This window comes from Ochotona princeps, chromosome 8, assembly GCF_030435755.1.
Source record: "Ochotona princeps isolate mOchPri1 chromosome 8, mOchPri1.hap1, whole genome shotgun sequence".
Classification (NCBI taxonomy): Eukaryota; Metazoa; Chordata; class Mammalia; order Lagomorpha; family Ochotonidae; genus Ochotona; species Ochotona princeps.
The window spans coordinates 73,863,482-73,935,570 of record NC_080839.1 but is presented as its reverse complement, the minus strand read 5'-3'; the positions used below and the strand labels follow the sequence as shown (position 1 = coordinate 73,935,570).

At 42.1% G+C, this 72,089-nt stretch overlaps 1 protein-coding gene across 1 annotated transcript; it reads left to right on the top strand.

Moving 5' to 3' along the window:
* The first annotated feature begins 46,713 nt into the window (after positions 1 to 46,713).
* On the top strand, positions 46,714 to 49,582 carry LRATD1 (LRAT domain containing 1). Its single transcript, XM_004582606.2, has 2 exons — positions 46,714 to 46,970; positions 48,038 to 49,582. Exon 2 carries the CDS (start codon positions 48,074 to 48,076, stop codon positions 48,950 to 48,952), a length of 879 nt encoding a protein of 292 aa, XP_004582663.1. The 5' UTR covers positions 46,714 to 46,970; positions 48,038 to 48,073; the 3' UTR covers positions 48,953 to 49,582.
* Positions 49,583 to 72,089: the final 22,507 nt, after the last annotated feature.

The following is a 72,089-nucleotide window of genomic DNA, read 5'->3' as shown; positions in this document are numbered from 1 at the left end:
TTATTAAAATGGTGTACAAGAAATACATGAACTCTGCTTCCTTTATGTAAAGCGAAGTGATGTGAAAAGAAGAAAAGAAAATAGATCGAACTCTTAATTTCCACAGACAGCCCAGGTGAAGAATTGAGACAGGTCAATTAATTTGCAGAATGAAAGTTAGTAGCAGGTAGAATATTCCAGTAGAGAAAGTGAGACATGGAGAATGAGACCAATAAAGTTTTATGAGAGTGGAAATTAATATTAGCTTTAGCTTATTCCAAGTACAGGGCTGCAACCTTGGTTGCAACCCATCTCAACTCAATACAGATCAGTTACAATATTGTATCAAATGCTACTTCTGAAAAAAATCATAGAGGCAAGCCATCCTTAATGAAACCCACTGTGCACAAAGCACGTGGCATTCATGAAATGACATGTGGGAAAATTAGGAATTCAGTGGGAAAGGAAATTTTGATCTGTGAACTACTGTGAACTGGTTACCACTTCAGCCCACTGCATTTTGAGCTTTCAGGTTTCCATTTGCTGGGATCCAAGGAGACAGAACATGGTGTCTAAATGTCAAGCAGCAGGTGCGTACAGACTGGAAGAAAGGGCGAGCATAGCTAGGACTCAGGGAAGCTCACATCCTGGATCTTCACTTATAGGAGGAACTGGATCACAGCCAGCTCCTCATTGTCTTTGGTTGTACACTCCCAGAGCACCCTGTCTGCTCTTGGGAACCACTGGCAAGAACTGGGAGAGAAGTGGACTTCCCTAAAGGAATCATGTGCCCAGAAAAACCCAAGCTTGGCAAGAACTCTCTTAATAAGATAGGTTTCCTGTGGAAAAGGAATTTGAGACTTAACACAAGAAGTAAGATCACTTTTAAATCAATCCATAATGTTCTTTGGCTATCTGAATATAAATGAGGAGGGAAGTAATAAAGTGTACATAAATTTGAAAGGTACTAAAGATGTAATACACACAGAAGAGTAATCATTATAGCTGTTTGATTAAGTAACTATGATTAGTAATGCTCAATGGTTTTGCCTATCTCATTAAAAGATGGTGAGCTGACATAACTAACTGAAATATCAATACAACTTTCTACTTAAATATAGTAAGTTGCTTCTGCAAAGATTTCCTAGTCATTTACCTGACTCAGTCTCCCCAGCTTTTGAATGTCCATGAATTCATTCAATTAAAATTACCTGAAACCCAATCCTGGCTTGGTAACTAAAAATATGAACAACCCTGGCAAATTACCTAACATCTCAGCATTGGTTCATTCTTAGGAAGGACTGCTGTGAGATAAGGTTATGAACCACCCCAGGAGAACTGTTTAGCTTATGGTAATCTCTCAATAGCCAGCAGTTATTCATATCATTGATATTCTTTACTGATTTTTTTGGTTCTACCAACCTTATTTGCACAGCTGCACTGACTGCTGCCTTCCCTAATCATTGAGAATCCATCAGTGTCTTCCAAGCTGTGCTGAACTCAGGGCAAGTGGGTCAGAGTCACGAAGCCTCACATTCTCAGCGTTATACGGAGGAGCCATGACCAACATACACAGAAAAAGGCAGAATAGCCAAGATGACAAAAGAAAGAGAAGGAAATAGAGAAACAGGTTGAGTGTCCCTAATCCTAAAAGCTGAAATGCTCCAAAACCCCAAACTTGTTGAGCTCCTGACATGACTTCCCAGGGAAAATTGTGTGTGACCTCACAGTTATTTGCAGTCAGAATAGAATCCCTCTACAAATATTCCATAAAATTACCTTCAGGCAATGTTTACAGGTGTATATGAAACATAAAATTATGTTTCACCTTGGGTTTCATTTTAAAGATATCTTGTTATGCATATGCAAATATTCAAAATTTGAAAAAATCCCAAAATTTAAATGCTTCTGATCCAAAGAATTTTAGATTAAAAAAAATGCTCAAACCACATGAAAACAGGTAGAAAACTCAGAAGAAAATGTCTGAATCAGAGGCTATGTGAATTATGAATATGAAGGTTGGGAAAATGCTGCAAAAACTCATATACAAACTTGTCAACCATCAGTAATTCCTGTGTTATAATGAATGTAGATTGATATCCCATGTTGTGAATATTTGATTTCCTAAACTACAACCTGCACTTTCCAATGAAGTTAAATGTAATAACTTTTAACACTTGTTGGTGTTTTAACCAATGCAAATGGATCAACTGGAATACTTTTGACTGAAGACAACTGAGCTGCCTGTATAGCTCTCAATAATAGCAAACATAAAGATAATAAACTAGAATAGTTAAGAAATACACGGCATTGCCTGTTCTTAAGTTGATACTTCTGTCTCACCACCCCACAACGGAACATAAAGCGTAAACCTGCCTTTGCTTCTGATTTGAAAGCTACCTTAAGTTGAATTTAACTGACATAAAAATAAAGCAATTTTCACTTGTACTTTAAACTAAATTATTGTACCTTGAATAACAATTATCAAACCATTATAGTTAGCAACAAAAGGTAAGCAAATGTATGTTATAGTCCTGAATCCATTATGTACTGTTATATATAATAGAGGGAAAGCCATAAGGCCAGACTCATGGATGTGTAGTTAACACACTAATGTGTAACTCACTTGGCATGATGCCTGTCATAACACAGGCAACCAATAGCTAGTAAAATTGTTCTAAGATGAGTGGTGCTCAAACCAGCATTTGGGTGCTAACAACAATGGCAACCAAAATATTAAAACTGTTGTCAAAATGTGAGCTCTAAGAAGTGAAGCCAATTTATCTATTTCATTCAGTCTTTTACATCTGAATTTAAACATCTTTCATGTCCAGCAAGTGCTTAACAAATATTTGTTTATCCTCTAATAAAAAAGCTCTATGTAATTGTACTCCAATGGGGGTCTTCCTGGCCCTGGGAACTCACGGTCATGTCTGTTTTATTTCCCCTTTCTCCCTGCATGGTCATGGTGGTGAAGAAGTAGTCTATCTTAGAGCTCTCCAGTTAAGAAACTTCTTTATTTCTTTAGGCACCCAAATGGAAACTCATTCTGTCTCTTAGGATAAAAGTGAAAGTGAGGTCAGTGCCAAGAGCTAAGACCTGGGTCACAGATATGTGGCTCTGTCTGGCCTCTGGCGTGTACAACCAGCTAAGTAACCTTGAGATCTCACTCAACCATCTCTGACTTGGTTTCCTCTCGAGTAAAGAGAAACAACCCATGGTGTGTCCACACTACAAGAATCCTCACCCCTGGTCCCCCCCAAATCAAATTGCTTGTAATGATTATATGATTATATAAAAACAAGCTACTTCTATTTATTCTAAAGCACAATGGCATATTATTTCAGTAATGGATATAGCTTATTGTAAAGAAAAACTTAAGGAATCAAAAGGAAGGAATTAGAGCAACTAAGAAAAGCAAATGGAAGAAATGGGTAATATCAAATGGTGAATTTTCTTTTAATTCCTCACTTCAAGATTTTTCTTAAGAATATTCCTCTAAAACTGGGTTTTAGTGGCAGTTACGTTTTGCACTTGAGTCCTACAAGCAATATATAAGAAGATTTTTCTGCTCCTTTTTTTACTGATGGTGAAGGAAACAAAATGTTGATGGGGAGCCGAGCAGATTATTTCTATTCTGCAATTTTGTTTCAGAAAATGAGTAGAAAGCACAGGTTATTTTGTTCATCTTTCCAAAAAACATTTGCTAAGCCATTATGGATTGCAGAGAATAGCAAAAAGATCTATGTTACAACCTTGGATTCTAGATAATATTCAAAATATCTTGCTTTATCAGGAGAAAAACATGGCGGAAAAATATGCTGATCTCAGACAATAATGAAAAAGGCTCAGAGAATTCTTCAGGGCCGAGCCCTCCTCAGTATCTCTGTCCTGCAGACAGGATGTTCTTTGCTTCAAGGTTGTCTGGCCCTGGGGATGCAACAAAAGTGCAACAAATGTTCCAAAATGCCAAGATTTGCTTTTTCAAAGGAACAGAAAACAAAACTTGAAGGCTTCTGTAAGAAGGCAGTATTAGGGAAAGACCTTGGAAACTTAGCTCAGTCTTGGAGGCTATTTCAAGAGGCTCTGAGATGTCTTCCTGTTTTCCAGTATTCCACCATAAACCATCAAATTGTAATAGAAAAAATAATCAAAATAATGTTATACCTAAACATTTAATGCAATAATACGAATAAAATTTTAGGGTACATTGTTGCATTCTTTTCCTTGTGAAAAAAAAAAAAAACTTACTCTTCTTAGATCTTTCAGTTCTTGGTGACATTATTAACTAAATAATCTGCCCCTCCCAGTACCTACTCTATCTCCTTAAAGAAATGATTAAGCTGCTCAGTTTTTTCCCAGCAATTGTTTAAGCACTGTTCTATTAGTGCAGGCAACACTTGGCTGCCATCTGCCCCCTAAGGAAGATGATGGTGATGAAGATGGCATCATTGTGAATTAAGACTCCTTAGCAATGTATTTATCTACAAAGCCATGGATAATCAGTTATGGCACACCTTTGATAGAATGTTCTAAGTTTTTTTATCATCCACTATGTGCTTCTTCTGTCTGTAAGGATTTATATGTCTCTCCTGGATAAAGATTTGGTGGTGCCAAAGACTCACTACTCCACTTCATTGGGTTTAAGCATTGAACATAATCCCAAAGAACTGATAATAAGGATCATTATAGCAGATCGAGTCATCTTACAAATTACATAAAAACCAGTGATACAGGGTTTCCTGATAAGATTGTTTTCTTAGAATTCTAGGTGGCCCTGAGATCAAAGGGAATCCTCTTGATAACAATGACTGTAGAAATGCTTTATCAGATTGTGCCACCACCTCACAAGCTGAAAAGCTGCATGGGGACAGTGGCCAAAGGTAGACCTTGCACACTGAGACACTAGTAATTACTACAGACAGGGAGGAAGAAGCCCCAGCAACCGTTCCACCAGGGACCCCGGAAGGACCCTGAAAATAAAGTGTGAAACGTCTTGCTGCAGTCTTTCCCACCCACAGGGCAGAGAGCAGCCTTCTCTCATGCAGGAAGAAATGGTTGAGTGCTCCTCCTTCCTCTTCCGCATGTTTTTTCTCTTAACCACTATGTTTAACAGCTAATACTTTGGTCAGACTATATCCAGGGGAGAGCAACAAACCATGGAAAGGTCCTGCTTCTGCTTGCATGGACAGAATTATGTACCTTCCCATGCCAGGAGCAGATTTGTTCCCAGGGTGTTCCTGAAAAGAATCAGAATAGGGCACTAGTTGAATTCATACTACAGGATCAGAGAGAAAGCCTAGTGGTGAATGCACTCACATTCTACGTACCAGTAACTATATTTGACTCTTGATTTTGGCTTCCAAACACAGCTTCTTACTAACACAAAGTAATTGGGTTATTGCCAACTATGTGGTAAATCAGGATTGAATTTCCACCTCTTACTGGAGGTTCAAATTCAGCCTAATAATTGCAGGTATTTGGAGAATGAACCAATCTATTGGAAGTGTGTGTGTGTGTGTGTGTGTGTGTGTCTTTCTCCTCTCTTTTGCTGGCTCTTTATAGATAATTTATTATCTTTATATATTATTATTTCATACTTTATTATTAATAATTTCTTTTGTAGCGGGCTTGGCAGCGTGGCCTAGTGGCTAAGGTCCTCGCCTTGATCCCATATGGCTGCTGGTTCTGGTCCCGGCAGCTCCACTTCCTCTCTATCTCTCCTCCTCTCAGTGTATCTGACTTTGTAATAAAAATAAAATAAATCTTTAAAAAAAAAATAATTTCTTTTGTAGCAACACAAGCTGCATCCTAGACCTAACTTCACCATCTGACCTATTTCTCATTTCAAATTCTTGCCAGCCACATCATCCAAACATCAATTAGCAAAAGGTATGATGGCCATAACACAAAAATCCCCCCACTTGAATTTGGATTTTTCCTTCATTACATTCTATGAAAGAAAAAGTAAAATAAAAACCAAATCTAGGGCCTGGCGGCATGGCCTAGTGGCTAAGGTCCTTGCCAGGATCCCATATGGTCGCCGGTTCTAATCCCGGCAGCTCCACTTCCTCTCTGTCTCTCCTCCTCTCTGTATATCTGACTTTGTAATAAAAGTAAAATGAAAATTTAAAAAAAAAAATTCTCCTATATCTCCTAAATTATAGTTCAGGAGAATGCCATCAAAATTCCTTGCCCCAATGTTATGTAGAATAATGTTTCTCAAATGTTCCTGATCCAATGCCTGGAAACTAGGAACACAGAATCTGGTACAGCAAAGGGAAACCAAGGATTCAGACAGAATGAATAGCAGTTATCATCTGGAACTAAATTAGGAGGACTATCTGAAGGTATTCAGGGAGCAGGGCAAAGCAATAATAATTGTCCTTCAAGGGGTGGAACTCCTCTGTAGATACAGTAATGTGGGAAAGAATTGCCTGATGCTACTGGTCTTCAAGATACAGAAAGGGGCCATGAACCAAGGAAGGTGAGAGGTGTCAAGAAGCTTTGAAAGACAAGGACTCAGATCCATCCCAAGGGCCTACAGAACTCAAAGACAAACATGCTGAACAGACCTTAACATTAGCCACTGAGAACCACATCAGACTTAGACAACCACGAGCTAATATATTAGTGTTGGATTAAGCCACTACATTTGTGGCCATTTCTTACAACCGTCTATGTTCCTTGATTCTTTCTTTGTCCTTCCTCGTTCTGCCGGTGTCTATACTTCAGCAAGAGTAGCTCCCTGGTCCACCCACTTCTGAATGGTTACATCTGTTCACTGAATTAATGTTACAACTTCAAGTTTTTCAAGATGATCATTTTTCCCCAAGAATCATTTGGAAGTGCTCATAAAGACATCATACCCTTCTTAAGGGCATCACCACTCTAAAGTCATCAAGAATATTTAGATAAGACTAACGAATCCTCAGATTTCTAGAGTAGTTCCTGCACACGGAGCTGCATTTCCTGATCCTATTGCATGCACCAGAGAGTGGCATGCTCAAAGTGCTGTCTCCAGCCACAGCACACTACCAGAGGAAACTCCTGATTAGCTTAGAAGAGCAAGAATGGGGCCCGGCGGCATGGCCTAGCAGCTAAAATCCTCACCTTGAACGCCCCGGGATCCCATATGGGTGCCGGTTCTAATCCTGGCAGCTCCACTTCCCATCCAGCTCTCTGCTTGTGGCCTGGGAAAGCAGTCGAGGACAGCCCAAAGCTTTGGGACCCTGTATCCGCGTGGGAGACCCGGAAGAGGTTCCTGGCTCCTGGAATCGGATTGGCGCGCACCGGCCCGTTACGGCTCACTTGGGGAGGGAAACATCGGATGGAAGATCTTCCTCTCTGTCTCTCCTCCTCTCTGTATATCCGGCTTTCCAATAATAATAAAATCTTTTAAAAAAAGAGCAAGAATGAATATATAATTCAGTTCTGCAAGGATGCTGTTCAATCTGTCCCAGCATCACTAAGGGGGGAATGGGTGTTGTGCCACAGTGGGTTAAGTCACTGCCTGGGATGATTAGATCCCATTTTTGAGTGCTAGTTCAAGTCCTGGTTGCTCTGCTTCTAATCCAGATTCCTGCTCATGCACCTGAAAGCCAGTGGATTGTGGTCTAAGTACCAGAGTACCTGCCACCCACCTGGAGAACCTAAATGGAATTCCTGGCTTAACCCTGGCCCAGCCTTGACTTTTGCAGCCATTTGGGGAGTTAATCAGAGGATAAAAGATCTCTCCTCTCCTCTCCTCTCCTCTCCTCTCCTCTCCTCTCCTCTCCTCTCTTCTCCTCTCCTCTCCTGTCTTCTCCTCTCCTGTCTTCTCTCTCTCTCTCTCTCTCTCTCTCCCCTTCCCTCTTGCCCTCCCTCCTTCTCCTTCCCCTCTCAGTATCTCCTCCCTATCTCTCCTTCCCTCCCTTCTGCCTCCTCATCAATCTACCGTTCAAATAAATAATCTCTCAATGTTTTTAAATAAAATAAAACCAGTAAAGAGAGAACTTTTACTGATCAGTTGATAGTGATTTCTTAACTTACTGAAAGAAAGTTCAAAACGAACAGCTCTACTACATCGTAAAGCCACCTTAGGAGTGACACTAAGAGCTTCCTGACTTATTACAAGATTTAGACAATTGTAACTAAAGACCTCCTCTTCAGTTTACCCCTCAGAAATTGCATCTCCATTTTGAGCTATGTGTTCCGGAACTCAGAGCTGAACTATGTGGACTCTGCCTAGGGACAAAGTCCTTCAGGAAGGTATTTTCCCTCATTTATGACTTTTTACAGTAGGCAGTTTCCAATCCAAGTTCATTGCCCTGCCCGCTCAGGGCTTTTTGTTCTCCACCCTCAGGAAGATTCCAGGGCATGAGTTTTCCCTGTGAACTAGTGGCAACTACTCTAACCTCTTGCTCTGGAGTTGTACAAGCTCGGGGAGCTTGTCTCTTCAGTGCCAGCCTCCTTATTCCCCATGTATATCTCAGTTTGAAATCAGCTTCAGCAAATTCACAAATTGTCAAAAGTATACATGCCTCCAGAGGACTTGAGAGTCAAAGTGGCCAAGACCACAGACCCTGCATGCACAGCTTCCCACTATTCCAGGTTCAGCTGCCCTGGCTTTGACTAAACTTCTCTCCCTCTAGCAGAAACATTTCTTTCTTGTCTAAGAAGAAATGTAGGCCTAAGTACCTGGCAACTCTGGGTGCTGTGCTTCCCTCCTTCACTTTTAGCGGATTGAATAAAGTTTAGGAACTTTAACCTACTTTATACATTGCTTCTCTTACTCCTTCATCTATGTATACCTATCCTTGCTTGCGTTCATTCTGTTTTCCTGCCTTTTCCTTGGCCTTTGGGCCATGCACACCTAAACCCTCTTGCCAAGATTATCTCCCATAGAATATACAACCATTCCAGATCTACCTACATAATTAAATAGACAAATAAATGCAAGGCTGGCACTATAAAAAAGTGTGAGTAAAATCACACCCTGTAGTGCCAGTTTCTGTCCTGACTGTCCCACTTCCAGTTCCGGGCTGACCACACAGGAAAGCAGTGGAACATGGGTTCAAGCGCTTGAGTTCCTGCTACCCACTTGGGAGACCTAGAATAAGCCTCCAGTTGGTGGCTTCAGCCTGGGCAAGCCCTGACTGGCCATTTGAGGAGTAAATCAGCTGATGGTGGACATCTCCCTGTTTTCCCCTCATCCTCTGCAACTCTGACTTCCAGATAAACAAATAAATCCTTTCAAAATAAACAAATAACTCACTAAATAAATGCATCCCCTAATGCCAATGTTTTCTCCCCCAGAATCTACAGAAAATTCAGGACCCATTTTTATTATGATGACCTTTCTAGATGAAATTTAGAATGCTATCTTTCCTGAACACCTTCATTTCACTTTTTCTTCATTTTTATTTACCTATTCTTACATATTTTCAGGAAAGAGGAGAAAAAGATTTAGAATCAGGTATCTTCCATCCACTGGTTCACTTCCAGGACTGGGCTAGACAGAAGGCAGCAGCCTGTCTCTCAATGCAGTTCTCCCACACCAGCAGCAGAGACCCGAGTAGCTGAGCCCCTGGCTGTGCACTGTTGGAAAGCTAGAAGCAGAAAAGGACCCAAGACTTGCACCCTAGCATTCCAGTACGTGATGCAGGTGTGCCAAGTGTCCACACTGAGTCTCTCCACTTTATAAAACCCTTAGCCACGTCCCTACATAACATAACACTAATCCCCCACAAATAGTGTTTGCTCTCTGGAAATACTTCGTAAAGTATACTGTGTTGACAGCCCTTAACACTCTGACCAAATCCAGTCATTCAGATAGTTCCCTGGCTCCCACTTGCTGTGGGCAGGAAGTCTCTGCCTGATGTCTGAGGAAGTCTTCCTCTAAGAAAACATTCTGGCTGACTGAGAATGTACTGCTCATCTCATCTAACATTTTGTAAGAGATTCAATCTCCAGTCTATAAATAACTCCATTTGAGGCCAGCATTCGTAGAATGTCTGCATTGCCTGCATATCATATTGGTGTGCTTGTTCTAGCTACTCTGCATTGACTCCAGCTTCCCACTAATGCACCTGGGAATGCAGCAGTTGATGGCCCTGGTGCTTGGATGCCTGCCACCCCGTGTGATACCAGAATAAAATTTCTGGTTCCTCCATGTCACGGCTCAGATTTGTCTGTTGTAGCCATTTTAGAACTGCAACAGCAGATAGAACATTTAGGCATGTCCGTCTCTGTGTGCGTGTCACTCTATCCTTCAAGCATTGTGGCACAGTATGTTAAGCTGCCACCTGTTGTGCCTGCATCCCATAAGGGAATATTTCTTGTACCGGCTGCTCCATTTCTTATCCATTTCCCTGATGAAAGTGCCTAGTGATGGAGCAAAAGACGGCCCGAGTGTTTGGGACCCTATCACCACGTGGGAAACTTGGTTAGTTTTCCAGACTCCTGGCCTACCCCTGACCACTGTGGACATTTGTGGAGTGTACCAGCAAACGGAAGATATTTATTCTCTCTCTCTTTCCCTCCCTCCCTTATAAAACAAATAAATCTTAAAAACACCCCACCTTCATTTTTTAATGGCTCCTTTTGAAATAAGCAGTCAGCTACAGGTTTACATATTTTACCTATTTATATCTGTGCCCTGCAAATTCTTAATTTTTTGCTTAAGAAAATTTTTATCACTCCCCCATCCCAATCCACACAGACTGCTTCCTATTTCACCTCTACAACACCTCTCTGACTTCACAATAGAAACTTGTTTTTTAAAACAACAAATTCTGCTCCAATATAACCTATCAAACCTAATTGTTTAATTAGATGTGAAAAACATATGTTCCAGACACAGGGTGTCATAGTGGTTTTTAGTTTGTTTCCATTTCATAGGCCTTCTGACTCAATTCGCAAAAATGATATACTTCCCACAGAGTAAGAATACTACACCTCGATCCAAGAATCAAGATGGCAGAACAGGGTAAGGACACATTTACACAGACAGAGAAATATTAGCCAGTGTGAATCAGAGAGGGCACATTCCAGGAACTAGGAGAGGACAGAACAAAGCAGAGGGTACCTGGAAACTGACAGACACGGGAAAGCAGCGGACACAACGGTGTTGCAGTGACTGATATCACAGCACCATTCAGCAAACAACCATCTAAACTCCACCAGCAGCCAGAACTACACCAACAACCAGGTGGAAAGGGACGTCTACCAGGAGCTCAGGTGGTGAACCCAAAGAATTGCTCATCCTGCTGGTCTGTTCCATTTGACTAGGAGCAGAGACAGAGCAGCAGATTCCAGACAGGCAGTGTAGTAACAGGGTGGATTTCACAGCCCAGTCAGCCCCCTAGAGCCGAATTTGGCACCATTTTGTTTAAGGAGGTAAGGGCTATGGACGGTACTGAGCATGCACTGAGCGGGGAGTGAACACATTTCTGGCTCAGGGAGCTACAACAATGCGGCATCCTACAGGTTCCACCCAAGATAGGGCCAGGTATCTCTCAGACCTAATGGCCAGCAGATCAAGAACTCTAGCAGTGGCACATCAGGCACTGTTTTGTGCAGTTGTGGCAAGGGCTTTGAGACTGTGGGGACAGTGCTAAGCTGCACATGCGCTGAGCTCGGTAAGAACTCACTGAGCTCAGTGCAGTGCAGTGGTCCCACAGGAAAATAATACAGGTCAAAATAGGTCCACGTGGCCCTCAGACCTAACAGCCAACAGGTCCCAGCAAGATCAGCATCACCAACAATCCAGGTATACAGGACACCTGTTGTCTCCATAATCTGCTCCAACCAGAAGTGGGAGAAAGTTTGTACAGACAATGGTGCAGCCTCAGCATAGTATCACAGGAGGTGGAGAGTGGTGAGCCACAAGCTAGGGCTATGGAGACCATGGTGAAAATCTAACATAAGAACCCAGACCTGGAACTCGCTGGAAGGAGTGGCGTAAGTGATTGCAAACAAAGAGCCATGTACCAACTACAATAAGTAAACTTGAACTTTAGAACTCTGGGTGACAGAGCTTAGAAACCTGGCCCAAGGAGAAGAATCTCATAACCAGAAATACAATGACCAACAGCAAAAGAAAAGACACAGGCACAATGAATATTACTGAAGACTCCTCTGTAAAAGAGCAAAAACCTTTGCCAACCTCAGACTTAACTGAGGAAGACATCAAGAAAATGGGGGATACAGAATTCAAAACACTTGTTATATAAAACTTATCAACAATGAGAAGCATGTAAAGCAGGCATTCAAGGAATTTAAGGAATATGTCACATTGAAATGAATCAAAAGAAAGCTGATATATCAGAAATGAAGTACACAGTGGAGAATCTCAAAAATAGAATGATGGAGGCAGAAGAATCTTAAATTTAGAAAATATTTCCTGTCACCAGTGGGAAGCAAACAAAAAGTTTTTCTGAGAAGAGGCTCGAATTTTCCAGAAGGCAGCATTCTTCAAAAACTGTACACAGAGGCTGAGGAGGTTCAATGCCCAGATCCTACCTCTTGCCTTCCTTCCTGTCTTGCTGTGTAGAAATCCAGTAAATTCAAGTATCAGATAGTAAAACCAGACTTAGGGCTGGAATGCTCCTGAGCCACACAGATTAAGTGAAGTGGCTGGATTCACAGGCAGGCCTAATTTGACTTATAAATGTGGTCTTAGATTTAAAAGTCGGCACAGGACATCTCTGCAAAATAGGGCTAGGACCCACTCAGATAAGCATAATTCACAGAAAAAAAAAATAGAAGAAAGAAAGTACTACCTTCTTACTTTTTTTATAAGAAGATGCCAGGAAAAAGAAAATTTCAGCCTAAATAAATGGTTCTGCATGTGTGGTGCTTGGCATTGCAGCACGACCATCACTTGCAACTCACTAGGAAAAAACACACATGCATTGAGGCTCAACGCAGGACACTGAGCCAGAGCTCCTGGGGATAGAGCCTAGAGGTTTGTTTCCTAATACCTGCAGGCATTGCTCATGCTCACTGAAACTGAGAAGTCACCTGGCCAGCAAGGGCATCCTCACATGAATCTGATTAGCCCCTTCTGCACAGGTAGAAAGGAACAAGCAAGGCAAGAACTCTCTTCACAGAGAAAGAGATTCCTTAGCTGCATTGCATCCTGGGTATCATGTACTTCTCTTCCTAGCAGATGATCTAGAGGCAACATGGAAAGATGAGACACTGTCATTAAGAAGCACCTCAGAACTGTAGAATTGGTCTTCTCACTGCTGTCCTGCTCCTCGTCCTCATCTGCGGGAAGAGTGGTTTTTGTGAAGGCCTTACTGAAAGATTGCGGTTTGCCACCCCACTACCTGTGGGGCCAAGTTGCAAGACAATGAAACATACAGCCAATCACAAACTTGTTTCCAAATAGCTTCTAAGCCTAACCTAAACTCACCTGAAATTCTACAGTTCAGAGTAGGCAGGTTTTAAATAAAGAAGCAAAAAAAAAACAAAAAACAAAAAACCAGAATCTCTATCCTCCAAGATGGCTTCTTGTGTCAAATGTCTCCAGGAAGCAGATTAGCCATGCAAATGCTCAGGAGCATCCATCCACATGGATGTGGCTTCCACAGCCCTGGAGTAGGCTTGTGCATTGGCATTTTCTCAAGGGATTCGGCGGACGGGAGGTCAGCTGGCAAGTGACTGCGGACAGCCCACTGAAAGATCCTGTTCTGCGTGTCTGTGGTGCTGCCATATGCTAAGCTCTCAGCAAGTGTTTACCAGCTAATGAGTGACACCACGTAATTGTTTCCATGTTCAGATGGAACATTTTATACAACCCCAAAGCCCCCTCATCAAAACATTCCAGTGGCTTTCAATGATGGGTTTTTCATATCCAGAATGCCCATTGAAGGTGGATTCCACACTGCTGTTATTGCTGAGACGTCTGCTACTTTAAACATATCCTAACCTGAAAGAGAGGGATTCCAAAGGTCGCACAATGTCACAGGAAGTAACAGCATCACTGGGGTGGCAGATGCACCAACAGGGACAGATCTGCTCTCATTATCGTCTGTTAGTGGGCTCCATTCCTCAGCAGGACTTCCACATCTCACTTCGCTGACTATTGAGGGCGGCTCTGTGAAAGTGTATCTGTGATCTCGCCTTCTCTTAATTTTGCTATTAGTTCTTTCTCTCTCTCTCCCTACAAAGATTCAGAGCCAATGGATTCTGTTTGCATGAATAATGCACCGTGTTCCCAGGTACAAAGTAGAATTCTAAATCTGCACAGCTGCAAAATGCAACTTCGCAGAGATCTGTTTCCAACATTCTGCTTGCATCGAATCCTTAGGGCTCATTGGGGAAAATCGTTTTGGTTATTGCCACTAATCTTTCAGACTTATTTCCCTTCCACATTCAGCACTTAAAAGAGTATCCCTTTACCACACCAAACATACCTGAAGTCTACATCTGAGTTTGGTATAAGCACCTGTGTGACCCCAGGTAAAATGTTTGACTCCTCCAAAACTGCTTTCCTATCATGAAGATGGGGCAAATGAGGATAGAATTGGGAGGCTCCTTAATCCTTTTGTTTTAAGGAATGAATCAAGGAGATCTGAAATGGACATTCAAATCCACCCAATGTGAAACAGATATTCTAACATTGAAGTCATTACTCTAACAATAATTTCAAGCTGAGATATTTATACATGAAAACTTTAAGAATTAAGGAAGAGGAATTCTAATGTAATCAGAGCAATGTACCTGAATAAAGTTACAAATTTTCATCTTACATGTGCCTTATTGTGGATGGATGTTGGTACACTGGCCACCATCATGACCAAGTTTTTGTGTTGCTGTCTTACCGCCCACATGAGATTATGAGCTCGGGCCCTTGGGTGAAAATTAGGTCATATGGGTGGAGTCCTCATGAATGTGATTGGAAAAGAAACAACAGGGGATGGTATTGCGGCATAGCTAGAAAAGCCTCCACCTGCAATGCCATAATTCCATACAGACACTGGTGCGTGTCCTGGCTGTTTCATTTCCAAACCAGATCCCTTCTATTTTCTTGGGGAAAGTATGAGAATATAGCCTAACTGCTAGGGAAACTGCCACCATGTGGGAGATCCAAAGCCTTTGGATTAGTACTAGTACTTCCATCTGGGAAGTAAATCAGTGGATGGAAGGTTCCTCTCTCTTCTGTCTTGCCTCTCTCTCTCTGTAACCCCTTCAAAGCAAATAAGTTAATTCATTTTTAAAGGGACTCCAAAGAGTTCCATGAGGTAACACAGAGGAAATGTGACCAGGTAAGTCAGAAAGAGACGCTTGCCAGACACCAAATCTGCTACTGCCTTGTTTGAGGAATTCCAAGCCTCCAGATCTTTAAGAAATATGCTTTTGTTGTTGACAAGTCACTCCATCTGTGGTGTTTTGTTACAGCAATCCTAAGAGACTAAGGCAGCCAATATCACTTTTTTTCAATCACATTTCAAAGGAAAATGTTGAGGCTTATCTTAGATCTGAAAATGCTGTCAGCCTGAGATGAAAATATAACCATGAATTTAAATACCCTGGAGTCATTCACTGCTGACAGAGAATATGAATCTTTGGATTCTGCCAATAGTATTAATGACAGATTGAAAACAGTAGGCACAACTGATTTCATTTCACTTTACCAGGTTCAACCAATGCAGGTAGTTAACAGTTACTGCCTGATTGGCTTCAAATGACTAGTTAGAGTAACATAGTTCTGTGATTTTTCTAAATACCAAGGCTGGACAATACAGTCAAATCAGAGCTGTACATAAGCTGTAAGAGAGGGTCTCACTACTTGTTCACATGCTATTGCTAATAATGTGCCATCTTCTTAGGATTATTGAATATTCATGCTGTGCGCTTCATTGAAGAGCAGACAAGAATGTCCCAGAGGTTAATGACTACAGCAGGTCTCACCCTAATTGATGACAAAGACAGGTCTTGGAGAAGCTCTCATGGTAGTACTGTGTTAAATTAGTCCTTAAAAGAAAGTCTAATTCATGCTGCATTCATTTTGACATAGAGAAACTATTTCTTTTTTATTGTTCATGGTTGATTGGGTGATTGAAATCAAGGGCATTTTTGATACCAGATGATACCAGGGCATGAAGGTAAGAAGGAAGGGATATTTCATCTTTCAGATTTATTCAGATGTCATTTGCTTCTTTTTCACAAATTGCAAACAAGGTGAGCTAAACCCCAGACTGTTTACTTATGAAAAGGTTACCTTCAAAGATACACTGTAGGAATAAATCAAATCAGAAGGTGTGTTGTCCTGTGTTTATTCAGCTCTGAATAATTTGTAACACAGGAAGGCATAGTCAACAATTCCTTTTGTAACATGGACAGGTCCTGATTATCTCCTCAAAGAAGGTCCAGGACTGGGTCTCCATGTGTAAGGCAGCTGTACAGAGGGACCCAAGGTGTGAAAGGTCAAAGAACCAGGTACCAGCTATGTCCTGCGGGTTCCCAGCATCTAGCTGGAGGATCTGAGTCTAGCCTTCATCTTTGAGGATTCCTCTGCTAGGATTAACAGCCACATGTCAGAAGCTAGGCATATTCCAAGGAATAAGAAACATTTCAAAAATCAGGTTTACTACTAAACCCAAGCATGGAAGAGCCACAGCTTATGGAGAACCTCCTGACCCTTTGGGTTTGCCACATGATTGAGTGGATGATGGATGGATGGGTGGATGGATGGATGGATGGACAGATGGACAGATGGATGGAGGATAGATTTTTTTCTCAGGGTTGTTTCCATTTTTCTTTCCCTTTTTTCCAAGAGAGCAGTTACACATTGCATCGTGGTATGGGCATGAAGGAAATCACTTCAGAATCCTAAGAGTGGCCTGCTGCGAAAGCTGATTGCATTAGATTCATTCACGTCAGAAAGAACATCTAATGGGACTCTGTACTCTAAAGCCTGTGAAAGAAGAGCTCGTCTGCAGGAATGAGAAGAATCAGAATCAGACAATGCGGGGTCCTGCAGCTGCAAAATGCATAAACTTGCCTTAGCCTAGCCACTGGGAGAGGTTACCATGCCAGAAAACTGGAAAGGTTAATCAGTTAAACTTTAAAAGACAATCTTTGCTTTCTGCTTTCAGCGTGTGAGACCTGCACCTAGTACCAGCAGGAGACACAGTGTCTGATCTGGGTCAGCCAACAATGCTACAGCTGTAAAAGTCTTTTGCCAGAGAGATCTATCTGCCAAGCCCATGCACACTCTCCAGCATTCTGTGCCTATGTCCACCACTGGCTTCAGTCTAAATCTCTGCTAAGTAACTTTCAAATTAGTGTGTCTATGCTATTTGTCACCACCTTGTGGAGTTTAACATTGGGAAATTAATATTCCCAAGTTGAAGAAAGAGGATATGTGGTCATTATAAGAAGGGGAGTAGAATCAGTTATTATACTTGGATACAACTCAACAGGTCATCTCAGCTGCTGCTTTGCCAAGCAAAATTCAATCCCATCTTCTCCATTCTTGTCCGCAAGCTCCACAACAGAGAAGGAAGACATTATGTGGGATGACTACCAGTTTGCTAATTATTGATGACAGAGCATGTGTGGGGGAAGGAGAATCCTTATTAAAGAATGAAAAAAGATTTTTCATTGATAAACTAGCTAATTACAACCAAGTGTTTTCTCTTGTTTTAATGGTATCAATCAGAAATGTTCATCTTTGGTTTTAACCATTCCCTTTTCCTGAAAGAAGCAACTTTAGCGTACTAACTGCTATTTGCCTTAGCTATGACCTTGGAGAAGTTTTAGCAAATGAAAATTGATTTGATCTGAGCCATCCCCTAAGGACACAGGAGATCAGATCAATAGCCCCTGGTACCTGCAACAGGCACACTGTGACTCCACCCTGTATTATCAGTGCTCGGACTCACTGCGTAAAGTTATTTGAAGAGGTCAGTATTGGGGTACAGTGCGCCACATCACAATCTGCCATGTCAACACCACTAATGCAAAGTAAACATTAAAATTTCAGCTGCTCTGCTTTCCTGTTCATGCTCCCGGGAAGGCAACTGGAAATGGACCAAATGTTCCCAGCATGGGACACCAGGATGGTAATTCTGCATCTTGGCTTAAGGGAGAGTTCCAGCCATTGTGGCCATTTGGGAAATGAACCAGTGGATAGAAGAATCCCAGTGTTTCTCTCTCTCTCTCTCTCTCTCTCTCTCTCTCTCTCTCTCTTTCGGAAGAGAGAGAGAGAGAGAGAGAGAGAGAGAAAAGTAGTTTTTGCTGCTTGCATATGGCTGCTTATGTCATGCAAACATTTAAAGTTTAAACCAAATAGTCACATGCTAATAAAACTAAGAGGGTACAAACTTAATCCAGTTTTGGTATCTGGGAGGTAATCCTTGGGTCACTGGAAACATGCCATCAGGAGATAGTTCCAAGGACTGAGTTACAAAAGCCTGAGTTCAGCCCATCTTCTCTCTGCTTCCTGGTACACCAGGAGTGCCTTCCTCTGAACCTTCTCTCCCATTCCACCCTCACCCTCACCAGAGGGCTGGACCATTGGGATCCTCGACATAGAGCTTGAGCCTCCAAAAGCATGAGGCAATATGAACATCCTGCCCCGATAAGCACCTTGTTTGGGTTATTTGGTTATAGTAGGGAAAGCTAATGAGTAAAGTTGGCCAGCATGTTCATAAGTCACTTTGCACAGTGTCTCATCAGGAATAACAAGAGTTAGCACAGGAGTGAGATCCAGAATGGACGCCTGAGTGACTAGGAGGGATTTATTGGCGGAGAAGTACAGTACTGGGTCAGGGATCTCAAAGTTGAATTATATTTAGGTCTTCAACTAAGTTATAAGGAGAAATATGTTTTCTTTAAAAATATATTAGGCTGAAGGCATGCAATTTTACTACCACTGTGTAGGAGTTCAAGCTGTAGCTCTGTTCTTTTCCAACTCAGTCTGAACAAGCCACTGATCCTCTCTAGGAACTAGGACAATCACACTGCCTGTCATACCAGATTGTTGATAATACACTGTGGATGTTAACAGGTGCATACCAAGATCTGGGTCATTCTTTGTTCTCCTGACTCCTCCTAATTGTACCCAGTCAAACTCCAGAGTCAAAATCAAGTAGTTGCAATGGAGCAAAGCATTGGTTTAGTGTTAGGCATGTCTATGAATGCTATCTCATCTAATCTCACATAACTCAGTCTTCACAAAGACTTTCCCAGGAGGTAGATATTTTTCTTTTTATACACATGAAAGCTGAAATTCTCATCTGGCATCCAGGTGACAGAGCTGGTAGATGCTGGAGCCTGGAGTCAACCCAGGACTGTTTCTCTGAAAACAACACAAGGAACAGACATCTGATGATCAGGAGGACCAGCAGATGCAACTTGGCAGTTTCTGCAGAAGGTCTCAGGCTGATCCTAATGGTAGTCTAGAACCGAAACAGTCCATAGATTGAGACAGGACATGCTACTGTAACCACAGAGACACACAGCAAGGCTCAACTCATCAACATTCACAAGGCACAGCCACTGTAGGCAGGGAGTGCTTTCACAGAGAAATTTAAAATGCCTCTCCAAATCTTTCATTAAAGATAAAATTTGAAACTCTAAGCATTTTAGCTTTTAAAATGATTCAGACATTGGCTGAGTTGGAAAAATGTCCAACCCCAAACTTTTGGAATATCTGAGTTTGCCAGACTGTCATGTTTTGTTCAACTGACAAAGCACACAGTTTTGAGGAAGGTTGTTGTTTTCTGTCAACTCACTTTAACCTTGATTCTCTCCAGGATTTTCTGAGTTTGCCAATGTTAATGATAATAAGAGCTCCCATGCCCTCCTATTTGGAGGATGACCCAGAGTAGCCTCCATTCTAGAGGACTGTTTGCCAAACCATGTTATCAGCAGATGTAATGTACACAGCATTTGAATCAGCCATTCTAGTTGAGTAGTTTATTCTTCTATACACACACACACACAAACACACACACACATATAAAAGGTAGGGTGACTGAAAGAGAAATTTTCCATCCTCTGGTTTACTCCCCAAATGGTGGCAATAGCTAGGAGCCATGATTTGGGAACTCTCTTCAGCTTTCTTGGATCCATGGAACTAGGGGTCAAAGTATTTGGGCCCTCTTTTGCTGCCTCCTTAGTCACATTAACAAGAAGCTAGACAGGAATAAGGACAGCCAGGATTTGAACCAGCACCCTGCTAATATAGGAAGTTGGCATGGAAAGAGCAGCTTAATCCGCTGGGTCACAATGCCAACCCCTAATCTCTAATATTTTTGCTACTTACACTATTTATTTGAAAGACAGAGAGGAAGAGAAAGAGATGAACAGAGATTTTCTCTCCCCTGATTGTTTCACCAAATGCCCACAACCACTGCAGTTACATCAGGCCAAAGCCAGGAGCCAGGTACTCAACTGGGTCCCACCAAGAGGTGAGAGGGACCCAAGCATTTAAGCCATCACCTGCTAAACCTAGGGTGCGCACTAGCAAGAAGCTAAAGTCAAAAACTGAGCCAGGATTCAAATCTAGACATTCTGATATGGGAATGAGGCATCCCAATCAATGTCTATCTTAAAAGCAAGCTCCAAGCAGACTTTTCTATGGAGAGAAGTATAAATAAGCATCATGGGAGTAGCATATATTTTGCAACATTAAAGTAGTATCCTGTATCCCTGTAAGATCTGTGCTGAAAAGATATTTATTGAGTCTACAAATATTTTGCCTGGTTCACTTAAAAAGAAAAAAAAATGGGTTACGAAAAAATCTATGTGACACAATCTCATTCTGTAATCATTGTAAGATATTTTAAAAAATAACTAAAGGAATGTAAAGACATGCTACAGGATAGCAGCAATTATCTCTAGAAGTAAGATATAATCAGTGTCTTTGATGACTTATTTTGTATATCTGTATTTTTAACCATGTCTATAATGAATATGTGTTCTGTGTAAAGAGTAAAAAGTAATTTCCAAACAAAACTGACAATATCAAGTCCCATTTTTGCATTTCTGTTTCTGTGGGAAAAAGTATGAAAGATTCAGATTAATGGTTGGTAAGAGCAGCCCTTTCTGCATTTGTGGGTGGCAGTGCCAAGACCAGAGCTAAGAATTTAAATATCCAGGTTAGGGCTGTTGGAAGACATCGAGGCAAGCATGAACCCATGCCTTCCTGGGCACCAACCTAGTGTGACAATCTCAGTAACCTCAGTGTTTACCCTATAAAGTTTTCATGTTCAAACTCAGAGATATGGCTAAATAGGGAGGTGGACATCAACTTACCTTCATAACGACTGTAGGACGTTTTCTTTTACACAAACCTTCTCTGTCTTTGATTTCACAGGAGCACAGCTACCCCAACACAACCAGCAGTGGTTCATTATAACTCTCATTCACACAGAAGCACTCAGCTAAGATAATTCTGTTCCCATGTGAATAAACACAGTGCAGACTTGTCTATCACTAAAAGGTCTCCAACGAAATAGAAGACATAAATGGATATGATATTAGACCTAAACTGTTTTTAAAATATGTTTTAGCACATTTAATAGCACAGGGAGCTAATACACGTCAGTGTTTTTTGCCTTCACAGCTGTTCGCATGTGCTGGTGTATATAAAGAGGGATTCTGGCTTTTCATCTAAAATAATATCCAATAAAGGTAATGTTTCCATTCACCCCATCCTTTTCCCTGGACGTGGGAAAGTTTCATCCTTTCACTGTCACTGTGAAGAAAAAAATGGATCACGTGTGCATCAGAAAGCACAGAGGGCCATGTTCTGCTGCAGTGCCTTTCAAGTGGCACCCAGGGGAGATGCTCCCCGTTTCAGCTGGAGACAACCCCTGCCAAATGGTGAGCGTCCAGGTAAAATGTCAAGGAGCCTCCAAGTCTTACAAATGTGACAAAGCCCCTACTCCCGGGGCAGTGACGCTAGGCCCTGCACCACGGATTTTCACTATGTATTTTCATGATTTGCATGTCCCAGTGCAGAGCTTGATCTTTATCTTACTCCATGGACTGTTCCACGCATCCCCTTTACTGGAAACTATGCTTGACTGCCTAGGAAATGCTGACTCACTTGCTCAGATGGCTCCCACTCTGTAAAGTATCCAATGAACACATCTCACCTCCCACGGTGTGATTAAATACATAACTCCCTTATGTTACAGAGAATCCCACTTTACCCTGAGTCACTCTCTGACCTGGGCAGGAAAGGAGCTGGCAGTGAAGGGCTCAGGTTTGGTGTCACCAGCCAGCTGCAGCCAGGCATGGCCAACAGTATGACAGCTCCAGCCAGCTGTGGGACATTCCTAGCTGGCAGACAAAGCAGGCAGGATCAACCTGCAGTGTGACAGCTCCAGTCAATGCACATGGCCATGCAGTCCATGGTGCGACAGCTCTGGTTGGCCTCAGCAGAAACCCAGGCATACTATTGCAGCGACCACAGCCAGCTCCCATGTCCAGCCCAGTCCACATGAGAGCCAGGGCTACTCCACTGAAAACTCCCTTCCCATTCACTGATGGACGAAACACCTTTCTCTGCACCATCCAAACCTCCCTTTGTGTACACACCTCTCTATGCATGGCTGAAACCCACCTTTCATACACTGCCAAGCTTGACTTTTGCCAAGAAACCACAAGGCAGGCAGGAAATATTCGGTGTGGCTGCAGGCTGCATTTCCACAATGGCCTTAGATCATTAGAATAAAATTACCATGCTCAGCACCACCATTCCCATCATGCACTTGGTGCCATTATACTTTTGTGATTCCTAAATAAAAGACAAAGAAACGCGCAGTACACAAACCATGCACAAAATTCAACCCCCATTTGAATATTCAATTAATCCTTACTGCAGACACCACCACCATGCCTCTTAATAGCATAAAACAATTATCTAATTCTTGGAGGTGTCTTTTGTTGTTGTTTCGTCTTGTTTAGATGGTCATGCTCTCTCCCATTTGCTGCATTTTATTCCTGAGGGTTTGCTTTTCTTTACGTAAAGAAATCCTGCTTTCTGCACATGTGTTTAGCTCCTGGAATTCTTCCTTGCAAAGAAACATGGACCTTGACCAAGTGTCACACCCACAGCGGCACCACAGACATCTACTCCAACAGAAAGTCAGATTCTTGAGATTCATGCTTAGGCTATATCTCATTTTGACTCTGTCATCAGCATGGAGCTGTTCTCTAGATAAAGATCTAAAAATTAATTAATTAATTAATATCTAGTTACATTTAGTTGATTTTGGCCAAAAGACTATGTCACATCATCAGAGACAGGGAGACAAAAGGAAAGTGAGTGCAAAGAACTGGAGAGAGACATAATGCAAGACGTGGCAGTGGCTGGAGGTGCAGTGGTGGGGAGACAAGTGACATGCTTCAAGAGGTGGATGAACCAGCCATCATAATGTGATTTTTGTGTGGAAAAAAAATGTTCTTCTTGTGGTATGCATTTTGTTTAATGAATATCAAAAAAAGATGACCAAAAAAAGATGGCGACACTCAGTATTGCATGTCTCTGGGAGAAAGTACATGCAGTGTTAGGGAATCTGTAGGCTAGAGGGGGACACAAAGACATTTCAATGATTTAAACCTATATTTGAGAGTTATTCCCAAATATCAAAATAATTCTCACATGCCTTTATCTACTTTGACTTCAAAATCCTCTATGTTTCTCTAAGTTCGTTCCACGGAGAGAAAAGCATAAAAGACTCCCTGGCAAAAAAAAAAAAAAAAAAAGGAAAAAGAAAATCAGAGAATTAGTTAAACAGCAAAAAAAAAAAAAGTTTTTCTGCAATTTAAATTATTGTTATATAATTTGTATCTCTAACAGTAAGCAGAATTTTCTGAACTCAGGACAGTTGGATCCCGTTTTGATCCTGCATCCCATGAGACTAGTGTCCTCTGAAAGCACCTTCGAGAAATGAGATGCCAGAAAGTAGCATGAACAGCATCCATTCCCACATAAAAAGACACAGAAGTCAAAGAAGAAAGAAAATGATGTTCTCCAGAATGCATGGTGATTCAGGATGAAGACTCCAAGCCAGCTATCAGAGGTTTTTGCTTGCTATGATTCTCAAACACATTGAATATAATACAAGTTAAATCAGGCGAATATTGACCTCGGACAGAAGGTGGTTAAGAACTCGCATTTACTTTTACCATATTGGTTACTCATTACTATGTCAATTAATTCCATAACGATGTAAATTTGTGCTGATGGTATGTTGGAGATTTCAATTGACTGAGATGATGCTCTGCTGGCTCTGTCTTCAGACCAGAGAGGGTATACCTAAGAAGCCGTTGGACTTGACTGGACAATAAGATGCTGGACTCTATGTTTGGTATACGCTTGCAATGGGGGAATCTCAACTGAACTTGAGCTGTGGTTATGCAACAAGGTGGAGGAATCCACCATGGTGGGAGGGTTTGGGGAGGGGTGGGGAGAACCCAAGTATCTATGTAATTGTGTCACATAATACAATGTAATTACTGAAGTTAAATAATAAATATATTAAAAAAAAAATTTCATTCTTCAGGATTGACTGTGGTCTGCTAGTCCCCAAACACCTTATCCATAGATATTCACATGCAAAGCTGGTCCTGAAACAGATACAAATACAGTGGACCAAACTCTCGGGCTGGAATGCAAGCTGAAGTATAACACCTAGATGGAGGAATGATCCTCAAGCAGTGTGCAGAACACTCTCTCCAACATCAGGATCAGCTGCTGAAATGGACAATCTGACAGATATCAGAGGACGTAAAATCATTAACCAGGTTATAAATATTAGCCTAGATCACAATATTAGATAAACAAATAGATCTGAAAAGGGCAGATATTCACTTACAAGTAAAATTAGCTTCTGCCCACAATCCCTCACCTAAATCATTCATAAACCAGGAGCCACGTGTAGGAACAACCTTGTAGTGTTTTTCACCACCATGTCACTAGAAACTCCCCTCGCCTGTTTGCCCAAAGCACATCATACCTGTTACCATTGCCATAAGTAGGCATCACTTTACCAAAATCGTTACATCAGGAATAATGGGCTTTGGCTCTATTTTTTATTGCTCACATAACCTTAAAACAAGACCCTTGTCTGCCCAAATCCAGCTCTTCTAAGCTTAAACTGCCTCCTGCAGTAGTCACTAGCCACATATACTCACTAATCACTTGAAATGTGTCTATCCCAAATTCAGCATTCTATAAATGTAAAACACATGCCAAATATTGACATATTATAAAAATCATACTCCTAACAATTTTATATTGAATTCAGTGAATTTATAATGTTCTAGATATCATGGGCTGCTTACCATTTGTAAATATAATTAAATTTGTCTGTTTCTTTTACACGTATGTGATAAGATACCAGATAGTTTATAATTGTAGCTGTAGCTTGATGTGTATTTCTGTTGACAGTGGGCCTCTGTTGTACCACATGAGGTGGCTGTTTCAGGTAACCTCAGAGTAGCATTCTGGTTCTGAATCTTGAATGTGGGATAAAGAAACATACACATTAACAGAACCAGACAAGATGATGCTCCAGACGGGACTGTGAGCATCTCAGAACACATGAGAAACTGCTATGTCAGTGTGTCAGGTGGGGTAAGAGACAGGGGAGAGTAACTGGGGCGCTGAACAAAAGTTGACAATGTTTTCAAGGGCTTGAGTTCCAAGTATCAACTATTTTAATACTTTGTTCCATGACTTCCACCTTTAAACAGATTACACTAGATGTATACTTCTGAGAAGCATCTTCAACCATACTGGAACAGGAAAAGATAAACAATCCGAGATAAGGAAACCAGCCTCCTCAAATCTCAAGCTAAGCTCTCAGGCCGCCAGTAAGCAGAAGATCTCCAGGAGGGTAAGAGGGGCGACACGCTGTGAGACCAGGGACATTTTAGCTGGATGGAGACCACTCTGAGTCAGCAGGAAGATGCTTCCTGTGACCTTGATCTTTGATAAGAAAAACACAATCCAGCACGATAGTAGAGTAGACTCTGAAGACAAAAAAGACAAGATAACAAGGCTGTTTTACGTATTTAGTCAACATGTAATTCCAGGAAACAGTCATGGGGAGCCCGCCCTACAATTTTAGAGATGTCTGAAGAAGGAAACATGAGGCACTCACGAATTGGCATTCTGGAACAAGGAAACTTTGTGAACTTGCCAGGGAAAGGTAAGGTTATGACTCTCACAGGACATGCTAGACTGGCCTTCGGCATCCACCCACCTTCAGATGGCTGTGGCAGCCAAAATGAATTTCATGTTGACCCAAAACTTCCAGAAACTTGGCATTGCTGCTTCATGGTCATCACTTTAAAACCAGTAAGACAACAAACTAAACTTCCCCCCAAATCCCACTCCACTTTCACAAATAAGATTAAGTCAGACTTCAAGAAAATCAATAACTGTGAATAGTCTTTCAATTAGACAGTGGCATAGTTTGGCTAGAATCCAAACTTTGTGCCACTTAAACCATTGGGGATTGTTGAGAAAAGCAGCATATGGTCATAACAAATCTTAGAGTAGCTACATTGAGTATCTAAATGGTCTTGCATTACATTAGGCCATTGCAAAGAAAATCCAAACAATCCAATAGATAACCATCTGTACCTCTGTTTATTACATGTAATGGAGACCAAATACATAATTCTAGGGTTCAAAAGCAATTTCAAAATGTGTAGAATAATGGTAACATGTTGTGGTGTATCAGTTTAAGCTGCCACCAGCAATGCCAGCATCACATTTGGGAGCTGATCTGAGTCTTAGCTGAGTTGCTTCCAATCCACCTGCAGGCTACTATACCTCTTATACCCATTCACTACAAAAAGTCACTTCAGAAACTATTTTGCTTAGTTGTAGTTGTTAGAATTGTCCCGACAATGTTTCTGAAGTGAATTTTGCCACGCAAAGGATAAAAAATTTTCTTTATTAGTGCTTGTAGCATTGGACACGTATGGAGTGGGGGAGAAAGCATTATACCCTACAATATGAGATGAAGAAAGAGAGGTCCCTTCTGATTTAATCCTCAAATGTATATAATGGCTGTGGTTAGACAAGTCTAGGGCAAGTAACTCAACCTATGTCTGCACATGATGACAACATCATAGAAACTTGAGACACCTACTCCCTTCCAGGGTCTACATCAGCTGGCTGTCTATTGATTGGTCCTGTTTCTAAATGCATAGCCAAGGTAGGCCAGGCTGAAGCCAGGGGGCTTTGCATTCCAGATTGCCCATGTCAGTGGCAGGAATCACTATCTATTGCCTCCCAGGGATTGTAGCAGGAAGCTAAAAGAAGAAGTGGAGCCTGGATTGGAAATCAAGGACTCACTATGTGATTGGCCCTCACAAGTACTACCTTCATGGCTGTTTTGAATCCCTATTCTACCTATTCTGCAACATCACATGGCGGGGGGCAGGAATTATGTTCAGTGAAAGAAGCCAGTCCTCAAGAGACAAATATCATATGTTTTCCATGGTCTGTGGTAGTTACTATACAGAGCTCAAGAAAATGCAATGTATTTGAGAGAACTGACATGAAAGTTCATCATTGTTTATAGTCTTTGTCTATACTCTTGAAGAACAGTGATTTTTCTGCTTACTACTTGTTGAATTCCTCACTTGGAGGAGGGTAAAGTTTGTGATTATAAAATTTAAGTCATTGTGAGAATTAAAAGAAAACATAAGGAAGGAAGGAGTTGGGAGGGAAGGGAGGGTAGAAAAGCCTCACTATGCTCTTAAATCCATAAATGAGAAATACATGAGTCTAAAAAAATTTTTCACCTTAAATAAATAAAAAAATCAGTAAAAAAAAAAAGAAAAAAATTCAGAAGCAGTTTATAACTTACTAAATGAAATAGGGTACTTAAAATATATGAAGTCTCAAAAAATACCTTCAGGTGGGGCAAATACATTTTACAGTTTCTTTCTCACCATTGATGCCATTTGTAATATCACTTACAATGAAGGCAGTTTTCAAAACTCTGTTTTGACTCGTATCTTGTGGCAGTTTTGTCTCTTTCCTAGCTCCACTCAATCTCATCAATCATTCATTTAACACATATGTGAACAATTTGTGCTGAATTTTGGGTAAAAATCAGTGAATTGAATACCACTGGCCCTTGCTTTTCCAATTTCTCTGATCCCTTGGTGTCTCGGGTTCTTGTAGGCTCTCTGTTCACCCTGCAACAAGAACATCCAATTCTGGAAATTCAACAAAGAACAATGAGTAATTTTTTTCCCTCAGACTGAACCTGCTTGAATTTATCTTCCCAGATTAACTCCAGTTTTTCTGTTACTTATCACAAAGACAAAGTATTTTTTAAAATGATCTGGAGCCTGGTTATCAACCTAAGCCAAGCTACAATGTGGCAAATGTTGACCATGGATCCGGAGAAGAAAATGCACTGTGTGTTGGGAAGAAGGTAACCCTGAAACCAGGACCTGCAAGGCCTACATGGCCTCGCTGCAAGCCTCACACAAGTCATACAAGGATTATATTGTCTTACAATGAATTGACTATCTCACAGACATCTTATTATCAAACCCCAAACAAATTGTAAGCTTTGATAGCAAAGTCTTAGCTATCCAATAGTATCGATTGTTCCCGTGAAGGTAAGAAAAGGCCACACAAAGAGGAAAAGAATGGAGAGGAGGGGGATCCATCGAGAGAGAGGAGCAGATGAGGATCAGCAGCGAGCGACTCAAAGTGACAGTGAGGTCGGTTGGTTTGGTCAAAGAGAATTAGCTAAGCCTCTCTTCAGCTCAGTGGCTTTTGCAGGATGGATGTCAAGGGCCCAGCCTGAAGCTCCCCTCCGGTGCCTGTTGAGAAGTTAACTAAAAGGTACTTATGATTCAGTAGTTCTTCAGCTGTACGCTATTTGGGTGGCATTTGTATGGAGGGCAAAATGAAGTCGCCTCTTCTGTGTTTGAGTAGCAATGCTCCAGGGAAGACTGTTACACCTCACCAATAAAATAAATAGAACGCACTGATCTAATATATATATATAAAAAACTACGTTCTTTCTTCATCTGAGCTTGTTGTTTTCTTTTTTCCTTATGGATGTGCTGCATTGTTCCCAAACTAATTACCTAATTACAGAGAGTGAAAGCATTTAAGGGATTAAGCCAAGATCCCTCACATGTAATGTAGAGGTAGAGATGGTTATTAACCGCTCCACAGAAAAGTAAACCAATCTCTTCCGCAGCCCCGGGAATCATTCATTAAGCTTCCCCCTCTGCACGTGTGCTTAACCAGCATTAATCCCTCCAAGGTACTACACAACACCATTGGCCATTTATACTAAGTCCTTTAATTAATCACATTAGTGGTTGTGTGTTGACCTCCTTTCCTGTATGCCATTCATGCACTTTCCTGGGGAAAATAGCTAGCATATTCACTTCTATAAATGACCACAAAACACTTTGTAACCAAGCAGTCCCTTCCAATTGGAGTCAGTAACATTTTAGACAACAGAGGCCAAGATGTGACTGTCTTCCCTTTGACAGACATAGCTGACATTTGTATTCTGCACAATGCTCTGTCGGGGAGGACAAGAGACACACACAGGAAGGAACCACTACTCAGAAAGACGGATTCTACAAACATCTGTGTAAATCAACATGCCCCACTTGCTCAAAGCTACTGTCCTTTGGGTACACACTAGTCATGGCAAACAGGCTCAGACTGCAGAAATACACAACTAAAAAAAGGTTTATATCTCATTCATGCAAATTCTAGTGGAGGTCTGAGTGACACTCTTGTGGTTTCCAAAAAATGCAGCTTGCCTCACGTGCATGGCCCCAATACTCTAGTTTGAAGCCTACTCTCTGAAAGGGAAGACTCAAAGACTATAGGCTGACAAGTGGGCTTCTCACTGCTCCAGTCTGGAGTGACAGATGTCATTTCTTTTTAAAAGGTGTGTTTTATTTATCTGAAAGGCAGTGTGGCAGAGAGAAGTTTTCCTTTACTGATTATTTCCTTAAATAGCTGCAATAATCAGAGCTGGGCCAGAAGGAGACCAGGAGCCAGGAACTCTGTCCAGCTCTCCCACATTGGGTGGTAGCGGCCAGGGTCACAGACAGGAACTTACACCATTGCATCACAGTGCTGGTCCCCAAGTATATTTGCATCTTTCAAAGTGCTAGAAAGAGGCTTGATCTGTCCCTGGATGCAGATGCTCTGCACCCAAAATCTGTTTCCACTAAGCTCCTGCTGAAAAAAGATCTGACTGTGTGTCCAGACACGTTGACCAAACTGACTGGAACTACCAATGAGCATTTACACCAAATATTAAGTGAATTCTTCCCCATAAAAGATGGAGATCCATAACTAATTACTGCCACTGCAGCATACCTGCTCTCCAGGGAAGATTAAAACATTTTTGCTTTTTTGATTCTGATAGTGAGGGATCTGATTCATTATGAAATCCTAGGTGGCTCTATATAAAATGCAATGTTCAAAGCATAGTTTTGGGCCTGGCACAGTAGCCTAGCAGCAAAAGTCCTAGCCTTGTAAGTGACAGGATCCGATATAGGCGTCAGTTCATATGGGACATCTCACTTTCCATCCAGCTCCCTGCTTGTGGCCTGGGAAAGCAGTCTAGGACAGCCCAAAGCCTTGGGACCCTGCACCCATGTGGGAGACCCGGAGGAGGTTCCTGGTTCCCGGATTTGGATCGGTGCAGCACAGGCCGTTGCACTCACTTAAGGAGTGAATCATCGGATGGAAGATCTTCCTCTCTGTATATCTGACTTTGTAATAAAAATATAAATAAATCTTTTAAAAAATACGCAGTTTGAAGAACACACGCACATCTGAACAGTTAGGGATGCCATTTGCACATAGGTGATCTTACTTCTTGCCAGGCCACAGCAGCCCAAGCCACCAACTCTGCCCTTCAGCATTTGTGCGAGGTGGCATCTGGACCTCAGGGTACTTCAACTGCAAAATCCAGGATTGGAAATTCCCTTGAAACTATTGTTTAATTGCATCATATCTGTCCTTAAAGAATGAACCGAGGACCCTCATCTCTGGACCCACTGCTGGCTAGGAGGCTCCAATAGAATGTGCCACTTGCCTATATAACTGTACCTTCAGGCCCACTGAAGAGATCATGGAAGCTGGTCTTCTAACATTACAGCATGAAACTGCTTTTATATTTGTCATAGTCTTCTAAATGCCTCTTGTCATTTCACCTTTGACTGCACACCTAATGGAGTTGCTGTACAACAGAGACAGAGAGGAAGGCTTCACATAGGAACACATTTTCTATATTGACAGCAAGATTTGCGAACAGAATTGCAACTCTGACCTCAAAAACTGCCTCTGTCCACCTCTAAAGGAAATACCTTTTCTGTTCACTTTTGTCTGGTGACAATCGTTCCCATAGAAACAATCTAGTATCATGAGTGCCTACTTCTTGTCAAGTACATTACATGTTTTACAAGTGCAGCCCAGTATTTCAGCATTTGACCAGTAAAAGACCATTGTAATGAAGAACTGTACAGTTATCCTCCATGTAAAGATACGCTAGCGAAATGCATATATGGAATTGCACGTGCATGCAAACAGTAAAACTGAATATGTGCTAGACTGAGCGCCTCGCTAGGTAATACACTGGTCAGGCTGAGACACTAACACTCCTGCAGCCCATTTCCCTGAGCCTGCGTTGGAGTCAGCTCCAGTTCCAGGTCCTCTTTCCTGATGATGCACGTGCTGGAAAATGCAAGATGATCCTTCAAGTACTCGGGTCCCTCCCACCCCTTATAGGAACCTGCGAGAAGTTTGAGGCTTCTGAGCTCAGCCTTGTTTATAGCAGCCTGTGGGTACTTGGAAAGTGAACCAGGGTTAGATTTCTCATTATCCGCCTCTGTTTCTCTGACTTTTAAATAACAAGTAAGTAGATTCAATTAAAAATCAGATAAAATGAGAGGGAAGCATGGTTTCAAATGTTAGAGAAAAACACACATGAATAGTGATTTTATAGGGCAATTGCACTATAGTTTTTTTTTTAAATTCTTGTAAATGCCAGCCAGGTTAAATCAAAAGGATCTTGTGAGAATTCAAAAGTCATTAGATGCCCCTACCCAGCAGTACCACTACCTGGCCATTACAATTAGACTGTTCTTGCTTTCTTTTGCTTAACCTTGCATGAATGTGCATCATGCTTCCAGCTGTTCAAAGCCCACTAAGTGCCAAGTATTCACTGACCATCTGTGTTTCTGGATGAAGTCTCTGAGGCCAGAGTGCCATGGTGTAGCACGGTGCGTAGGTAGAAGAGGCCCTGCTTGTTTGGCTCTGGACTCCAACCTGTGCCTAAATTTCTCCAACTCACAGCTGCCAAGGGGCTTGTGTTCAAGGTTTCTAAGTCAGTGTCATTCACCAGGGAGCACAGCAGGACTCATGTTCATGTTGTGGCAGACCTGCTCAATGAAAGGAATCAATGAGGCTCATTTGATTCAGAGTGAGTGGCAGATCACCTGAACAGCCCTCATCTACCAGCATAGGGAACTGTTGGCCAGTGGGGGGCCTTGGTGCCATTTTCTATCTAAGCAAACCTGGAATTTAGAAACTTTGGTATGGAGAGGGGTTGGAGTTTGCAGTTAAGACAGTTAAGATGCTGATTAAGACGCCACATCCAAAGGTCCGGTGTGGCGACTTAAAACAATCAACCTTCTCCCTGTGATGCCAGCATCCTATAGGAGCACTGATTCATGTTCAAGCTGCTTCACTTTCAATTCAGTTTTCTTCTTAGGACCTGGGAAAGCAGTGGAGGATGGTCCAAATCATTAGGCCCCTGCACTCACAGAGGAGTCCTGGAAGAAGCCCCTGGCTCCTGCCTTTGGATTGCCTCAGCTCTGGTCATTGTGGCCATTTGGGAGCAAACCAGTGGATGGAAAAACTTCTATCTCGGACTCTCCTCTCTCTGTAAAATCTACCTTTCAGATGAAAAATAAATAAATCTTAAGAAAAAAAGGACCCCATATCCCATATGTAAATGCTGATTCGATTCCTACTCTTCTCCTAATTCCAGCTTCCTACTAATCCATGCTCTTAGACGGAACTGGTGATGGGTTAGGATTCCTGGCATCCAAGTCGGAAGCTTGTCTTTCGATCTCGGCCTCTGACTCCTGGCTTTCGCCAAGCATAACCCTAGCCAATGCAGATGCTTGCCGAGGGAACCAGCAGATGGAACTGCTCTCTGTCTCTGTGTATCTCCTTGCCTCACAAATAATGTGCAGAGAACTTGGTAAATCAGGGATTGTGGTAGAATCTTAATAACCATCCCAACAAACACACTAAAATTGATTTAATCTAGTAACTCAAATGCATAGAAAGAAAATGATTCATTCAAGGTCACGAAAATGTGATAAAGTACAAAAGACAACCAGGGAAGATAAAGAGTCTGTGTCAGCATGCTAAGGGCCTAAAAAAATAATGTCATTGCGATATTTCCTTCCCAATTGCTTGTCAACCCAGGTGGTTCAGAAGTCATCTTGCTGAGGTTGTGGGAAGCAAGCAAGGCCACTGGAGGGATTCAGATAAAGTTAAGTAGGTTCACAGTTTTCCCCAAGCCCAACTGAGGATGGAGTTGAGAAATGCAGGTGCAGTGGTTCCTGACCTTCCACCCCTGAATGGACCTGAAGGCATTTGGTACTAATACCCTGCACCTGCGGCATCCTTTCTATCACCATCTACAATCCACAAAATGCTTTTACTCAAGCTGTCTCAACAGATGGGATCCACAAAAGATGCCCCTTGGAAGGGGAAGACCCTGTCATCTTTGGTACATAAAAGGGAGAAACAGAGCATTTACCCCAAATCATGAACTAACGGATAGAATGACTTCCTCTCTTACTGCAGCTGGTGACAGCGAAACAGAGAACTGAGGAGACACTGTTGTGCACCGTGTCTCCACCCCCTGAAGAACAGACGTTAATGATCACCACCAACAGTCCCCACATGAGCTGTGTCCCACAGTCACCTCTCCTCCACAGACCTCCAACAGTGGGGGGCCTTCAGGGTGTAGACTTGATTTAAAGACAGTTTTACCTCCAAACAATATTTTGAGTCATAAATATCAATAAGCATGACATTATCCTAAAATGATTCAGGATATTATTTCTTTTGGTAAGATCATATCTCTATACATATTTAACTTAGCATGCCAGCAATTAAGTTCTTAAATTACCTTGGCCCATCTTCCAATCTTTGCATAAAGAAATTGAGGTCATGAGAGGGAGGGATTTTCCCAGGTTGGCATAGTAAGCAAACCCTTAGGAGTTCCAGGACAGACATCAGAACTTCTGGAGCCAGAACTTCTTGGTGGGTTAGTTCTTTCTACCCGCCAAGCTGTCCTGAGCCCCATGCCTTCTGCTGCAGCATCCTCAGGCTGCCGTGCACACCAGCAACCTGCCATGGGACTGTGCCAGGACACGAAGCACTACTTCTGAATGTGTCTTATTTACCAGTCTCTTCATTGATCTTCAACCTGATAGTCTCCCTCTTGGAGTCTGAAGTCTTCATATGTATAATACAGAAAATTCCCTATACCTTCTCCCCTACCCCATTGTAGACAAAAAGTCAAATGCAATGATGATTGCTTGTGCCTATTCTAAGATGTTCATTGTGTGATCTTTGTAAGCCACGTGACTCTGTGCCTCTATAAATGGTGCTACGTTCAGCACAGAGTGATATTTTAGTGACACTTGCAGACATTAATATACTCTGATGCTCCATAAATAAAATACATTCTTGGTATTAAGGCCCTTAACAATAACTCATTACTATTCCACTGAACTAAATCAATAATGCTTTCGCTATCCAATCAGCATTAATATTACACTTACTGTGTGTCCAGCACAATAAAGACAGGGGAGACAGTTTCTGTCTCTACAAAGCAAACAATTCCAAGTCAAAAAGCAGGCAGAATTATTCCACAGGAGTGAAATAAGCATTTCAGGGATGGCAGGGAGGTAACAGCTCATTCTCTGATGAGTCCATTATGAGGACAGATTTCCCACTGTTCGGGAACAAAATAAAACAGACAATAATAATTAGAATCTTCCTCCATGGCTCCCTCAAGGGAGCCAAGGGAATTTTAATCTCGCAGGCAAAGTTTTCAGGAAGCAGTTTTTTTTTTAAGATTTATTTATTTTATTGGAAAGGCAGATGTACAGAAAGCAGGAGAGACAGAGAGCAAGATCTTCCACCCCATGATTCACTCCCCAAATGGCCGCAACGGCCGGTGCTGTGCGGATCTGAAGCCAGGAGCCAGGAACTTCTTTCTGGGTCTCCCACGCGGGTGCAGGGTCCCAAGGCTTTGGGCCATCCTCAACTGCTTTCCCAGGCCACAAGCAGGGAGCTGCATGGGAAGTGGAGCTGCCGGGATTAGAACTGGTGCCCATATGGGATCCTGGCACGTTCAAGGCGAGGACCTTAACCATTATGCTGTCACGCTGGACCCAGGAAGCAGTTTTTATAAATTCCATTGTTTCACTTGCTCTGCCTTTAGTAACCGCACTCCTCCCCCTCTCACAGTTGTTTGTAAATCTCGTTGCTCCCGTGACAGTCCATAAAATCTTCAACCCTGGGCCTGGCGCAGTAGCCTAGTGGCTAAAGTCTTCACCTTGCATGTGCTGGGGTCCCACATGGGCACCGGTTCTAATCCTGACAGCCCTGCTTCCCGTCCAGCTCCCTGCTTGTGGCCTGGGAAAGCAGTCGAGGACGGCCCAAAGCATTGAGACCCTGCATCCATATGCGAGACCCGAAAGAGTCTCCAGGCTCCTGGCTTCAGATTGGCTCAGCTCCAGCCATTGCAGTCACTTGGGGAGTGAAACAAAGGATGGAAGATCTTCCTCTCTGTCTCTTCTCCTCTCTGTATATCTGCCTTTCCAATAAAAATAAAATAAATATTTAAACAAATAAAGAAAACTTCAGTTCTGTATTAGTCATCTCTTCTCCCCTTCCACCTTTCTCACAGTTTGACAAATAGGACTCACGGTAAGGAGAACTGAGTCAATCTGACAAAGGACAAGCCTGCCCATTGACATATGCTGGTCCCATTCCCACAAACTCTCTAACTCTTCTGTTGGAATCCACTTAAGAGAGGTCCTGTGCTGTGGTGAACCATGAACATCATTTTACCAGTTCGCAGAGCTGCTGGGAGACTGCAGGCAGGGAGAGCGTGCCTGTGCGTGTATAGACACACTCCTTAAAATCAACTTTCATCTCTGTAAACACAGACAAAAAAACAAAACAAAACAAAACACCACTACCACCTTGTACTGCAAAACAACAGGCAGGAGCAAATGAAAACAGAGCTGCTGGTCCAGATGGTGAAGGAAGAGGGAGTGAGTCATCCCTTCCGCGCACTAGGGGTGCACTGCCACAGCCACTGACAGGGCTGCTTCTGACCAGACCTGGTTCCTACCGCAACATGCCAGCAGGAGCTACCTTCTTGTCTGGCGCTGTAGTTTCAGAATACTCACTCCCCCATTAACCATCAAAACTTTATGAACGCTTTTGTATCATAGCTTGGGACTCCCTGCTAAATCCTCATTCAGCAGGTACCGAAGTGGGCACAGTAATAGGACTGGAGTATGTTCTCTCATGGATTCTCATGAGTTCTTCTGGTTGAGTCTGTAATAGAGTCCCACCCTGAGTTACATGATATACAGGAATACAAAAAGCATACATGTGCTAATCCCAAGACATGCAGGGAGCTGATGACTTACAAAGGACTCGGGCCTCCTGATGTCAGCTCCTGCTTTACCTCTGGCATAATCCAGTTGGAAAAAAAGGAAGACTCTCTCATATCACTAGTTATCATCTCTTCATTCCAGAAAGAGAAGCATAGTAGAGAAAAAGAATTTTCAAACCTCAAAACTAAAAACGTATTATAATCAGAGGAGAGGCACTAAACATGCCATTTGCATTTCAGAAGCAGAAAATGGAATAAAACATAAAGAATAACTGCTCAAGCTTTTTTAAAAGTTACTATTTATTGTTATTTAGTTGAACGTCAGTAAGGAAGAGAAGACAGACAGACATCTTTCATTCTCTGAGTCCCTCCCACAAATGTCCACAGTAACCAAGATGGCTTCAAGCCAAGAGCCTGAAAAAGCATCCAGTCTCCCACAAGAGTAGCAGGACCCAGGCACTTGAACCATAATCTGCTGCCTTCCAGGGTCCGTATCAGCAGAAAGCTGGAACTGGGAGTGGAGGTGAAACTCAATGAAGCCACTGTAACGCAGGATGCAGGCTGGGTTGCAACTGTCCCAACAGGTGATATAAGTGCTACAGCACAATGCCTTTCTCTCCACCATTTTATTCGACCCTCTCCTGGGAATTGGTTGCAAGATTCTGCCAATCACTGCTTAAGGATGAGTAGCTATTGTCACCCAGATGGGATTTTTCCCCTTTGATTTTCAATCGCGTATTATTATTTGCAATATTTCCAAAATCACTTTTGAGATAAAAAAGTCAAAAAATCCAAGTCCCCTGGATGAGCGGGGTTTTCTGGTGAAATAACAGAATGTCAGGAGGAAATTGTCAGTGTTTTATTTTTCTTAACATATCTCATTTTGATGAAGGTCTCAAGGGAAGCGTTAACACATACAGATTTCAAATGGCGACATTATACCAAAATAGAGATATGAAGAAAAATGCAGTAAAATATAATGTTAAATGCAAATGAGAAAACTAGAATTTAATCTCCTTGGTAGGATGGCAACACTGAACTACACTTTCACCAGGATCGGCATTCCCACATCTCTCCAGAAAGTATAGGTATTTCCATACTTCCATCAAAGAGCCTTAGCAATCAGAAGTAAACACATTCATTCTTTTCATATCGCCACTGTATATAACTAGAAAGTCTCAAATCCTAATTAATTAATACTATTTTCTGAGTTGCAGAAATGGAATCAAGAACAAAAGAAAACAAATTAATTAAATGTTGAAATATATCTTTTAAAACTTTGGGAAGAGTAGGATAAGCATGAGCCAAATCTGGTTATTAGTTGAGTTCCCAGCTGGGAAGGTCTATTTTCATTGTCATCAAAAATATGTGGAGCCTATCGCGATGGCTCAATGGTTAAATTCTCACCATACAAGTCCCAGGATCCCATATGGCTGCCAATTGGTGCCCTGGCTATTTCACTTCCCATTCAGCTCCCTGCTTGTGGCCTGAGAAAACAGTAGAGGATGGCCAATGCTTTGGGACCCCGCACCTACATGGGACTCCCCTGTGTCTGAGAAAATTTTGTTGCTTCTATTAGTTTGCATTTATTCATATTATTCTCACCTCTCCACACAAAATGAGAGCTTCCCTAAGAGCAAGGAACCTATTTTTGCCTCTGCATCCTTGGGTTCTAGCTCTACATTTAATTCATCATCCAAACCCTACAGAACTTGGAAATCAAATGTGAAAGAGGCTATGACAGACAGTACCCAAGGTTATTCTGAATCTGATATTTAGGTTTATCATTGTGAAGTCCAGTATAATAATAAAAATAACAGAATAGCATATATATTATAAGGGAGGACATGGAAAAAGAAAATGCTGTTGACACAACAGGGTAGAATTTTTAATACTTAAAAGATATTATTTTGTGCTCTACTCTGCTAAGTGCATTAAAGTATTGCTTCATTAACTAATCAACAAAATCCCTATGGAAAAACATGACTATTTTAATTTTGAAGATGAATTGGCTGAGGTCTATATAGGTTATACATTTCATCCAACACCATACAGCTAATGAAGAGTGGAGTCAGATTTTGAGTATGGGCACTCAAACAATACCCACACTAAAACTGTCATATATGAGAACAAGTTCAGATACCAAAATCAAAAGCAAAGACACTACATAATTAAGACACTCTTCAGGCAAGATACATGATGAAATGGAAGTACAAGGATACCCACAGAGTTCATGGTCCTTGGCAATTTAGGAATGAATTTGTGTTTATAAAAATGATATTTTGTATATATCTTTCAAATGGAAACCATATCTGCAAACTACCTGCTATGCTTGTAGTGAAATCCAAACTTTTGAGAACTTGAAAATCGCTGAATTATGCTAAAGGTAAATACTAAGAAAGAAAAAAATGAGTCATCATTGATAATCACAAAAAAAGTGGCATCATATTGAAACAAAACACTTTGAAACCCAAGTGAAACACAAATTTAAATGGGTACTCTGCTGTTCACTTTTACTGAACCTTAAAGCATCTGTCAATCAGCAAGCTTTTCATGGATACCTTACGTTACGGGAGAAGTTGAAGGGTGATTTGGTAGAATGAAGAGGGGAGGAGAGGAAGGGAGGAGAGCAGGGAAGAAAGGAGAAAGGCAGGGGTTCACTCCAAGGTGTTGTTGCTATCGATTCAAACCATTCAATTAATGCACCTAACTTTCACTTGGCAGTGTGGCCAGTGTTAATTTAAGGGAACTCTAGTAGGGACCTCACAGATAATTTTCCTTCAAAAGAGCCTGCAGTCTCCCAGGGGTTGTTGGCACAAAATTGAACAATGTCAGCATTCTGGTAGAACAGAATACCAAGACAGCATGGCCAGAATGGCACCCACAACAGACATACTGAGTTTGAGAAACTGACAGGAAGGGGTAAAACCCCAAAAGAAACCTAAACAACATTGTTTTTTTGTTTTTTGTTTTTTTTTTTTTTTTTGCCAGGAAACGAATGCAAGTAAGAATCTCAGCAGAGGGAACCAAAAGTCAGTAACAGAAGAAAGTGCACAGTTTTCAGTGAAGCTGATAAGCAGCTGGGGAAAAAATAGGTTAGTCAGTAAAGCTGAAGCAAGAATCCAAGGGGCAGGTAGCAAGAGAAGAGTCAGGTGCCAAGCACGAGTTCCAGCATGCAGCTGCTATGTGGACTCTGAGGCAGTGGTGAGTTACTGAGAATTTCAAACAGGGAAATGACCTAGAAAAGTGAGTATTTGAGAAATTCTTGTTTACAGTATGAAAAGATGAATTTGGGAGCAATCCTGGAGTCAGAGGAACAATTAGTAGTTGGCTGTAGCTGTTTGGATGGATTTCCCAGTGACTGGGACTAGCAAAGCAGCACTATGAACTAAAGCAGGAAAATAAAACGATGTATGAGGGAAAGCCAATCAACTTAGGCAGGGTCACAAGAGAAAGGTGACAGATAATGCCAATGAATTGGCTTACAAAACTGGGAGGGAAATTGTTACCAAATGAGAGAAGAAGAGGGAAGCACAGGTTGCTAAATGAAAGAAGTGCTCAACTTGGGACATCTTGCTTTTACAAAGTCTGCAGGAAAGTCATAGGACATGTCTTTAGACATTTGGAAATCTGGGTCTGTCGCTTCAATACAGATGATCAGTTGAACTATGATAGAGCTCAAACAAGCAAAGAAGTTCATGCAATGAGAATGCATTGAGAAGAGAACCAGGGAACAGAACATCAACATTGAAAGGACAAGGCTGAAGGAAATAAGCTCATAAAGCATTCTAAGATGAATGGCCAAAGACATTGAAAGGAAACCAGGAGAAGGAGGTCCAGTGGAAAAACAAAGGAGGAGATTTTCGTCTGGACCACATGCTTCTCAGAAATCAAGCCAAACAGGAATCTAAAGGGATCTGTCAGATTCAACACCCGTGAGATCACTAGCTCCTGTAGTGAGAACCACGCAGCAGGCAGAAGGGTGCAGAAGACAGTGGCAGGTTGGGGGGAAATGTGTTCAAAAAATTGTTTCAGGGTGGGAACACACCTCATGACAATGCACAGATAGGACATGTTTTCAAAGCATGCCAGACTTAAATATGTTTGCACGTAACTTGGAAGGAGCTTGGAAAAACAGGTATAGTTATGAATGAATGTGACAAGAGGAAATTGGCAGATGCTTCTAGGGGCACAGGTAGGTGGACTGACAGGAAGGATGAGACCAAGGCTGTGAAAAGAGGGTTCTCCAGAAACAATCCAAACAGCACAGAAATTACTCTGCAGAAAACAAACCAGAATTCTGATCATGAGCCACTCAATCAGTACCAAGAGACAAACTTACCCTCAAGAACCAGAAAGTACCTTCTTCAGTAAAGTCTGTGCTAACCAGTCTACTAGCTCAGTAGACAGGACACAGGAGTTTGAACAAGAGATTGAGCTAAAACTTAAGTTACACCACGCACCTGCTATATAACTTCCAAACCAGTTTCTTAACTTTACATGCCTTTGAATGCAGACCAAGATCTTTTATTTTGTAGCAGAGTATGAGCAAGTCTTCAATGAGTCTCGTGCCTGCTGAGACAGACCAGAAGATGTCTAGAGAACATAACTCCATAATGCTGAGCATTTATTAAGTGCCTCCGGCTCAAGGGCTGTCACTGCACTTATGACAAGAACTTCTCACAGCGACTAGCACGTGACTAGTCAGCATTCCACTGCATGCAGAATATCTCATACAACTGTTTAAAATGTAAATTCCTGCAGCCAACCCTGAGATCAGATTTCAACATATTGGGGCTGCAGCCTAGGAATCTGGACTTTTTTTCAAGTTGTGATGATGTTAGGGTCCTATTTGGAAATAGTAAACCTTCCATATATTATCTCATTTAATGCATGCACTCAGCATTGTAATGCTCTATTTCACGCAAGTAAAAACAAAGCCAAACATTGATAAATCACTTGTTAACAAAGTGCATTTTGATTTAGGTTTGACATGTGTTTCGACACATGTGTCAGAAGGTACTATGGAAACATAGTGGACAGTCCCAATTATAACAGACTGAGAGGACACATATTTGGAGAAGGGTGTTAGCAGTCGTTCTGATTATACAACTTGAGCAGAAGTGACAGAAGGCAGTGACAGGCACCTCACAGAAGAAAGAACAATCCGAGTGCATGTGATCATGACCAAACACAGCCAGAAAAGCTGTCATTACTAGTTGAAGAATGTCAACCCAGGCTAAAGGTAGGCACTATCCAAAAACTTAAGAATGCAGCAGACGGGCCCGGCAGCGTGGCCTAGCGCCTAAAGTCTTTGCCTTGAACGCCCCGGGATCCCATATGGGCACCAGTTCTAATCCCAGCAGCTCCACTTCCCATGCAGCTCCCTGCTTGTGGCCTGGGAAAGCAGTCGAGCATGGACCAAACCTTTGGAGTCCTGCACCCGCGTGGGAGACCCGGAAGAGGTTCCTGGTTCCTGGCTTCAGATCGGCACAGCACTGGCTGTTGCAGCCACCTGGGGAGTGAATCATCAGACGGAAGATCTTCCTCTCTGTCTCTCCTCCTCTCTGTATGTCTGACTTTGTAATAAAAATAAATAAATCCTAAAAAAAAAAAAAAAAGAATGCAGCAGACATCTGTATATAATCTACATATCAGAAAACATGCAGCCCACAAAAGCTAAAAGTGTTTTTTTCTCCCAAGGGCAGACTCAAGAGTGTTTAAGAACCCAATAATAGAGAGCAAATAAAGATATTAAAATAGGAACATCCAGTTAAAGGAAGAAGTCAGAAAGTGAGAAAATGTGGAAGCCAAACTCACAGGGGATTACTTAAAGGAACTTCGAAAGTTGGAGTGTAAGAACATACAGACAATTAAAATGAAATAAGATGAAAGGATTCTCTTAGTCTTAGATCCAAGGAGTTTTCTCTGCCTTTCTTTTTTTTTCAGTCTAGAAAAAATAGAAAGCAGGTAAGATATTTAGCCAACTAGATAGGTTAGTCATGTGACAGCTATAAGAATTCAGAGAATAACTAGCAGGAAGCTGTAGACTAGCAGTACCAGGACAGAACAGATACATTCATTGTTGATTTTGTTAAATTCTGAGTGATTCCAACAGGTTGAAACGCTGCAGCGACTCCAGGCAAGTCAACCTCGACAACGTGGACAGATACTAAGGGAGATGGATGAGAGGCACACTTGTTGTTCTGAGACAGGTCTAAAAGTAAGGGGTAGAGACTATCTGCTGTAATAAATGACCACAAAATATTTCCACGGCTTACTGAGTTAAACCCAATGTGCTTGTTTGGGAGGACATATCACACACACACTGCCATGCCCTTCAGGAACACTGGCCTGCATCCATCATAGATGGGTCTTCCATGTACGGCCACATGGGAAAACAAAGTCCAAGAAAGACTACATGAAGAGTGTCTGGGTATAGGCTTTCTCTGCTTCCACTCACACTGGTGTGAACTCAGCTGCAAGGAGTCCACCTAGCTGAAAGGAATTCTTGCTTAGCTGTGTACCTGGAAGGAAGGGAAACGGGATGGTGAAGCACTGGCCCCACCTCCGTTCTTGATGGGTACAGAGAATTTTCAACTTCCCAAGGCAGCCAAAGGCAGACAATATAGGACAGTTCATTCCACCCAAGGATGAATGCTAAAGTAGGATATGTAATTAAAACCAGAAAAAAATCATTTTTAGACAAAACTGATGTAAAGGGAACATGCACATGAAGGTAAAACTGACATCAGGGAAAAGTGCCCTTCCTTCTGAACCCTTACCTCCAGGGCCAATTTTAGAGCCAAAGACTTGGGGGAAGTGTTTCATACAGCGCAACAGCAGGAACCACGAGGAACAGATGGAAGACGGTGCCTCCGACAGCACCAACGCGAAGATTCAGATACAAGGCAACTCTCAGTCATGCCTCCTTACTATTCTCCCACACCTCTTTGTCATACTAGAAAATATTCATTTGAAAATGATGCAAAATCTTTCAGGGTCCTAGAGGTGATTTACCCTACAGCTTCCTACTTGGAAATCTATAGGGCACTTTCAGCTTTGAATTATTCATGGAAGAAACAGAGTTCTTACCACCTTCATACAGAGGAAACCCTATGCCCCAACCAGAGGCAGCCACCATGACCACTTCGTTTAGAGCTAGAAGAAACACAACTGGATGGTTGTGTAGGGAGCCCTCTCCTCTCTCCCACCAGGAATAGTCTGGTAGTCTTAACTGAAAATTCACTGTGTGCTACATAGTATGCTTACAAACGCGGACTCAAAACAGCGCACAAAAGGGCCTAAAGAGGAGGAACCTGAACCCAGAAAAGTTAAGGAACTCACTCAAGGTGACCCAGCTCTCAAATGTCCAAGCAGAATCTAAACCAGTTGAGTTCCAGGTTTGTGCTTTCCATCACTGCCTTCTGCCTCCTGTGTTCTGCCTCACTGCACCCTGTCTTGGATGATATTTAGTGCCTCCAGGTAAGAGGTAACAGGATGGGGTGAAAAATAACAGAAGAATAAACCAATTAGCAAAGAGTGTCTTGTGAAGTTACTCTAATATCAGCATTCTTCAAGTTGGCTGGCCTATGCTTCATTTTGCGATCTCTGTAGTTGCCAAAAGACTACAGCATGAAAGTGAGTTTTTCTATTTAACTTCCTTCTTCCCTCCACCTCAGAAGTACTGTGCTCCCTGCCTTGTCCTTCAAGGGGGTGACCACTCCCTTGCGAATGCAAGCACTAAATCCTTCATCTTGGCAGGGAGAAAGAGATGGAAAGGAAAGCCTCAAAACTGGTATTTTAAGCTTTACACACCGGAACCCAATCACTGACAATATTTTATGTTAACCACCCTGTAGAGCATTGGGGTAGCATCGGAGGGGGAGCAGCGAGCTTCTGTGCTAGTCTGTAGTCTAGACTGCCCTACTGAGGAATAGGACAGCCTGGGCAGAGCACAGCAAACAGACTGGATGTGTGTCCCAAGGTTTGATCTTGGGGATGGAGTGAGGAGTTTTTTCAAGGTCAAAGTGAAGCGCTGGGTAACTTTTAAGGAGAGATTCTAGGATGTCAGTAATGAACTCTTGTACTGCCTTCCTCCCAGATGTCCCTGAAGTCCAGTTTATAACAAGGCCAATAACTCACTTCTTGATCAATGAATCCACTTGTTCAGTTCTCTTGACATCAGGGCCCAAATGATCATGAATTACTTACGGCAAGTGTAATGCAGCGAGCCACCACCCGCGCTCACTTCCAAGCACGGCCATGGTTTCCTGACAATGTACACACGAACAGTTGCCAAATGGAAGGTTTAGGTATACCACACGTGCTTTTTAAATTATTTTTCCACATCACTTACTAAGCATCTAATTTAATCAATCACTACACATGAGGACAATGAGGGTAGATGGAAAGTTTGAGAAAGCAAATATGAACAGGAAGTTTGGCAGCTTAAAAATATTCGAGCAGGGTAATCTATCCAAGGAAAGACAGGTTTAAAATGGATATGCGTCTTCAAATAACCTTAGGCCAATAAGTTCTCTGGAACATTAGTTTTCTCACCTTATGAAACAACAGTTTATTCATTTAACTCATACTGCAGCCGGCTTAACAACTGGCTCTGGAACCACACAAACCATGCATGGATGAGACAGTGAGACAGGGCTTCAGTTTCTTTGTTACCATTTGGATGTCAGTGAACTTGGGGCAGAGGCACTAGAATTAAATCATCCACCCCAATCTCTTAGCACAGTTTCTGGCACCTATCACTGCTTGGCTGTTTTCATTTGTATTATTACTGACAAAGCATATTGCCCATTCTGCGCTGGGAAAGAGGCCCAGAATGCCAAGTCTGTTCCAAGGAGTTCATGTTGCTAGCCGCTAGGAAGAATAAAGCCAACAACGGTTTATTTATTTTGTTTTTTAAAGGAGGAGAAATTGCCAGTTTCCACCAGCTACCTAGAGGGCGTGAAAAGAAAACGTCAAATGTTCCCCTGGGGAAAAAAACCTTCTTAGAAAAGTAGCTGGAGTCCAGTAGCACTGGGACTAGAAGTACCAGTTGAGTCTAAGAACTGTTTGTGGGCATAAGGTTATGCTTCTTGAAGCTGTTGATCTAGAACTTTCTATGTGTGCAAATCCTCTGTAGCAAGCAGCAGTCCAAAGCACAGTCACTCATTAGCTTCCCATCCAGATACACAATCATTAATTACTGCTGCTGGACTTCCTTCTTGCACAAAACAAAAAAGCCCTTAGTAATGACAATTCAAGTGAGGGTTTGGAAAACATTTTCATATCTTGCTGTCAGCATTTGTGATGTACCCTTTCAACATAAACTGGAATCCATACCCGTCTGCACAGCCAAGGAAGGGGTCTGCCAGCACCGAGACTTCGGGGACACTTCTAAAAACGCACTCAGCTTTTGAACCCGGCGCCAGCGCTGAGTCAGCAGCTTCGCGGGGTCAAGAGGCAGCAGATGAATGCTTCCAGTGCAGTTGCAGGGTGTCTGTGCTGCAGGAAGGGTCTAGGCGCCCAGTGCCCAGAAGGCATCAAGGCTCTGGAGGCCCCAGCAGGGCTCCGGGTGCCCCTTTTGGAGAACGAACGTCATTCCCTTCTCTGTGTGGCCAGCACAGAACGGAACGCTGAGGTGTTTTTTTGTTTTGTTTTTTTTTTCTTCTCCACCCCCACACTCAGCTTCCTTGCTGGAGTCTGTCCTCCTTTAAATAGGAATGCAAGCGGACTCCATGCTCACCTCCAATCAGCTTGGAGGAGCTTGGAGGGTGCAGGGGCAGTGCTCACCAGCCCCTAGCAGGAACACCGTGCCCCTCACGCATTCCCTGTGGGTGCTCACACCACCGCTCTCAGGGGCGGAGCGTAATCAGAGACTCCAGGGGGGTTGGGGGCAGGGCAGGGCGGAGCAAGCTGGAGACCCATCCCTGCTCCCCTTCGGCTCCCAAGGAGACTGACAGTGCCTGGGCACCCGCCCCATCCAATGAGCGCGTCACAGGGCGGGCCCTAGAACAGACGGCTCAGGCTACTAAGAGTCCTTGCGCGGCTGTGGGAAAGCAGAGTGGAGCCAGGACTTGCCTAGCGTGGAGCAGGCGCCAGAGCCATCGCAGACCCCCAGGCACACCAGCAGCGCGCCTCGCACCACACCGCCCTGCTCGTCGTGGGACGGAGCGGAGCTGCAGCCCCACGCATCACCCAGGACCCACTCGCCACCACCGCCTTCGCAGCACCCATGGGGACCAGGAGACTTTAAAGGAGTTTGGGGTTTCGGGAGCAGGGAAACCACCGGTACGGAGAAGTGGATTCTTTTTCATTAGAAATGGGTTTTGTTTGGGGTTTTTGTTTTGTTTTGTTTTGTTTTTGTTTTTGTTTTTATGCCTCCCTACCCCTCCCACCCACTCCTGTCCGATTGTTTAGATCCTGTGCTGGGTAGAAGACAGTGGGGACCTTTGGCTGCAAATCGATCTACACGCACATGCACACACACACACACACACACACACACACCCTGCACAGATACCCTGCACTAGCTCCCCCATCCTCCCTCTGCTTCTTTGTTAGGTTATTTTAGACAGAGCTGCCTCGCCCTGGCGCAGTCCGATTGGTTCTGCCAACGAGACTGCGAGAGAAGTAAAGGGCAGAGTGCACCTGGCTGTGTGGGCAGGTATGCCCGGGGTGCCGGCTGTATGTGCACTGGCGAGTGTGCAAGCGTGGGATGCAGTTATGTACCACTCTGTGTGTGTGTGTGCGGGGGGAGGTGATCTCTGCACGCAGAAGTGTTATCGGGAAGGTTTGTCACTGTGGATGTGACATTACCACCCCAGTTGTTCCAGCCGGTCTGTGTGTTCACCCTAAATCGCACTGGTTTCGAGGGAACACCTGCCACTGTGTCCAGTCGCCAGGGCGTGATCCAGCGCCCGCCCTCGGGGTGCGACCTGGAGCAAAACCTAAAGGTGGGCGTGATAGGGAGGGGGCAGAAATGAGACCCCCGAGCACTCCCGGGCTTTGGGCGTCTCTTCTCCCTTTCAATCCCCTTGGTGTCCTTTCTTGGGGGCGGGGAGCTTCTCCCATTCTGCCAGGACACAGCGCTCTCCTTTGCTTGGGGACTTCGCATGCTCTCCCAGCCCGCCTACCTTCTCTCTTTTGGGAGTTAGACCGGGCTGAGGGGTAGTGGCCGCTCCCACCGTCCACCTGCCCACCCGACCAGGGTCCGGGATCCAGGGTCCTCCTGTGTGCTCCTGCTCCACCCCCACTGAAAACCCTTGCGAGGCACTTGGCTCGCGGAACCCCAGCACTCTGTGGGTCCTGGGGAGGGACGCCCTGACTTTGACGGCGTCTCACTTCCGTTTCTGCAGATCCCAGCTCCTGCCTTTCGCCTCGCCTCGTCATTGATGGGCAACCAACTGGACCGCTTCACCCACCTCAACTACAGTGAGTTGCCTACGGGAGACCCGTCTGGAATCGAAAAGGACGAGCTGCGGGTCGGGGTCGCTTACTTCTTCTCGGATGAGGAGGAGGACCTGGACGAACGAGGGCAGCCCGACAAGTTCGGTGTGAAGGCACCCCCAGGCTGCCCACCCTGCCCGGACAGTCCTAGCCACCACCACCACCACCTGCTGCACCAGTTGCTCCTCAACGAGACTCAATTCTCTGCCTTCCGAGGCCAGGAATGCATCTTTTCCAAAGTGAGCGGTGGCCCTCAGGGCGCCGACCTGAGCGTCTACGCAGTCACCGCGCTGCCAGCGCTCTGCGAGCCTGGCGACCTGCTGGAGCTGCTGTGGCTGCAGCCGGAGCAGGAGCCGCCCGCGCCCGCCCCGCACTGGGCCGTCTACGTGGGCGGCGGGCAGATCATCCACCTGCACCAAGGCGAGATCCGCCAGGACAGCCTGTACGAGGCGGGCGCGGCCAACGTGGGCCGGGTGGTGAATAGCTGGTACCGCTACCGCCCGCTGGTGGCCGAGCTGGTGGTGCAGAACGCTTGCGGCCACCTGGGCCTCAAGAGCGAGGAAATCTGCTGGACTAACTCGGAGAGCTTTGCGGCCTGGTGCCGCTTCGGAAAGCGGGAGTTCAAGGCCGGTGGGGAGGTGCAGGCTGGCACGCAGCCCCCGCAGCAGCAGTACTATCTCAAGGTGCACCTGGGCGAGAACAAGGTGCACACTGCCAGGTTCCATAGCCTGGAGGACCTCATCCGCGAGAAGCGCCGGATCGATGCCAGCGGCCGCCTGCGCGTACTCCAGGAGCTGGCCGACTTCGGGGATGACAAGGAGTAGCCGCCAAGGGGCCATCTGCCCGCCGCCTCCCCGCACCCGCGCTCCCTTCCCACACCCACCCGGGGCTTTGCAGCCGGTGACTCTAGAACTCCCGACCCCTCCCGTGGAGTCTCGGCCTGCTGCACCCCAGCACCCCTTGGCCAGCGGCAGGAGGGGGGTGCGCGAGCGCGCCTAGCCCAGAGTTGCGGTAGTGGGGACACAGTGGGTGGACCCAGCGCGCCCCTTTGCCTGGAGTTGTACTGGGGACAGAAGGACGCAGGCTAAGGGGAGCAGGGTCATAATACAGTGGTTGGTCAGTGACTTGGACAGGGAAAGCACCCTTGACTGAAAAAAGGGGGGCTATCGCCGCACCCTACCCCTTAACACAAAAACCGAAGCTAGGCGAGATGCGTCCCCAGGTGGCAGGATTTCCAAGAAATCGAGCCCGTCCCTTTTGCACTTGTGAGTAATTCCACAAGAGAGCACTTCGGGAATCAACTCATCCTGAGGCTGCCAGAGACTTTTCCAGCTGTCTAGCCCCAGGTCTCCTGCCTGCCCCGTGTTCAGCGCCCCGGGCTGCTTCCTGGCTCTCAGGACTGAGGGAAGCAAGCGCCACCCGGACCTGCATTCGCCAGCGAGTCTGGGAAGCCTTATCTGTCCCAGGAAGAAAATTGCGCAGTTAATTTGGTGAGAATAGCCAGCCCCTCCTAAGAAAGGGAGACCCGGAGCACCTGGTGTGCTGAGCTGAGCGCTAGTCATTTTGACCCCTCCTCCGCCCCCTCCCTGAGCTGCTGAATTGCAAAAATCTTAGTATTTTTAAAAGGGTTGGAGGAAAGCAAGGGAGAGAACATGCAACATTCCGGAAACCAGCATTCTTACAGCACCATAGCCAGTATATTTAGTTTGGGTCCTAACATAGAAATCCTAGAACGCGGGGAGTGGAAATTAAGTTTTAAAGATGAGAGAGCAATTTTCCAACTATTTCAACAAAGCTTATCGTGTTGATGTTTTTATTGACCATTTTAGCAACATGCTAATAAAATTTCAAATTGAAATTTTTATTTTCATGGCTTTACTCCATGACAGTTAAATACTGGCGGCCATTAAGAGTGAATTTAGCTAAGAGCTTAGCTAACTGCCTTGTCACTCTATTTTTCAGAAATCTTACGAGAGTTTTGTTTTTGGAATATCGTAATTTTGTTTCTTGGCTTGGAACTGCAGCCCTAGTGATGGTGGAGTTGTTGATGTGTGTGTGTCTTACTGAATTCCTGTCAGTTGGAAGCTCTCCTGCTTTGGTGGAGATTGCTAGCAGGATCCATGCTGATCTTTTCTCCTTGTTGTAGAACATGCCCATTTCAGGTCTGCATTGCCATCTCCCTGCCTCTCCTTCCGATGGTCTTGCCAACAGCTGTCACAGTTGGTGATTCCCTGCCCTCCTCCTCCTCGGCCAGTGCCCCAATGCGTTGCTGAGAACAGGGAAGAACTTGCAGGATCAGGGCCAAGGTGTGTTTTGCACAAAAACAAGAAGCCCCTGAAAAGCTCCTTGGGCAAGAATTTACAAATTTTTCCTCTACTGTTGCAACATCAGCCTGATAGATTGTTATTTGATTCCATGTGTGAGATACCTACAGAGTCTACATCTCTTTGAAGGGATTTTGTCAAATAACCTGTTGAGCTAATTGTTGCAAGCAGTCACTACTGACAAGTGTGATTTAGCTGGACAGCAAATACGATGGCCAAAGCCAGATTTTTTTTTTTTTTTGGCATTTCACAAATAATGCAATAATAACAAAGTCGAGGTTAGCTGAGACTGGAGATGCCTTTCCATGGTAGAAGATTCATTTCTGTTTTGGATTTTTGTTTTCATCCTAGATTTATTCCCTGATCTTGAATCAAAAGATCAATGATAGATGAACTAAAATATTTTTCTTAAGCCTATTGAGTGATTTATTTTTAGAAAACATGCAAATACATAGCCTTTTCTTTCAGCATATACAGTGGCAAAATTTTTGTAATAACTACCTTACCTTTGCATGTATGGAGAACTGAAAGACATTTATTTCCCTTTCCCCCCCTTCAAAGAACAGGTGGCAGATCATAACCCGAAGTTCTTTGTTGTATCCACAAGCTCCACATTCTTTATTGTGTCTGACTGTGTATCTTGGTTCCCTGCTGTATTAAACACCATCTTAAGCACTTGTTTCAACAGGACTCCTTCTTGACATTTTGTCTTCTACCCGTCACTTGAAGAGTGGTGCTTGGCAAAAGAAATGAGTCAGTCTCTATCACACCTAATACCAGGATTTATTTACTGTGATGACACATAATCGGGTTTCTCTCTAACAGATTTTTGTGCACACTACAGTGGCAATGAAAACATGATAGTTAACGTAGCATTCATTGCATTAAGGATTTGGTTGATTATAATACTTCTACAAATTCACAGTTAACATAACACTCATTGTAAAAGGAGCTGGAAATGTTTCTAAGGGTTCTTCTATTCCCGTTGAAATAATCACTTATTTTTCCTTGGTCAATGTTAATAACCAATGGAAGAATAATTCTTTTGGCACTGTGTCATGTAGAGGATACAAGGGTAATTCAGAAAGCCTTTGGGAAAACAGAATTAAAAGATAAATTTGTTCTTGTGCAAAAAATTTTGGAAAGCCATGCAAAGGGAGGGAAGGTGTGTGTTCAAAATATTCATGAAGAATATATATATACATATATATAACACTATGCATAAATTTTTAAATTTTTGCACAAAAATAAACTTATGATTTGCTTGCAAACTTTTTAAAGTACTCTCTAATAATCAAAATATTTTCTATAGTAAAGATATTATCTTTATTCTCAAGGTGGTATCTATTTTTAGGGCATTATTAATGATGAAAATGAGACCAAGAAGGTGGAATTTACCTTTGCAGATGGTGTGGGAACACCCAGGTTTTTATTGCAGTAAACGTAATATTTCTGAATTTTATCAGAGTTCTAGAAATGAAGCCAAAAATCTCAATATTTTCATGAGAGCCGAGGATTTAGGTTTGGTTTTATTTGTCCTCAGGAGTTACCTTTGAGTAACTTCCATATTGTTGGCTGAAACCAACCTGGAGATGAGCTCAGTCCCATGAACTCCCTGCCTATCTGTGGGAGGTGATACTGATGAAGACATCAAAAGACAGGTATTTTCATTTCTAAGTGTGTTTTCCTACATATTTTGTTTCAAAAAAAAAAAAAAGGCCAAGATTACTTGAAATAAAACCATCCCTGAAAAACCTTTTATTCCCAAAATGTACACTTTCTTTATTAAAAAAAGTACAATTTATAGATATCGCCCTTAGATTTAACAAAAGTGTATCAGCAAATCAAATTGATACATATAAAAGTGACTCAATAAGTACATGTACATCCATGTCATGGCGGTATTTTATTACAAGAAAAAATGTATATGAACCTATAGTCAGAAAACTCCTGTGCCATTTCAGGACGTCATGTACAAAACAGATGGAAGACCAATGATAGCATATGATTTCACTAGATTTTTAAACATTTGCATATCTGAACGTCTTCCCCACATAACAGGCTTCTTGGGTGCCCACCACTATTTGAATGATGGCTTTTCTTTTTCAGAAAAGTCCGTCCTTTGGTGCTTACAAAACAAGGAATTACTTGAATAGTCAGTTTATCCTAATAGTCTTCAAGCCTCACTTTATTAGATTACTTCTGTTTTGTGTTACACTTTCAATATTACTAAGAAATAAATGCCATGTCATTCAACAAAGGCAGCAAGGTCAAACTTCAGTGAAAGTCCACACTAAACCTAGTTTCCCTGCATCCACAGGCTTATCTTCAAAGCTTTCCACTTTCTCTTGTTTAAGCAAATGACAATAACCGAGTTAGTATTTAGCTTTCATCGATGTTATACAACTCACAGGATAGCCTGCAGTTAGGAACTACAAACTTCCAGGTTTCTTGAAACATGAAGAGATGCAGTAAGAGAAATACACATGACACATCATTTGACATGTGCTGAAAATTACTAGCTATCAGTGGAATGTGCATATGTATGTATTTAAAAGAAACTGAAAAACCTGAAAAATGAATTAAAAGTTAATTTTGGCACAAAAACCTTTGAAATCCATACCCAGGTGTTTTTTTTCAGAAAATGCAGTTTGCATGAATTCCGAGGCCCCCATATCCATCTGCTTATTATCTATGCATTAACACATATGTATGGCTGTGTAGATACACATGCATACATACATATATACTTTACAAAAATACTACACACTTCTTTGAAATATACCAGATTATTCTAGAAAGTTTTTTTTTAAATTGAATCAAAGGATGAATTTATTCAGTGCAAAGAAAAATCTGTATGGTTCCCATGAATGTTTTAGTGACTTTGTGTGCTTATAAGACACAATTACTTCTTTCAGACATACAAAATTGCACACAGAACCATACATGCTGTTTCAAAGAAATGGAAAGTGACTTGAAATCTACAAAAACAGAGAAAAGCTCTGCAGGTCAGAGGTGCTGATGAGTGATTGGATAACACACAGCTATGCCTAAGAGCAAGTGCAGACAAGAAAGACCAAAGCGTGGGAATTCTGCAGCTGACCTCAGTTGCGGAACAGGTTTCTGGTTGTTCTAACGAAAATGACAAAACTTGGAAGAAAAGCTGCAGAGATGAGAAGTAATTGAAAAATAAGAAGCAGGATGAAATGGGGAGGTTATGAGATGCTACAATGAGCTAGTAAGTTTTTCAACAGGATTATCTACTCTACATTCTAACTGAAGACAGTTAAGAAAAGCTAAGATCCCAACTTTCAGCCATAGTAATTTTTAAAATTACCTTGATTTCACAACTCAAAGTTCATCTTTAGGATTGTATAATTACTTCATTTGAGCTTGAAATAACATACAGTTCTTAAGTATTTAACCACGTGGGGAAAAACATCTTTCCTGCCCATGTGCCTGAGGGTGAGTCCTGTGGGTACTGGACTCCTTAGCAGAGCTCCAAAAGCAACACACCTGCGTGACACAGGTTTTTATCAACTGACGGTTTAATGGAGCAAGACCCATAGTAGGGTTCCACACACAAGAGACTGCTCTGCTCCCTTACACAGCATCCACACTAATTCTAAAAAGAAATCCCAGTGTTTGACAAGTCTATGTGGTAGGACCGAAAGATGTTTCTCTAAGTGAAAATGGTGAGGCTACCATTCTAGAAAGCTCATGAAAGTAACACTATCTGAGCTTTCAGGTTGATTGATTTCCATTAAAGGGTATTTAAAATATTCTATTGGCTTCTAGAAAGAAAAAAAAAAACTTCAGATTCAAAAAATCCAGGAAAAGCATGAAATATCCTCTCATTTTATAAAGATTTATTTATTTATTTATTTATTTATTTATTTATTTATTTATTGGAAAGCCAGATAAACAAAGAGGAGGAAAGACAGAGAGGAAGATCTGTCTACTGATTCATTCCTCAATTGGCCACAATGGCCAGAGCTGAGCCAATCTGAAGCCAGGAATTCAGAGCCTCTAAGAAGTATTTCACATGGGTGCAGGGTCCCAAGTCCTTGGGCCATCCTTGACAGCCACAAGTAGGCAGCTGGATGGGAAGCATGAAAAGCAGGGCCACCAGGATTAGAACCTTAGAACTGGTGCCCATATGGGACCCCAGTGCATGCAAGGCAAGGATTTTAGCCATGGGTTACCACACTGGGCCCTCCTCTAATCTTTGGTCAGAGACAGAGAACAAGCAAACAATTCAGACTATAACCACTCCCAGCTTCATCTCTGAATCACTTAAGGGAGATATTTTTCTTCAGATGATTCCTTCAGAAGGAAGCTTATTGTAGATTCTTGCTAAGAAAATTTTTCTGATATGTAGGAAAAGACTTACTAAAATATGCACTTATCTCTGACTGGGAAAATCACACTTGATGGGGTTTGAGCATGGGTGTTTTTCTTAATAAACATTACTCAATTATGTAACAAAATCTTAAAATAGACTTTTATATTAAATTACTTTTCATAGAAACACAAGTTCTGAACTTTTTGTCTGAAGTTATAAAATATAAGGTGTCTTCAATTTCTAGCACACAATAAATGGTTCTAAATCTAATCTGAGCTCCATCCAATGTCCTGAGACATAGAAAAGGTTATATAAGAGCTGCTTCTCTGCTTCTTGGCAGGAGTTTTGTCTTTATTCTGCAATGTAGACATTATGTGCTATTAGCACACGGGAAGCCTGAGGACTTCTTTAGCATATATGTATATTGATATTTGCTATAGAAAACAGATTATTCCAAACCCAGTCGCAGCTGCTTGCTCAGTCCCAAGCCCACTGCTTTCACATTTCAGCTTCTACGGGAGAATGAGCAGATCTGTTGATCACATAAGCAATGACTTTGTACTACATCTTCCAGCAGCACACACTATTTTGTTCTGCCTTTTGCTCTCAGTGGAAATATCTACCAGTGGAGTAGGGAGTTATGGGTGTTTGGGAATGAGACACTAGAGCAGAGATAGATGAAAGGCTTAGGGCTGGGGTTACCAGACTTAGAAAACCAAACTGCAAGACCTTCACTTGCATTTGAACTTCAGGAAATGTGAACATTGCTTTAGAATATATCCTATATAACGTTTAGGAAATGCTTTTACTAAACATTCTCTGATTATAATTTAATTCTCGGATGCAGCTGCTTGTCTACTCCAGAATATTACTTGCCAGCCCTGCCCTTTTGTTATCTCTAGGTAGCCAGAGTATCTCCTGATTTTCAGGTTATCACATTAAGTATATAACCTGTACCCACAGCAATGAGGTCTTCTCAGATGGCTCCTTGTCTTCTTAAGACCTGAATCAAGTTCAAGAACAAGACTAAGTTCAAGAGAAGCCACAAAAGGAATATTCCGGGGTCTGTAGACACTGAGAAGTGAAGGTGAGTGGCTGCGTACTTCTGTGTGTGTGAGTCTATGGGTGGGTATTTGCTGTGTCTATACGCTTGCACTCGGTTGGGCGCATTGGCAGGACCCCTCTTCTATGTGTAAGAGACAGGGTGGTCTCACAGCTTCACCAACTGTCTGCACCACTGCAGCTCCTGAATTCAAGCATCTGCAGCAACAGTGATCTGTCTAAATACAGACCTAGCACTCACAGGGTACAGGTCAAACTCCTTGGCAGGGCAGGCACAGTCCTCCAGGGTCTGAGCCGTGTTCTCCCAGAGGCATTTCCTTTGCTTCTCAGCTGATCAAGGCACCACACAGGACATTTTGTAGAGCATGTAATTTCCATTCATGCTTCAGAGACTCCTCAGCGCCTTTGTCTCACTGCCAACCAAATGCCCAACAGTGGTCTTTCTCATCCATTCTTCACGAGGCTCCATACTACCCGTGGGATGGCTTTAGTCTTTTTCCTCTGTACATCTCCATGTACTTTCACCACTCCCTGACTCTCCCTTTCTAGAACTATCATTTACATCTATCTCCCTCTAGCTTTATTAGGTCTGTGGGAAAAGCTCTCTCACCTACTCCTTTTGCAGCTGAAAAGTCAAGTACGCGCAGAGATTCTGAGTCCACTAAATGACTGCAAGACGAACCAGGGAAGGGAGTGCGCTTCTCAACTTATTCTGAGTCTAACCAAGGTAGAAATGGCCTGAACATACATATAATACGTTAATGTTGAGAACCATAGGGTAGAAAATCAATTTCTATTTAGAAAATATGCCTTAGAAATTGACATTGCATGATATTATGCTACAAGTGCTGGGCAGTCAGCCATAACACCATGTATACCAGCACAAACATCACCTCATCAGTCAATGTTATGAGTTTCATCATGATGGGAACACAGGTTTTCCTCCTTTTGGTGATTTAATTCTACCAAGATGAAATACTTTTGAAGGTGGTGAGTAGACAGGCAAACGAATATCAACTTGAAACAAAGATGAGACAAGATGCTTCCCACATGGACCACTTCAGGGAAATGAACCCCAGACAACCAGAGACATCCATTCAGGATAGAAAGGTCCTATTGAGAACCCAGGCGCTGTTCACCATTGGAAAAATAAAATCTCTCCCAAGCTTATTACCAAATACCTGCCTTAGGGCACATTTAAAGGAAGGAAAAAAGTATATGTGTGTGTATATATATATATATATATATATATATATATATATATATTTGATATATATGTGTGTATCAGACATAAACATATTTTTATATGTGTGTATTTCAAATATGTATATATCACCTCGCCTACCCTACCAGTAGGGGGAGCAGCAGAAAAATGGCCTCCTTTGATTTTGATGGATAACTTTTGGACCGCCAGGTTATTTAAACAGCTGCAAATTGAACATTAAAAATGTAACTAGATTAATTACTGTCATATTTGTGTTTGTGTGTGTATATTTTCCCTGGAGCTTCTTGGAGAAGAAGCCCACACTTTCCCAGGGAATTATTATTCACATCATATCTCTGGGCTTTTAATAGAGTTTAATCTGGTTTGGGTCATGGTTATGGTTGTCAATGTCTCAGAAAAGCCATTTTAATTTGGGATTTTAAACTATAATATCTTGTTAAGAAAGAAAGTGTCAGGAGCTGAGAATGGAGTACTTCTTCAGAATGAGCTATTATTAGTAATTTGGGATTAGAAATCAAGGCAAATGGGGGTTCTGGTGAAGCGCTGCTTCCTCCCAGAGAGCAATTTTCAAAGGAGACAGTAGAGAGGAGCTTTCATTATGCAGCCTCACTGCTCTGATTCCAAAGTCAGGGCCCCTTGTGTGCGTCTACTTCATTTGTGTGTGATTTTATGAGACAGGATCTATACAAGAACACAGGAACACAAGTAGTTATGCCATTCTCTGTGGACCCACAGAATAAATGCTCTAAAACCAATTTGTTCTGCCCATGTGACTTCTTTCAAGTCCTTTAGGGCTTTCTATAACTAACTAGATACAAATCTAGAAACCACCACGGCATACCCAGCCTGTTCCCTGAATCCCATGCCCACCCTGCAGAACTCTGAAGTTTCTCACCGTGAGGCAAGGCACTGAATTCTTGCTGGAAGCCATCTGTATAGGACTCTTACCTTCCTCCAAAGTCTTGTCAGCATTCTCCTTTGCTCACACCATGCCACATTCTCTCCTCTGATAAGGACCCCATTTGATTCTTGGCCATTTTGCAAAATGTCTCCTTTTCCAGCAACACCCACTGGTCCAATAGGAAAAAAAAAAGCAGCTAAGTTATCTTTCTCCTCTTAATCTGGTCTAACATTTTATCAACACATTTAATATTTGGATTTTCAGTCCCTAAGATATATCAATGCAATTGATTTAAGTCAACGGTAACCTGATTGCCTTCTGAAATAAGTCTCAATATTGAGGCATGGATTTTGGAGTTTTGATCTTTGATTCATTTGTAGTTGTTCTCTGGTCTGTATTGGGTGTCCAACCAATGCTGATGTAATTCAACTCAGTCCATTTAATTCAAAGGCTACCATCATTACTATAAGAATAGTGCATGCTGTTTATATATTATTGACTTTTAGTAGGTGATCAACCCCTTAAGCATTTAATGGGTTCTTACTAAAGGCAAGCCTTAGTTTCAGACCATACAGATGCAAGTATGGTCAAGTAATAATTTCTTTAAAATACCATAAAAGAGAAAATGAATGAGAATCTAACAGTATTTATCAGCTTCAAGAAATCAAACTCACTGACTAGAATAAAGGGCTTAACTGATATTTCTGAGACAATCACCCATTACTGTTGAATTTCTTATCAGTAGTTAGAAATATACAAAATCCTTTTTCTTATTTAAATATAATAGACTATCCCTGTTATCATATAATATACTTTGCATGAAGTAAATTTGGTCCTTTGCAGTTTATAAAAGTAAAATTTAAATGTTTAGATCAAGACCCATGTGCTGAGGAACTACGATTAGCCAGTTATTAGCAGTTGATTTACTAATCAGTTCTATTTCCAGTGCATCTTTGTAGGAAAGATTCTAATGGACAGATTAAGTGGTTACCTGAGATTCAGTTTACAGGGCTGTGGCAGATTCTTCATAAGAGATGAAGGTCTAAAGTAGAATGGTATTCTTAGAGTCAGGCTGGACTACAGGCAGCAATAACTGACTGAGGTAGATCTTGCTCAAGGAGAGAGCCTGAGGCCAGACACAGAAACACAAGACCACAGGCCAGCCTCAGGCTGCAGGTGAAATCTCACGACAATGATGGCCAGGGGCCAGTCTCAGGCTCTGGGTGGGCTCACAGGACAGTGATGGCCAGGGGCCAGTCTCAGGCTCCAGGTGGGCTCTCACGACAATGATGGCCAGGGGCCAGTCTCAGGCTCCAGGTGGGCTCTCACGACAATGATGGCCAGGGGCCAGTCTCAGGCTCCAGGTGGGCTCTCACGACAGTAAAGGCCAGGGGCCAGTCTCAGGCTCCAGGTGGGCTCTCAGGACACTGAAGGCCAGGGGCCAGTCTCAGGCTCCAGGTGGGCTCTCACAACAGTGATGGCCAGGGGCCAGTCTCAGGCTCTGGGTGGGCTCTCAGGACAGTGATGGCCAGGGGCCAGTCTCAGGCTCCAGGTGGGCTCTCACGACAGTGAAGAAGGCCAGGAGCCAGTCTCAGGCTCCAGGTGGGCTCTCACGACAGTGATGGCCAGGGGCCAGTCTCAGGCTCCAGGTGAGCTCTCAGCACAGTGATGGCCATGGGCCAGTCTCAGGCTCCAGGTGGGCTCTCACGACAGTGATGGCCAGGGGCCAGTCTCAGGCTCCAGGTGGGTTCTCACAACACTGAAGGCCAGTCTCAGGCTCCAGGTGAAATCTCACGACAGTGAAGGCCAGGGGCCAGTCTCAGGCTCCAGGTGGGCTCTCACGACAGTGATGGCCAGGGGCCAGTCTCAGGCTCCAAGTAGGCTCTCAGCACAGTGATCGCCAACGGCTGGTCTTGGGTTTTGGGCGCGTTCTCATGACGATGAAGCACTAGCAGTTCAGCTAGGGTAGAACAATTGTTAAAGGAACTGTAAATCCCAAGCAATGATATTGGCTAACTGCGATAGAAATATTTCAGTTTTAAAGAATACTATGTTTATTACAAAAATGATCTTTTGCGGGGAAAAAAAACAGAAAAATCTATTAATTCTGACCACATTCTTTCAATAGAAATCATAGAACTACTTTGAAGAAAAACAAACCTAAGCCATTTATTTGAAGAAATTCTAAATTTTCACAGATGATTCTAAGCAAGACTTTTGGAGCCAAGTATTGGCTTCCTAAAGATTTGTATTAACTACAGTTAAAAATCTCCAGAAAATTCAACACATCATACATGGAAAACATTTCTTTCTTGTGTGGAACTCCTTGAAGAAAGGAGAAATTCCAATTTATACACAAAGATTGAGAAGTTTGCCAAAATATTCAGTTGTACATGGACTGCATGTATTTAAGTTCCAAATCTCATCTTAATGAATTCCAAAGAAAAACAGCTGACGTTATGCATTTATTCTAATAAGGCTGTGAAAACAGCCTATGTACAGTGTAAAAACCCCTTGTCTTTTAGAAATGCTAGACAGAATATTTTAATAAATTAAATTTGTCCGCCTGTCAAACCTGTCAAATTGACAAGAGCCCTCCAAGAGGATTGCTGATGCTGGAGTTCTATTTTTCCAATAGGATTACATTTGGAATTTAGTATGGGCTGGTTAAAAAAAGAATTCATCCTTCAGAATAATTTTGCGTAACAAATACTCATCTAAGTCTGTAATCTTAGAGGCCAGGGTGATTTTGTTTAGTTTTGTTTCATTTGAAAGACCTTAACTACCTGCAAGAGTGTTCTGAATATGTTTATAATGCTGAAATAACACAAAGGCCGGTAGGCTGACGTGCTTGACACCACACAGAGGTGTAGCTTGAGTCAAGTGTCAGGCTCCGAACAAACCTTATGCCAGCCATGCCTTACTGTTCCCAAGTGCACAAATGGGAACACTAAGGTTTGGTAGGGACCAACATCGGCTCAATGACACATGTCTTTCATTTAGTAAAATCAGCACTTTGATTCAGTTGTTCTGACTCAAAACCATTGGATTTCTCTGTCATGATTTTCCTGTTACAATCAACCCTTCTCTTTTATATTAGAACCAACCAACTTGTCTAGTTACTTGTAGTATTTATACCAAACCTGTGACACCAATTAGTTCACAAGGATAGGCCTTTAATTTTTCAAAGTAATGTCCCTAATAGGAGTAGGTGTTAGGGTGTTCAAACATACGAAGCAACTCAAACTTTAGGCCCAATGACAGATATGCTAACCACTTAGATTTGGTGTTCTATCTTCTGGAATGAAATACCTGTCTAAAAGTCAAAATGAATTCAAATTCCAATTTTGAGATTCCTTTGTTTTTCATCCTAAACTTCTGAGATAAGAAATACATTGTTGAATGCTAATTTAAGGAGTACGGCATTTGTCACCAGGAGTTCAAGATGGCTCTATGTCTTTCTAGTTACTTATCCATAAGCACTCTGAAATCTACAGGATTTATTATTATAACAGGTCAGGATTTTTTTAAATAAATAGAATAAGGAAAAACTCAATGTATACTAAACTCTCAATTCCTCATTAATTGAAAAAGTGAATAAAATAGATGATTTAAATTCAGTTCTCTGACAAGCAGAATGCATTTGTCATAGTGACTTGGACATCTCTAGTGATAGACACATCCCGTTTTACAGTTTTTGAATTTAACTCCTAGCTCAATTTCCCATTCCAGTTTCTTGGATCATAGGAGATGGCACAAGTGTGTCCCTGCCACCTTCACGGGAGTTTTAGGTTGAGTTCCTGGCTTGTGTCATTGGCCTCACCCCCTCTGGTTGTAGGCATTAGGGGAGTAAATCAACAGATGAGAGATTTCTCTAACAGAGAGATCCATTTCCTCTTCTCTGTTTCTCTGCTTTTCACATTCATTAATTTATTTTTTTCTGGCATCAATCTGTGATAGTCATATAAAGTAATGCCTTCCAGCTGCCCTGGTCTAAGAGCAGGCAGGGCAAACACAGAGTCACATCTGACAACGATCTGTTGAGGGACTTACACAAGTAAAGAGCCCTGTTGAATTGGAGAGCATCCCCAAGAGAAAGTGCAATGAGTCAATATTTACCTATGGTCAGTCTCCTGAAAGAATCCTTGGTGACTCAACACATTGCACTGCTATTTCTGAATGAAACTAGCTTTGCTCATGAGCTATAAACTTACTAGAGATCAGATCTGTCTCAAATAAATAAAAATCTAGTAAATAAATAATCTAGAAGGTTGGCACAATAAGACAAATATTGGATTCTGAAAACCCATGGCTACTCACGTAAACACGTAAACTGTTATCTTGCAAAATTCACTAACCCAAACCCTCATCCCTTAACCTTTGAGCAAGAGATCATGGGCCCTAATTAATAAGATTAAGACACAGGTAAACTAAATGTCTATAAAATTCACCACCCATAGCGCTTTGTACATAAAAGGCAATTAGTAGATAGATGCTGAATTCAGTAAAAATACTAAATTCATTTTCCTATAGAGCTTGATTTCTTAAATCTTAAATATATTTGCTTCTTTTCCACCTACATGATAAATCTTTGAAGAAAACTCTTCTCTTATTTTTTTATCCGCTTTAGCAAATTCCAAGCATGTAGTAATTGCTTAGAATGTCATTAGTAAGGAGCAACCTAACATTAATCCATGTAAAGGTACCATGAGACTGATGAAAATGGATGTTTGTTAAAGTGAGCATATGAATTATTTGTCATGGTGAATGTGTTGCAATTCCAACTCCACGACTGATGGATTTATTTAAAAGGCATAGTTGCGGGGAGGGGGAGGGAGGGAGGGAGGGAGGGAGGGAGGGAGGGAGAGAGAGAGAGAGAGAGAGAGAGAGAGAGAGAGAGAGAAGGAGGAAGAGACATCTGTTTAAACGTTTACGTTTACGTGATTTTCTTTTTTTACATTTTCTTATTATTGCTATCATTTTATGATACAATTCCATAGGCTCCTGGCATTTCCCTTATCCCCTCCTCAATAACCCTCCCACAACCTAGTTCCTCTATATCATTACTAGCATATAGTTCTTCATACACAGTCTTATGTCCATCATCGCGGGCATGGACAATGGCAGAGAGTCCAACATCCTATTGTCAAGATAGAGTAAACAGTTTCATTGTAAGTCCATCTTTGGAAGCAGAAATGCATACTACACTGCATCCTCACATCTGGATGTTAGTCTCCATTTCACAGCTACCGTACATCCCCTCAAATGAAAAATCTTAATACAAAATCAACAATGGAAAAATAGAAATTTACAATGCCATGAAGTTAAATGACATGTTACTGGATATGACAGTCTCCATTACACAGCTACTATACATCCCATTAAATGAAAAGCCACAAAACAAAATCAACATCAGGGAGAAAAAAGAAATTAACAACACCATGAAGTTAACTAACATGCTACTAAATGACTAATGTGTAGCTGAAGAAATGAAAATCAAGAACCTTCTTGAAGAAAATGATGCTACTGTATGATCTACGAGTCACTGAATGATTTAATCAGAAGAAAGTGTTTTGAAGAGATGAAACCAACAGAAAACAACAAAACCCATGTGATATAGTTTCCGTTGATCTTTGTTGGTGAAGTGTGTCTCCTCCAGACAATAAATAGATGGGTTTTGTCTTTTAATCCAGTCTACTAATCTATGACGTTTGATTGAACTTAATCCATTTACCTTCAAGGTCAGTATGCATGGATGGTACTTTGGTCCTGTCATTTTAGGAATGGGTTGTTCATTGGTTTAGTCTTCTGTTGTCATTTTACTGGGATGTTTTTCCCATTTGCCTTTGGTTTTGGTAGGTGCTATTCCTCTTCTCTGTCAAGAGAACATCTTGAAGTATCATTTGTAGGGCAGGTTTGGAAGAGGCAAATTCTTTTACTTTTCTTTACTGTGGAAGAATTTTATTTCATTTTCAAAAACAAAGGAAAGCTTTGCTGGATATGTTATCCTTGGCCGACAATTTTTTTCTTTTAGAATCTGGAATATGTCACTCCATTCTCTTCTGGCCTGTAGAGTTTCCTGTGAGAGATCTCCTGTGAGTTTAATTGGCATTCCTTTATATGTCAGTTGATTTTTTCACGTGCACATTTAAGGATCTTTTCCTTATGTTCAATTGAAGAGAGCTTGATAATCATGTGTCTTGGTGAAGATCGCTTTTGATCAAGCCTGTTGGGAGTTCTGTGCCCCTCCTGGATCTTGTTTCCCAATTCTTTCTCTGTATTAGGGAAATTTTCTCTTATTATTTCATTAAATACATTTTTAAACTCAGCTTCTCTTTCTGCACCTTCTGGGACTCCCATAACTCTTCTATTTGGCCTCTTAATAGTGTCTTGAATACTTGTTTTGGCCTGATGCAGCTCTGCTTCCAGCTTTTTGTTTGCTTCCCCCTGATGGCAGGAAATACCTTCCAAGAGATTCTTTCTTCTGCTTGCTTCATTCTATTTTGGAGATTCTGCTTTGTACTTTTAATTTAATCTACTGTGTTCTTAATTTCTGATATACCAGCCTTGATTTGGTTTAGTGCTTCCTTAAATTCTTTGAACTCCTCTATGTGCTTCTCATTTTTGTTCAGAAGCTTTAAAATGAATTTTATGAATTCTGTGTCCCCCATTTTCTCGATGTCTTCCTCAGTTCACTCTGAGGTTGGCATAGGGTTTTGCTCCTTTGCAGGGGAGTTTTCAGTAATATTCATTGTGCCGTTGCCTCTTCTTTTGCTTTGGGTCATTGTACTTCTGGTTAGCAGAGTCTTCTCCTTGGGGCAGGTTTCTAAGCTCTGTCACCCACAGGTCTACAATGCGATTTTACTTATTGCAGTTGGTACACAACTTTTTGCTTGCAGCCACTTGTGCCACAACCTCCAGCGAGTTCCAGGTCTGGGTTCTTATGTTAGATTTCCACCACGGTCTCCACAGCCCTGGCTCCTGGCTCACCACTCTCCACCTCCTGTGATACCATGCTGAGGCTGCACCGTGTCTCTGCAACCTTTCTCCCACTTCTGGTTGGAGTAGGTTCCAGGATTAGAGAGACACCAGGTGTCCTACATAGCTAGGTTGTTGGTGATGCTGATCTTGTGGGAACCTGTTGGATGTTAGGTCTGGGTGCCTCACAGACCTATTTTGACCCATATGATGCCACAGTCAGTATTATTTCATGCCGGACCAATGCAATTCACGGAACTCAGTGAGTTCTAGCGAGCTCAGCACATGCGCAGTTCACTGTTGTTCCCTGCAGTCCTAAAGCTATTGCCACAGTGTACAAAATGGCGCCTGACATACCACTACTAGAGTTCTTAATCTGCTGGCCATCAGGCCTTAGGGCTACCCAGACCTGTCTTAGTTGGAACCTGTAGAATGCCACGTGGCTGCAGTTCACTGAGTCAGAAATGAGTTCACTCCCAGCTCAGCATATGCTCAGTCCTTTCCCTTGCCTTTGCCTCCTTACGCAAAATGGCGCCCAATTCAGCTCTAGGGGGCTGACTGGGCTGTGAAATCCACCCTGTTCTTGCACTGCCCATCTGGGATCTGCTGCTCTGTCTCTGCTCCTGGCCAAATCAAACGGACCAGCAAAACGGACAGTTCTTTGTCTGGGTTCACCTCCCAAGCTCCCAGTGAAAGTCCCTTCCCACCTGGTTGCTGGTGGAGTTCCGGCTGCTGGTGGAGTTCAGATGGCTGTTAGCTGAATGCCACTGGAGTATCAGTCACTGCAACACCGCACCATTGTGTCCGCTGCTTTCCTGTGTCTGTCAGTCTCCAGGTACCCCTCTGCTGTGGTTCTGTTCTTTCCTATTTCCTGGAATATGTCCTCTCTGCTTCATCCTGATTAAATGTTTTTCCGTCCGTTTAAATGTGTCCTTACCCTATTCCACCATCTTGATTCTCTGGTTTATGTTATTTTCTATGATATGGTTTTATAAGTATAGGGATTCTCCCCTCCACCTCTATTTTCTCCCTCCTCACCCACCCTTTTCCCCCATATTACTACAATAGTTTAATTCTTCAGCAAAAGTCATAAATCCAATATTCTACTACTTAAGTGTATCATGACATTGTAGGTATAGGCAGTGCTAGAAAATCTAGTATCTATTGTCAAGGTATGTTCAATAGTTTCATTGGAAGGCCTCTATTTATTCAACATATACTCACAGACAGAGACATTGTTCACTTACCGGTTCATTCTTCAAGTAGCCCCAATGTCCAGGAACCAAGAATTCAATCATCATCTTCCATTTGAGTGATAGGGTTTCAAGTTTTGGGTCATCTTCCACTGTCTTCCTTAACACATTAGCAGTAAGCTGGATCAGAAATACAGCAGCTGGTACTTGAATCAATACCCTGATAAAGAATGCCAGAATCACAAGCAAAGATTTAACACGCTATACCACAAAGTCAGCACCTCTTGAAGACATTTAATACCAAAAGTCACAAATCAATGTTACCATGAGGTCAGAGACATGATAGAATTATATTGTCAATAAGGCAGGTCTAGAAGCAGGTACAAGATTCTTAGATTATCAGCACTGTGTCCTAAGTTTTTGTGAGGTTCTTTATAAAGGTTGAAGAATTAGGTCTAACTGGCCTCTGCTTCTTGGTTCCCATACAACCTTTCCTTTTGGCACAGTTTACACTCCACTGCCACTGTTATCAGATATCAAAGTTAATAATAAGGCGACCCTAACTTGCACTGTAAACTTTCTTAACAAGTAGCTTGTCTCAGATATTTGTCATAAGAAAGAAAAACTGTCACTGCTGCTAGACTTTCTCCCTGTTCTCCTCCAACTGAGCACACAGAGATGACGGCAGCCTGGAAGAGGGCCCTCACCAGAACCACAGACACAGCTTCCAGAAGCAGGAGTCAAACATTTCCCTTGTGAGTCGGCCACCCCATTTGTGGTGTTTGGTTGCAGCAACCTGAACAGACTATGACACTGCAGTACTCTATTAAAGGAGGAGGAAATATTTCCTCCCCATATTTGACTCAAGTTTTGAGCGTAAGCTGCCCTGCAATTTCAGCACAGAACCATGGCTGGGCTTTTGTGATCAGACATGGTCTCACCTCCTCCAGTGAGAGCTGTTTCACTTTTTTCTTAACATTTTAAAATTTTCATTTTGTTTAAAAGACAGAGATGTATAGAGAGAAAGAAAAGAGAGAGAGTGAAAGAGAGAGAGAGAGAGAGAGATCCTTCATCTGCTACTTCAGTCAACCCCCTCCCAAAGGCCTGCATTTTCTACTGCTACTGATACTGCCAATTCAATCAATGGTCTGTCTCTTAGTGTAAAAGCAGGCAGAGTTTACACAAAGGGGCCCTAAAGTAAAAGGTAGGTGTCATTTGAGTGTTTACTCAAACTTTCTAAAGTAATAGGAAACTTTCATTCATAGGATGTTCTTCAATTGGCAGCAGAATTGGTTCTAACAGATTTAATCTCCTCTTTGGAATTCCTGTCTATTGTATTAGCACAGCAGTTATGAATATCTTGATCTGAGAGCCCTTTTAAATCACTGAGAAGCCCAAAGTGCTTTTCTGATGCAATTGATGCCCCTTAAAACTTTGAGTTATTTTTATATAATATCTTCCTGGATAAACAAAATTTGTGTGCGCGCACACACACACACACACACACACACTCCACAACTGCAAAAGGCAAAAAAAAAAAAAAGCCTATTTGCAATATATAGTATCATCATTGATCCAGACTACCGCTCATCCTTCATTAGTTAATTTCCTTTTATTAATAATCTTCCTTCCCATCCAGCTTATTCTCACCATAGAACACCAGTTAGTATACTTCACATTGAATCTTACTTTTTTGTTTTGTTTTTTTTACAAGTGCTAAGATTTTAGGATTTACCCACATTGTTCTGTGTAGGCCTCAGGCAACACAGTGCTGTGTTGTGTGCCTACCTCACGTGACACGTCTCATTTTTCTAATCAGTGGGCTCTCTAAACTGCATCCAGCTGTGCACTTCAACAAGAAGTACTAAAACGAATTTCCCCTTCTGTGACGCATCCTGGATCCATGGGAGATGAACAGGTTCCCGTGTTAGAATCTTAGTCCTTCCATGGGTCAGTGCTGGGAACTGGGACCTTGTGGTTGTGTTATGGATACAGAGCCCTCTTGGATGGGTGGGTGCTTCTCTCCTGGGAGTGAGTTTTCATCCTTGAGAAGCAGTGGTCCTTACCACAAGAGTGCCTGTTTCATAGCAAGGCTGGCTCTCTTGTTCTCTGCACACATCTGCTTGCCCTTCTACTTTGTGCCATGAGTTGAAGCAGCACAAAGCCTCAACAGATGCAGCCGTCTGCTCTTGGATCTTCCAGGCTCCAAAACCATGAGTCAAAATAAATCTGTTTCCTTTACAAATTACCTAATCTCAGACGCTCTACTGTAACAACAGAAATTGGACAATGAGAACCTGTAAGAGAAAGTTCTGGCCAAAGGGTATATGTTTTGCTAATTACATAAAGTAGTGCCTCATCCTTTTCCAGAAAAGTTTGTCTTGTCTATGTTCTCAGCAGTGGCATCTGTGAGTCCCTGTATCCATTATTTCCAGCAATATTTGGCATGATCAAACTTTCTGATTTTCCCACTCTGACAGCTGTGAGATGGTAATTCATGGCTATTTTCATTGGCATTTTCCTAGTATTTGCTTGTCTTTTCATATATTGGGTATTGATTTATGTTTCTTTATCTGATTTGTCTGTTTAAATCTGTATACTTTTGGTCCATGGGGCTCTATTTTTTCATATATATATATATATAATTATATTTTAACATAATGTTATATTTTCCCATGAGCAACTTTATACTATTGCTTAATAGGTTTTTTTAAGCAAACTACTTCTAATTAAACAACCTCATATTAATGTAGTTCTTTTAAATTGTGACTTTCTAGATAAATGCTATTAATTTTTCCACATTAGTAATATATTAACATTGAGTATTTCTTTTTATTTCTAAATTTCGCCAGGGTTAAACATTTTCAAAAAAAGTTTGTCTGTCTATGTTTATTTGTAGTTACACACACAATTGTATCTATTTAGGGGGCACAGTGTAATACTCCAATGCATGTGTACAACATGTGTTGAGCATATTAACCAACGCTTGCATCTTCCCAAGCACGTACCATTTGTGTTGGAAGCCTTTCGAATCCTATTAGCTATCTGGGGACACGCAACTCTTCATTTTCAATCAGATTCCTCACTGTTGTAGATCATTACAAGCTTCTCCTCCCTGCCAACTGCACCCTTGACCTTCCAGCACCCATTTGCCTCTTTTGCTCTCCCCCTTCCCAGGGTCTAGTCATCACTCTTCTGGATTCTACCTTAATGAGTTCAACTTTTAAGACTTCCCATGGCAGGAGTAACAGCAATTTTCCTGCGTGGTGATTTGTTTCACTGAACTGATGACCTTCAGGCTTGTCTGTGTTGCTGCAAACAGCTGGATGATGTCGTTTTTATGGCTAAGCATCACTCCACCGTGCATATGTGACGGGTGGTCTTCATCCACTCACTCCTGAGGGGAGCACTGGGGCTGACTCCACAGCCTGGCTGTTTAGAAAAGTGCTGCAGATGATGTATTTAATGTCCTGAATTCCTTTCCTCCGGGGTCCTGGCCTGTGCGGCACTCCTATCTCTGGAGTTCGGAAGAAACTGTTCCACAAGGGCTGCAGCGATTCATTTCCCCGTTAACAGTGTGAGAGTTCTCCATTCTCGACACCCTTGCCAGCTTTTGTCATCTTTCTGTTAACAGTTCTTCTAATCAAGGTGTGAGAGAATTTCAAGGTTATTTTGATTTCCTTTCCCTGATTTGAGATAACGTTAACCTTTTGTGTACTTTCTTTTAAGACCTGCCTACTCAGATGGTGTTTGTTTGTTTGTTTTTATTGGATTTAGAGAAGACTGTTGCACTGAGTTCTTTAACATAATCAGCTGAACAGCTTACAAACTCCCCCATTGGTATTGTGACAGGAGTTTCATTGAATCTGTAAATTAAGTTGAGGTGTATCGACATTTAAAAATATGAGCGTTTAAATCCACAGCTATGGGATGACTTTCCACTTTCTAGTGGTCTCTTCCATCTCTTCCGACTTCCCGGCTTCCGTTCACTCTGAGGTGTTTTTTCAGTTTTACCATCTGTTACTGTGAAAGGGATTGCTTTCTTGGTTTCTTTTCTTTCTCATTTGTTACTATGGTAGTGAGATGCTACTGGTTTTTCCAAACTACCCCGGAATCCTGCATTTTTATTGAATCCATTTATCAATCCTAACAGGCTTTTGAGGCGCTTGGTGGTGAAATTTGCAGATTTTGTACGTGTTGACTTCTTTTCAAATTGAATGCCTTCATTCCTTTATCACTTAACTTAGCACTCCCAGTTATATGTTGATAAGAGTAGTAGAAGAGATCTATTGACTTGGTAGACTCATGTAGCTTAATTGTCATATATTTGCATAATTTCCATAGTTCCTATGGTTGATTACCAATTTATCTCACTGTAGTCTGAGAAGCTATATTTTGATTTTCAAAAATCTGTTGGGGTTTGTTTTGTGGCGTAATGTGATCTATTCTAGAGAATATTCCATATAATGACAATAGGAGTATATATTCTGCGGCTGTGAGAAGTGTTCCACAAACGTTAGGTCCATTTTGTCTGTAGCTCAGATTAACTCCAGGGTTTCATTGCTGGTTTTATTTCTGGATGACCTGTCCTTGGACAAGCTGTGTGTTGAAGCGCCCAGGACACCATGTTGTAGAGTTTCTATCTCCCATTAGGTATCCAATACTCTTGGATTTGATGTACATGCTTGGGTGGTCAGTGGTGTATATATATATATTCATTGGCGATGTCCTCTTTCTGAACTAATTTAATGTGTATCTGAACTCAATTTCTTGTAGGAAGCACTTTTTTTCCCTATATTAATCACATAGTAAGTAATACTAGAACTTTCATTTATCTCTAAACTTTGCCAGTGAAGAACATTTTTAAACGTAGGATCATCTGGATTTTTCCCCTATAAATTTATAGAAGCACTTTGTAAGTTGGAAAAAAATAACATTTAGCTTATCCTTTGTGAATGAACTTTAAACATTTTTGCCTAATTTGTGATTTTTTTGCCATAATATGGAATAGGATGTATCAATCCTTGCTTTTCTATCTTAGAAAGACCTCTTTATCAGAAATTTTATTTGTTTTCTTTATATCTCATTATTTTTACATTAAAATATGCAAGTCACCAATAATTTATTGCTGTATCAAGTGTGGAGAATAGACACAAGTTTAATATAATGACCATCTAGTTTAATAAGCCTCCTTTTCCATTCTTGGCTGCATTTTTATATACACACAAATACATACACATATACAGTTATACGAGACAAGTCTATTTGTTAATTTATGTTCATTTCCATTGATCTCCCTTTGCCTTTAAACAGCAATTTTGATTTTAATAGCCAGCAGGACTGATCGTCCCTCACTTCTCCCTTTTCATAATTTTTTCGGAATCCCTTTCCTTGCTTAGTTTATCACATTTGCTTTACTACCCTAGCTAAAACATGCAGTTTAAGACTTAAATGGAAGAAATGTTAACAAATATTTTCACATCATTCTTAATATTAAAGGAAAAGCTTTTTAAAATTTCAACATTAAATATCATATTTGCTACAGGTTTATATTAGAAACTGTTAGATCAGCTGAGGAAGTTCTTCCTATTCTTACTTTATGCTACAAAACCAACTGTAGCTTAGAATTCAAATGACTGACAATACTATGTCTGTGAAAATTTAGTATCTGTTGTCCATTATCCTTGATTTTTAAAATTTTTTTTATTAATTTCATTATTTGAAATAGAGAGGGGGAGGGAGAATGAAGGACAAAGAGGGAAAGAGAGAGAGAATGAGGAAGAGAAAAAGATCTTCCATCTGCTCCTCTGTTCTCCAACTCTCCAACTACCCAGAAGAGTCAAATTTTGGTCAGGCCAAAGCCAGAAGCCAAGAACTCAATTCAGGATTCCTATATAGGGGCAACAATCCAACTTTTTTTTAAAAGATTTGTT

Bases quoted from the DNA above. Each gene is read 5' to 3' on its own strand.
- LRATD1 (XM_004582606.2), top strand. From the start codon at position 48,074: ATGGGCAACCAACTGGACCGCTTCACCCACCTCAACTACAGTGAGTTG.